The sequence below is a fragment of the Felis catus genome, chromosome C2 (assembly GCF_018350175.1).
Source record: "Felis catus isolate Fca126 chromosome C2, F.catus_Fca126_mat1.0, whole genome shotgun sequence".
Lineage (NCBI taxonomy): Eukaryota > Metazoa > Chordata > Mammalia > Carnivora > Felidae > Felis > Felis catus.
In genome coordinates, this window is record NC_058376.1 from 138,903,327 (window position 1) to 138,975,415 (window position 72,089).

Consider the following 72,089-nt stretch of genomic DNA (forward strand, 5'->3'; position numbering starts at 1 on the left):
CAGGGCTCAGGAATGGGATTCCAGCCCTTTATCAGGGCCAACAGGTGGTGGCAAAATAGGACTCCAAATCCTACATCCGGATGCAACAAGTCCCATGGCAGAAACTCCGGCTGCAAGGAGAAAGGCAGGTGTCACATGAGAACTGAACCAGATCGGGGCCCAGAGGGCAGCAGCACAGCCTTTGAAATCCCTTAGAGTGGAACCACAGCTTCACTGCTTCTACCTGTGCAAGCTTGGGCAGTTGCTTCCGCTCTCTGGTCCTGATTCTGCTCTAAGAAAACTGAAGTAATACTTCTCTCCTTTAGGGCTATTTGGAAAATAACCTGAGATAGTATTTCCAGATAATCAGAATAGGTTAAAACCTTAGGCTCTCAATAAAGGGTCATTTACTAGCTTGTTCATTTCCTCAAATAGTTATTGAGCACCCACTTTGTGCCCAGGCACGGGACCGAGGGCTGGGAATACAATTTATATTCAGTCCCTGTTCGCATGATGCTTTCAAATAGGAAGCAACCAAAAATAAACACACAAACAAGTGAACATTTGGTATTTTGGCAAGTTTTAAGTGCCCTAGAGGAAAACAAAACCAGGTTAAAGATTTAGGGAGTGCATCTGTGCGAGGGTAGGAGCATGGAGGGGGTTGTTCTTTCATCTAAGGTAGGTGGGTAAGGCATCAGTGACAAGTGATACTTGATCGGAGACCGAAATGCAACACCCAAGTACCTAGAGATAAAGTGTCTCAGCAGAGGGACCAGCACGTGTAAATAACATGAAATCAACTTGTTTGTCAAGTTCAAGACACAGCTCTGTAGTTTTAAGTGTTGGTGGTAGGCCTTGGCTTTGAGATAGGTGTACTTTATCTACTTGCCTAAAGTTCAAATTATGTCTAGATTTCAGGGAGAGGATGAGGGGATATCGGTCAAATGATTACAAGCGTGGGCAGACGGCAATGCCCAATACGCTGAAACTAGAATTTAGATGCTTGTAATTTCTAAAATGAAAATTATTTACTTGAAACATCAACTCTAGCTACTTGATTACTCTTGTTTAAAAAAAAAGATTTGAGGGGCGCCTGGGTGCCTCAGTCGGTTGAGCATCAGACTTCAGCTCAGGTCATGATCTTGCGGTCCGTGAGTTCAAGCCCCGCATCGGACTCTGTGCTGACAGCCTGGAGCCTGCTTCAGATTCTGTGTCTCCCTCTCTCTCTGCCCCTCCCCTGCTCATGCTGTCTCTCTCTCTGTCAAAAATAAACATTAAAAAAATTAAAAAAAAAAAAAGATTGAGTGCTTACAATGTATCAAGTAATTTCCAGCTGCAAAGTCAGGAGAAGGGTGTTCAAAGCTCCTTTAAGGAAGGAAGCCACAGACCCAGGGCTATTTCCAAGTAAGGAAATGCACATTTTCTATTAAAATAAAAGTATCTCTTTTCCCACAGTGTCTAAAGTAGTGCATATAAGTTAGCCTCATCTGTATATATTTTGTGGTGAGGAGAACCTCTAACAATTTTGTTTTTTTACAACTTTGGCTCCAGAACACTGCCACTTGATTGTTGTATTAATGTTTCCAGATTCTTCCGCGACAGACAAAATATGCATCCTGGCAGCTGGATAGGAGTTTAGGGCCTCCTTTAATGATCCATTAAGTTGTATCACTTGCAGTCTAAACCTGCTAGTAATGCTCTTGAGTCCTATCACATCCTTGGGGAGCTCTCAAAGAAAAGATTCTAGAATCTTTTGATCCACCAGTACCATGTGGTCAAAGGTGTTTCCAATAGCTCTGACCTGCCCTTGCAAAGCGCAATAACTACAAATGGCCTTTGGTCCCTTTGAAAACTCCAAAGGAAACAGAGTAACACCCCCAAAATGGCACAATGTAACTTTTAAAGGATTTGTCATAACCATTCTACTCTAACTCACACTAAATTTAATGTATTCAATAAACACCAAGCAACTAATATAAACTAGGTTCTATTTTAAGTGCTTTAAAATATTAACTTATTTATAATATTTATATTATATAAAATATAGAATTGTTTAATGAAATACCATTATAAATTTAATTATAATTAAGATTATAATAATATTAACTTAATCCTTACAACACCCCTGTGGTATATGAATACACATTCATTTCACAGATGAGGAAATTGACACAAAGCAAGACTAAGTATCTGCTCAAGCTCACATAGCCGGAAAATATCTCAGCTAGAACCTCAACTTAAGCAGCTCGGTGGCTCTTCAGATTCTCTAGTATCAACCACTTGGTCGCTATTCTTTGTATTTATTCTTATGACTCCGGCCGTTGAAGTTTGAGAGCGTGGTATCTACCGGGGAATAGAAGGGGAATAGGAGGAAAGAATGTTGAAATAACCATTTTTTTCTACTTGTACAAAATCCTATTTATTCATGGCAAAAATTTCCAATTATAGAAAAATACATGTCCGTAATCTAAATAATTGCTATTAATATTTGGTTATGTAATCCTTTTTCCCTCGTATCTGTAAACAAATAGTTTCAGAGAAGAGGAATCACACTGCCTTTGTCCTTTTTACAATGTACGCTCGACATTTCTATCATTGCTGAACATTCTTTAAATATTTCCAGCGATAGCTTCAATTTATAAGGATACACCAGAACTTACTGTACTGCCAAATATTTAGGTTGTATCTCTATTTTATTTCCTCCAAGTATCAAAACCATCACAATAAATGTTGGATTCCATGTCTGCTGATTTCTTCAAAATGTTTCTAGGAATGAAATTACTGGGTTAAAGGATACACAAATTTTTAAGGCTTTTTATAAACTCCTTAATTAACTGCCTTCCAGAAAGACTGCAGCAGTTTTGACAAGAAAGGTAATTATTTTCTCCTGTCCCAAGCTTCTTCAGTTGGAGTCATATCCAATCTAAGATATTCCAAGGCGGATAGCTATAGGAAACATCCCTCTCCACAATTCTCTTTTCAACACCTCTTCTCTCGAGTGAGTCACACTATTTATCATTCTGTGGTAGCAAACCTCAAAAACAGAACATAGCAGGAGGCGGAGGGAAATAGAAAAAAAACCAACTTGTTCTAATTAAGGTGTCTCCACTTTATGAAAAAATTTGCATTCATTCATTTGGGGTTCTCCAATTTCTACAGGACCCAGGCAAGGAAAGCCGACCAGCAATGCTGACTTGGGGTAAAGGAAAAGGAAAACAAGAGAGAAAACAACCTTTAAGAGGAACGTTTTGCCTTCAAAACTCGGAGCCTGCTACCTAACAGTTGATCATGGTAATGTGTGAGCCCAGCTCCAGAATGACAAATTCTTCAATGAAAGTTGAGAATCTGGGACATTTTTGTGTGCCATCTTCCAATTTCAAATATTTACAACCCATTCACTTTTGAAAAACACCACACCGGGTTATTGTTTCCAATTTAACTGCTTAGGGTTTATTCTATGTTACTAAGTACTATGTACCTCCCTAGTTTTACAGCACCATCTCCAACGTAGCCAAGGGAATGCCTCAGAGGAACAACTTTTATAACCAACACTCTGGCTGGGGAGCAACTGTTAAGGTAGTTCAGAGGCATGACCACCTGACTTCCTCCCAGGCGCTGATTATTAAGATGAAACGGGCTATAAAGAGGGTGGCAGACTAGACAGAGGGAGAAGAGAAATTGACTTAAAGGGAATCAGTCACCACCTACAGGGTTATGAATGACTGCCACTTTGAACCTATCTAGTTAGAGCTGAAACTCTCCGAAGACGACCGATATTATCTACGACATGCTGCTGCTGGCTTATCCATGACAGTCACTGGAAACAGCCTCACCATGATCTATTTTAATAGGTCTCTTGACCTATTTTTATATTCCAGCACTGAAAAGTTAAACTGCTAACTTAGAGAGCCCGGGCTTGTTATTTTCCAATAAAATATATTTCAGTATCTTTCTATCCCAGTTTCCTTTTTACGGAATAGTTTCCATTGTACAGAGGTACTGATTGATCTGCAGCAACTTGAGAGAGAGAAAAAGGCTTTAATGCATTGTCGCCCAGAGGTGATCCTTACCTTCTGTCAGCTTGGAAATCACTTACACTCACGGTGTGTGCCTAGTCTCTGATCTTAGTTTTTCCCCCCTTTTGCGGGAATAGTATCATGTTGGTTAGAAAAACAAACCCTGAACAAAGCTCCTAATATTGGTCCTCAGGAAAAGTGAGCATATCTACCTCAACTGCTTGTCATAGGAGCACTTTCCTTAGCACCCTTCCAGATCGTCATTCACTCCACTAACACCACTACAAAAATACCGTTAAGATACTGAGCTGGTGGCACCTGTGTGGCTCGGTTGAGCGTCCGACTTCGGCTCACGTCATGATCTCACGGTTCCTGAGTTCGAGCCCCACGTCAGGCTCTGCGCTGACAGCTCAGAGCCTAGAACCTGCTTCGGATTCTGTGTCTCCCTCTCTCTCTGCCCCTCCCCCGCTTGCACTCTCGCGTGCTCGCTCGCTCTCTCTCTCTCTCTCTCTCTCTCTCTCAAGGACAAATAGACAACAACAAAACAACAACAACATACTGAATTGTCTTGCATCCACACAATGAAGGGTAACAGGGTTTTTACCCTCCTAATTACTACCTCATGTCTTTTGCATTTATCTAGGCTTGCCTAAAAGCCTCACAATCTTGACCCAGGCAAGAGTAAAACTGATGTAACGTAACAAAATTTACATGGAAAGCTGATCAAAATGGCAAGCTACCGAAATCAAATTTTCTTGTATTGGTACCTTTATACACAATGATTTGACTCCTTGAAAAAGGCTCAAGTTTATACCTTGTTTATTCTTTGCTAATAAAAATCAAGTAAATGAAAAATCCAAGCCCTCCTTGAGGTTTTAACCATACTTTGCAGAGGCTCAAATGGTTTATAACCTGTCCCAGTCCCAGTGGGAAAGCCATAAGTAATGTCAACAGGTAAAAAGGACTCCTTCAGCAAAACCATAACAAAACAGAGGAATTATCAGAATCATCCTGAAATCGCAAAACATCCATGTGGCCCTCAAACGAATTTCTAAAGCAAAGGGTACATTTAAAAAAGGTTTTACCATTGCAGGCACCAATAAATTATCTAATGATTAATGCACAGTTTCCTTGTATCCAAAAGGTCAGGAGAAGCAATGCTACAAGAAGATACACCTTAGTTTCCTCTTCCACTAACATTAATACTGATAAGAAACCATCAACAATAAAATAGGCAACAGAGTGGAGAAGAAATCAAGTTGCTCGATTTTAGGTTATTCAAGGTTCTGACTAACCATGTGGGCTTTGGTCCTGTGAGATATGAAGGACCCACAGAAATGGAAGTTGCTGACTGGGTACACAGTGTTTGTAGACTTGATTCACAAATTATCCACTTCACTGGCTTCATCTGGCCCCTCAAACTTCCTCCCTTTCCACATTCATTTCATCCCCAAGAAAGGAGATTCCTCATTACCACCACCTTAGCCCAAGCTACCGTCATCTCTTGCCTGCACTAATGCAATCCTCTAACTGGTTTCCCTGCTTCTATCTTACCTCCTCAGACAAGCCAGAAAGATCTTTTAATTTTTTTTTTAAATTAAGGTGAAATTCTCACAACCTGGAGTTCATCACTTTTAAGTGTACAATTTAGTGACGTTTAGTACTTTCGTATATTGTACGATCATCAACTCCAAAACGTTTTTCTTACCCTCAAAGCAAACTCTGCACCCGTTGATGTTCACTCTGCATTCCCCCTCTCCCCAGGACCAGACCACCAACCAACTGCTTTCTGTCTCTAGGGATTTACTATTCTGGGTATTTCATATCCATCATAAAATATATTACCTTCTGTACCTGGTTTCTTTCACTTGGAAGCTTTCAAGGTTCATACACACAGCACATATCAGACATTCATAGGGTTAAATAATATGCTATTATAAAAGTTTCTACCACATCTTGTTTATTCTTCAATCGATGGACATTTAGATGGTTTTTGCAGTTGGCAGTTATGAATAGTTCTCCTCATGTGTGATAAGTTTTGTTTGATTCTGTGTTTTCAATTTGGGTGCCGGGAGGAGAGATACACATGTAGGAGTGCATTAGCTGAGTCTTAAGATTTAAACTTTAAGAAACTACCAAACTGTTTTCTTCAGCAGCTGCATCATTTTACATTCCCACTAGCAATCGATCAAGGAATCTCCAATTCTTTGTTATGATTTACAAACAAGTTTATAATTTCACCACACCCTTACCAACGTATTTTACTGTTCATTTTGTTTTAATTTCAGCCAGAAAGATATTTTTATAGCTGTATCTCAGATGATAGAGCCCTCCTCCACTGGCTTCCCACCACTTAGAATAAAATTCAGAATCTTTCCCATGTATCCAAGGACCCAACTGATTGGGGACATGACTCCCTCTCTCCACTCTCAGCACTTACTTTATTGTGAATGTCATGCCAACTATATTATCCTTCTTGAAAATCCTCAGAAGTACCAACCTTTCTCCCACCTCAAGGCCTTTGTACTTGCTGTTGATCTGAAATGCACTTTTTAAAAAAAAATTAATGTTTTTATTTATTTTTGAGACAGAGAGAGACAGAGCATGAGCAGGGGAGGGGAAGGGAGAGAGGGAGACACAGAATCCGAAGCAGGTTCCAGGCTCTGAGCTGTCAGCACAGAGCCCGACACGGGGCTCGAACTCACAGACTGTGAGATCATGACCTGAGCTGAAGTCGGACGCTCAACCGACTGAGCCACCCAGGCGCCCCTGAAATGCACTCCTTGAAAATCTCTCTATCCTACTTCCTTATCCAAACTCAGCTCACACAGGATCTCTTCTAAAATGCTGCCCTTAATAAATCATCTACAATATTACAAATGCACATGCCTAAGACTGGATTCCCTAGAAAATAAAATTTGATTAAGAGTCAAATATAAATTGTGTCAAGTTAGAGATAGGCGAGGTTGAAATTCGAAGGAAAGACAAGGAAGATCATGAATAAGATAGCATATGCCAGGGGAATGTATTATTCTGCTAGCCACAGATTCTCAAACAAAAAAAGAAAAGAAAGAAAAACACAAAACGAAACAAAACACAGCTGGTTGTTTGTTCTCACATTCTCCATAAGGGCCATATGAAGTTACTCTGTCTCCAAATAGTTTGTCACTGTAAGGGAGACAAAGAGTGTGCAATTTTTCTTCTAGCTCTTTGCAATCTCCTGTCTGTGATTATTTGAATTCTACTTCATAAGATCGTGGGTTTTTTTAATTGTGGTAAAATATACGTAAAAGTTACCATGTTGTCCATTACTGAATGTATAGTTTCATATTAAGTACATCCACATTATTGTGCAGCCCATCTCCAGAGCTCTTCTGTTCTGCAAATTCTATTCCCTGAAGGCCACAAATCTCCTTTTCTCCCCTCCCATCTCCTGGCAACCACTGTTCTACTTTAAGTTTAACTACTGTAGGTAGCTCACATAAATCTATACACAGAACTGGTCTATTTGTGACTAGCTTGTTTCAATTAACATAAGGTCCTTAAGGTTCAACCATGCTGCAACATGTGACAGAACTTCCATCCTTCGTAAGGCTGAGTAATATTCCATTGTACAAATATACCACACTTTGTTTATCTATTCCCCCGTGATGGACCCTTAGATTGCTTCTGCCTCTTGGCTACTGTGAATAATGCTTCAACGCACACGGGTGTACAAATTCCTCTTCAAGACTTTCCGTTCCATTCTTCTGGACGTACACATAAAAAGTGAATAGCTGAGGGGGACTGAGTGGCTCAGTTAAGCTTCTGATTTCGGCTCAGCTCATGACCTCAAGGTTCGTGGGTTTGAGCCCCACGTCAGACTCTGTACCAATGGGAGCCTGCTTCACTTTCTGTCTCCCTCTCTCTCTCTCTTCCCTGCCCCCACTTGCACTTTCTCTGCCTCTCAAAAGTGCATAAAAGTTAAAAATTAAAAAAAATAAATTGAATGTTAATCCTTTTTTATTTAACAAGCTGCCATACTGTTTTCCACAGTGACTGCACTACTTTACATTCCCAACAACCACACACAAGGTTTCCAGTTTTCTCCACATCCTTGCCAACACTTATTTTCTGTTGTTTTTTTTTTTAACCATTCTAATGGATATGATGTTCTTCAAGGTTTTAACTTCTTCATACTTCCAGGTTGTAAAAAGTGGCTCTTCTAGGAAGCCACTGAACAAGTCGTAGACGCCAAACACCCACTCCAGGTAGGGAATGGATAGGAGCTTCTCCTATTTGGTTGGCACCACAGATGGGGCCTCCTTACACTGTGGCAGCTTTACAACTGCAGAGATGGTATAAACAATTGCTAAATCCAATCCAGCCAAAGAAATCAACACCCAGGTTGAATATACAGGCAGGTAAGGCTAAGCAAATCCAAGACAGTGCACAAACTGTGTCTAATATATCTGTCTAAATCTGGTTTCTTTTGATGTATTTGCTATCATCTAAAACTAAATGTTTAAACGTATTTCCTCTAAATGTTCATATCCCCTAAAACGTGCAGATTTCTTGAGGGCAGGGAATTTATCTCATCCATCTTGGGACCTCGTCCCAAGGTCTCTAACAGTTCCTGACACATACATAACAAATGCACAAATGCAGAACTATTTATGGACTAAAAATATCATTTATGTAGCTTCCTTTTGCCTAAAATCCAAATTCAGGTAAGTTTTTTTTTTACCAGCTAGGTCTCCTATTTGGATAGAAGACTTCCACTTCCAATTAGCATGTAAGGAACTACAAGAAGCAAGAAACTATCCCTTTTATCCTAAAAATAAGGACAAACCTGAAAAACTACAAAATCATAGTTTCAAAGAACTGAGGATGCAAAGAATCAAAAGGGAACCGAATTTAAGGAAGTGAAGATCCCTCCTGAAGAGAGAGGACAACCACGATTGCTTTTATCCCTAGAGGAGCAGTGGGAGAAGGAATTCACCACAGGACTGAGAAGAAACCAATGGAACTTTTAATGGCTATGTGTGGACCAGCATGATAGACTAGCATGCTTAAAGTCTTCCTACAGGGCAAATCTCTTCAGCCCCTTGCCTTGGCTCTTCACCAAGTACACAGCAGTAGTAGGTCACAGGTTAGGGTGGAATTTCTGAGATGCCCCCGAGGTATAGAAGGCCTTCTCCAGGTGCATAGCGCAAGAAGTCCTGCTGAAGGCTTGGCATGGCAGGAGAGCCAAGTCTCTGAGCAAAACAGGATTTCACAAGCAGTCAGGCAACAGCAGCAAAAGGCTGGGGTGGAGGCAGGAGAGCTAAGAGACATTGACCCAAAGCACTGTGCATCTCTCTGAAGGCATGGGGTAGAGCAACCAGGCAAAGAGATTTTCTAAGGTACAAAATGGAGGCAGGACTCAAGAGCAAAAGGAATGAACCAGCTCCCAAGACAACTACCAGTCTGCCTATAAAGCTTAAGGGAATTTCTAAGTTTCCGCAGGGGCTCAGATCCCATAACCTGCTGAAGGGACAGTCCTGATTCTAGCCTTAGAATGGAAAGCAATGGTGACTTTAACCAGAATTTCAAATTTCAAACTCAAGTCATCTATGTATTAGATTAACTCAGCATGTCAGATACCTGACAAAGAAGAGGTATGACTTTTTATGGTGCTAATATTTTATCCCCCGCAATACCTTACACAAGGTAGGCAGCATACATAAAAAAATATGAGACATGTAAAGAAGCAAGATCATTTCCTGTCTTGGCTGTGGACCACACTATCAACAGAAGCAGACCCTAAATTGGTCCAAGATAAATTTGTTGAAAGAGGTGGTGGAAAGATGATCAATGTGCACGAATACCTGTAAAATTTCAACAGAGAGAATTATAAAAAGTGGGAAATGGAAACGAGAATAAATACTGTCACATATAATTAACTCCACGGTCTTACAGGCTGGACACAAGAGAGTGAATTCGGGGCTTCTATACTTCCTCTTGCTTATGTCTAGGATGTTCCCTTCATTTACACCATGGGACTCATTCACTCACTTTCCTCAGTTCTCATCTCAAATGTCATTTCAGCACTCCAACCTATCGCCTTCTTTTTCTACAGAACATTTATTATCTGAGGTTATGTATACAGACATGAAAACAAGCACTTGTATGTATGTATCTTCTGATAATAGAATTACTTTAAATTTGTCTAATTCTCCCTGTCAGAAGGTAAGCTTCTGAGATGAGCCTTCGTGTTGTGCCTTGCTTTATCCCTAGAACCTAATTTCTCCATTGAGAATATAGTAGCTACTCAATTGGCACTTGTGAATTACTGAGCTAGTGGATACATGAATGAAGCCAGGTGTTTCCAGTAGCAGGTACTTGAAAGGTGAAAAGAAAGTTGTACTCTAACAACTTGCAGTGGTCAAATTTGAAAAGCATTAAGAACAGGTCTATGTAGAGGCCCAAATGAGGAGTTCTGTGTTACTGAAGATGAATTCTGATGGCAGAATAAAAAAGAATTGGCAGGGATATAATGGAGATTAAGAACCAATTAAGAGGCTATCAGCATAGCAAAGAAAACCATCAGCAAAATGAAAAACGATTTATAAATATTATCTCCCATAGGTTACATTTATCTGATAAGGGGTTAATAACTCAAATACATAAATAAATCTTACAACTCAAAAGCAAAATTATATACAATCTAATTTAAAAATTCCAAAAGCCCTGAATATATTTTTCCTACAATGGCATACAATGAAAGGCACATGAAAAAATATTCAACATCACTAATCAGGGAAATGCCCATCAAAACCACAATGAGGTATCACCTTACCTATAGGAATGGCTATTATCCAAAAGTCAGGAAATAACAAATGTTGGCAAGGATGTGGAGGAAAAGGAAACCTCTTACATTGTTGATGGGAATGTAAATTGACACAGTTACTATGGAAAATCTTAGGGAGAGTCCTCAAAATATTAAAAATACAAAGAACTACCATATGATCCAACAATTTCACTTTTATTTACCTGAAAAGGAGAAAAAAAACCCACGAATTCAAGAAAATAGCTGCACCCCCCATGATCCTTGCAGCATTATTTACAATAGCCAAGATACGTAAATAACCTAAGTGTCTATGTAAATAACCTATGTCTATACATCTATGAATGGATAAAGAAGATGTCATATATACACACAGTGCAGTATTACTGAGCCAGAAAAAAAAAAAGGAAACACTACTTTTAGACAACATGGATTTTAAAGACATTATGCTAGCTAGGTAAAATAAGTGAGACAGAGAAAGATAATTACCATATGATCTCACTGATATGTAGAATTCAGGAACAAGAACTAAAACAAAACACAAACCGACAGATTCAGAGAACAAATTGGTGGTTGTTGTAGACAGTGGTTGAGGGGTGGGTGAACGGGTAGAGATGGTCAAAGGGTACAAACTTCCAGTTATACCATAAGCAGTGGGGATGCAATGCGTACGTAGCACAGTGACTGTAGTTAGTAACACTGTATCACAGATTCAAAAGTAGCTGGAAGAGTCATCTTAAAAATTATAAGAAATTGTAACTATGCATGGTGATGGAGGTTAGTTAGACTTACTGTAGCAATGATTTCATAATGTATGCATATACAAAATCAGTATGTTGTGTCTCTGAAACCCATCTAATGTTCTATGTCAGTTAACATTTTTAGAACTTTGACTTTGCTTCACATATATGCAAAAGTTAATAGATTGTAAACCTAAGTGTACAAAGTCAAACTATATAACATCTGGAAAAGGGCTAAAAACAACACAGCAACCAAACAGGAGAAAACCTTCGTTACACGGAGTCAAGCAAGTATTTCTTGGGACACAAAAAGCATGAAGCATAGAAGACAGTGAAGTCCGATTTATCAACTCATCATTAAAAACTCTGCTTTTCACAGATACTGTCAGAGAATGCAAAGTCAAGTCACAGTCAACATATAAACTTGGAAAAGGGGGAAAAAAAGGTATTGCTATAACCAAGACACAAGTGGAGACGAGCCTGAACCCATATTGAAGGGGGAAAGAAAAATAATCAGCTTTTAAAACTAGATTGGAATAAAAATAACCAGCTTTTAAAACTAGATTGGATCAGGGGTGCCTGGGTGGCTCAGCTGGTTAAGCGTCCAACTTGAGCTCAGGTCATAATCTAGCAGTTCTTGAGTTCGAGCCCCATTTCAGGCACTGTTTTAACATCTCAGAGCCTGGAGCCTGCTTCAGATTATGTCTGTCTGTCTGTCTGTCTGTCTGTCTGTCTGTCTCTCTCTCTCTCTCTCTGACCCCTCCCTGCTTCCACTCTGTGTCTCTCAAAAATAAACAAACATTAAAAAAAAAGCATACTGGATCAAGAACCAGTGGGTCTTTGAGACAATCTCATGGTAGTGGGGTAAAGACAAAAAGTATTCCAGGACAACTTTAAGGTTCACGGTTTTGTCAACTATGAGAATTGCAATCACATCACAAGATAAATGAAGAGATCAAATGAAAGGTCTAAAAGGTAACCATGAAAATGCACTCAAGGCTCAAAATGGTAATTTAGAAATCCTCCCATTCTGGATAGTGTTTCAATCTGTGAGAAGAGAGGCAGGTGATTCCTCAGCATTTACCATCTGTGACTCTCTTTCCTTGGGCTCTTACTATGTCCCACGTGTATGTTAGTTTTCCACAGGTAAGGCTCTAGCAATAAAACATTCATTTTCTTGAGAGCAGGAACTATGTCTTAAACTTTGTGTATTCTTCTCTATCCCAACGATTTCCCTGACAATAGCAGGATTCAACAAATTTCATAATTCATCTGTTGGGTTATTTATATCTTACAGCCTAAAGTATTCTTTGCTCTTGATTCCAAATAAATTTCTTGTCTAGCTATGGAAAAATATTATCTTATAATGGACATGGCAGTCAGTGTGGATATAAGTTTTTTCCAGTATTGCTTGTTAGGTTTTTCTGATGCATTTTCTTTATACTCATCTCAATGCAGCAAACACACACACACACACAATCTCTCTCTCTCGCTCGCTCTCTCTCTCTCTACTAGAATTTGACAGAGTAACATCTGAATTCAAGACTCTAACCCACTTATGTGGCTTCAAACAACCTAGATATCAACATATTTTTTCTCATGTGAAACAAGCCCAAATACCCTTCATGTCATATCTAAGTGTAGAATAAGATGAGCCCTGAGGTACTTAAAAGTTGGGTAATATTTCAGATCATAATATTGCAATTCATATACAACTTACCATATTAAGTTACCTGCTCAGTCATTTTTTTTCTGAAGTCAAGATTCTTAATGATTTCACCTTTCAAGAAAACTATGATGTGGAAAACCCAGGATCAAAATCCTAGCTTTTTTAAACAGTATTTTCCTTAGATTGGAACTGTATGTATTTGAATGACCATTTTAACCCCCTAGCGACTTGCTCCAATATTTAATATAAAATTATGTAAACTACTATGCAAAATTATGGTTTTTTTAAAATCATGTATTTCCTAAGTTCTAGGACAGAAGCAATTATATGATGTATTATTACTATTATGGAAACATTTTTTAAAGAAAAAAATCAGTCCATATCAATTGTAAATATGTTAAAAAACCTAGTGCAACTTAGAATCAAAGTAGTAACTTAATGTAAAGTATCATTTGGAGACTTGAGAGGCTGTGTTCTCTATTCAAATGTAATGAACATAAGCAGTAAATTGAACAAACATGTCCCATGGGTATGTGCTCATAGGAGCTACTCTACAGTCTTTTCCAACCTGCTGATAGAGTAATTCACCCGTTTGCTCCTAAGAGCATAAGCCACTTTGAGTCCCAAGTATTATCTTAATTGTATGACTAAAAAATTCCAACTACTTATCATAATCTAGACCCACAGTTTGTAAGGTCTCCCTGAGCTAGCCTTTCCAGAGGTCGGTTTCCAGCAGAGAAACTGCTTGTCACCATTCCTGAAGCCATGAGGGTCCAAGCAGTGGGAAATGAAAGAGAAAAGCCATGTTCTTACTCAATGGCAACATTTTAAGCTAGCTCCCAATTCCAAGGGTGGCAGATGTTGGAAGTTAATTCCTTTGCTCTTAAGTGATTTTGTAACTTCTTCAGAGATTCCCCACATCAGAAAAATTTGTTTTTCTTTTCCAGGACCCAAGAGATCAATTTTCCTGCCACTCCCATTTAGCCCATTATCTTCAGCCACTCACCACACACATTCTTTTTATGGAGTCCACAGAACTTCTAAGACACCTTTTTGGCTGGATTTCAAACCCTTCCAGGCTGGTTCTCCTATGTGGCCATCCTCTGATCTATAGGTAAAACGCATTCACCCTTTGCCCAGAGAAAGGCTAGGAGCACATGTGTATCCAAACCCAGTGATGGCAACTGCACTTGCAAAGTAGTTAACTATCAGCCCCTAGTTCTCTGGTGCTTGTAACTCAGGAACATCATGTCAAAAATCTCCATAGTACTGATGAAGTACCTTACACTAGCATGCTCCTAGTCACGCCCCCTCCCCCACCCGCAGCTAAGGTCAAAGCCAAGAATCACTGTACATCTTACACCTAAGAAATCCTTTTTCCCAAATCCTCTAACCTCTCCAACAACCTAATTTTTCTATCATCCTTTATGGGTGAAGAGAATCTAAAATCTGTGAAAATCCTTCTTTATGTCTTTCCTTTGAAAATTTGCATCTTGATTTTCTACCTCACGTTACAAATTTTATCTCTTATACCTTCATTCCTCTGCTGAGCCTTCCAGTTGCAGAAAAATAAACATGAAGTTATATATTACCCTACTATTCTTCTTAAATATTTCATTAGAGCAATTTGTTTTCTTATACCTTTGCTTAATAAGCAACAGAAACTTACTGTTTCCTTGACATTCTGCTGCTGCAAGGGGAAAGAATCCCTGAAGAAAGGAGATATATACAGCTAATAAATCAATATAACTTATGATTTCAAAATAAGAGAAGAGCTTATAAGATTATACAGTCTAGGTCTCTGAGGTATTGTTCATTTAAAATGTTAACAGTAAAGCACATAACCTTTTCTTTCAGACTTTAAGCCAAACCGAAGTTTTGAAGGAAGTCTTCTTTCTTTCAATGTTAGGTACTGAGGCATGTAGGGGGAAAAAATGCAGCCTTCTGATAAAATATACTTAGTTTTATAAAAGGCTCAGTAGAGTCAATGACAAATGTTAGGAATATGTAAAACAGTTGTTCACCAAACTTTGTATGTATATTTAATATGAAAGTTAAAGAGTTGATAATACAGAAATAAACTTTAGCAATATTTGCCTCAGTGCTTAACACATACAGTAGTTTCCAGAAGGAGCCAATGCTGTTAGCTAATACAGAAATTTACATAGTTACAGGATCATTAGAATGATTAGACCATGGTGTGGGGACAAATAATCCCAAAAGCTGACGTAAAACTGAAGACTGCTTATATCACATGCCCACTGGGATCCAACAGAGGGACCCTGATCACAGTAATAACTCAGGACTATTTCAGGCTTATGAAACCAAGTGCCATTTCAAATGTTGTCAAGTGCTGTGCTAAGGGGAAAGCACTCTGCAGGGTTTCATATCAGTAATTAAGTTCTCCACCCAGAAGTGATGCATCACTTCCTCTTGTGATTTATTGTGCAAATAAAGTCACATGATGCTGTCAACCACAAAGAGGACTGGAAGTACAAACCTACTATGTGCTTAAAAATACTGACTGAGGAGCATTAAAGAGGACCACAGCTTTATAGACAGGTTCTATCTGTATGGCAAGCAAAATGGCCCATGATTATTCATGCTTACAGCCTACCAATTTAGCAATATCAGAAAAAGACTTTGTTTCTTGGTAAGTCTGCCCCCCCCCAAAGAGGCTTCAGAAGGTAACCCAAGCTTTTGTCAAGGGTCTTAACAGATCTCAATCAGGTGGCCATTCTCTCAGAGACACTTTCAATCACATGGCTCTATCTTCCATCACAAGGGTAGGCACATGACCTCGGCTGGCCAATCAGATCTCTCCATTATAGATCATAGTCTGAGATAGTGACAGCAATCAAGCCACAACAATCAAAAACTATTTGTAGGGCTTTCCTAACAAGACTTGTTGTTTATCTGGTATTATTAGCTATAAAGGTAATATTATTCTTAAACTATGGCACCTATTTTTCACTTACATGGAAAAAGCCTGTCTGAATATTAAACCGACCAATCAGGATGAGGAGCTTTTAAAACTAAAATATACAGTCTTCATGACTTTAAGTCTTTATATCCAGTTACATCTTAAGTGAGCTCCACCCTTGATCTTCTCATTGAAGTGACCCATTTACATTTCTTCTGCCTGGCCTTAAAAACAAAAAGAGAAGGCTCTCCTTATGCTGTTTACTAAAGAAGTATTTCTTTGATCTACGTAATTTCAAATTTAGATATACTCCTTGAAAACTATTTTGAGACGTTATATTGATCATTGCTGTATATTTTAGGGACTTTAAGAAAGTAAGATATTTCAAGTTATTAGGAACAGATTTTTGCAGGTCACTTTTCCTCAATTGTTCTTGGTAACAGGACTTTTACTAATGGCAGCAATGACTTTACCTTGTTTAGAAATTACAGTTGTGTAACCCATACCTATAGACTAACAAAGTACTTTCTCCTGGAAAAATAGACCCTGATAGAGCATAACAGTGTTTTCCCAAACATCAGCATTTTCCTTAACTAAACTTCTAGAAATGGGGCCATTTTACACACAACCTTCAGAATGTTTTATAGTATTGCCCTCTAACTTTGAGACCCAGGGAATTATTTTATCACCAATTTAGGCTTGAGGACACAAGTCCTAGTTTACCACCCACTATATAGTATGCAACTGACATTTTAAAACTAAAACCAAATGGCCCCATGCCAGGCATAGAGATTACCTACCTATACACGCGCGCGCGCACACACACACACACACACACACACACACACACTGAAACCAAATGAAGGAGTCTTTGGTTATATTGTAATTTTTCGACTTTCAATCCTTTTCTCTTCAAAGGACAGATATTAAAATTTGTTATCTTCAGCATATTAACACCAAAGATTATTTAATTACAAATAATGGGTATTTGTTGTTTCCCCACTTATTTTCAGGTCTTTGAATCTTATATCTCATTATTACAAATGTCTGATCATTTTGTTGTTAATCACATTTCTCTGCATCATGTCTAATAATGGGCACTCTGAAACCAGCTAATCTGAGATTAAATTCAGGATCCTCCTCAAATTACTACACTCTTCTGTCCCTCTGCTTTCTCTTCCAGGAAATGGAAGTAATAGCTTACTCATAGATGGTTGGGAAATAAAGTACTCTATTAAAACATTTAGAACAACGTGTGTCATATAGGAGTTCAATGTAAGTTTTATTACAATTCTTATTATTATTATACTTTCAGGAAGTTCTTATATGACCCATGCCTGGGGGCACCTGGGTGGCTCATTTGGTTAAACATTCAACTCTTGATCTCAGCTCAGGTCATGATTTCCTGCTTAGGGAAATTGAGCCCTGAATCTGCTGACAGTGCAGAGCTTGCCTGGGATTCATTCATTCATTCTCTTGCGTGCGCGCTCGCTCTCTCTCCCCACCCCCCTTCCCCCACTGGTACTCTCTCTCAAAAATAAATACACTCTAAAAAAAAAATATTACCCATGCCTGATTTCCAAATTATCCCCCCAAAAGACTTAAGTCTTATATTTCCTTAGAAATATACCACTAAAATCATGGGAGACATGACATAGACATCTTTAGAGATTTTTAAAGGTTTGTGGATTCTAAATAGTACCATCAAAAATGTTAGGAAGTGAGTTATGCAATAAACCATAAGGATATACTGGCTCTTTAAATTCTTCCATTCCTTCCCCTTTCCCATGTAACCCTCTCTATCTCCCTCTGCAGAGCTGAAAGTTTAACGAATAGTAATGCATCTGCATTAAATCAAAACACGTTTAAGAGAGTGTACATAATGCCTTATATAGCCAAGCAAGATAGAAAAACAATATGTATATTATATATATTTAGACTCTCAGTGTTGACTTTATTATGTTACTTGTATATAGAAAATCTTAGTAAAAACTAATTATAACTATTGTTCTCATTCAACAATAAAACCAAGTTAAAACTCAAGAAGTTACAAAGCCAATAAAAACATAGTTATTAAGCAACAGTAATTTAACCTAACTGGTATTTTTGCTGAAACTAATCCAAGAGTCACAGCCCAAATACGCTACTAACTTCTACAACACACACAGTTTTGAGTTCTACATTCTTCCCTACTTGGTACTTCGCTGTAATTCAGTTTTCTCAACTCTAATACCTCATGTAAGGACTGGAAAAGCTTTGTCCAAACACCCTGCAGGAAAGACACTTGGCCCCCACTTGATATTTACTATTAAGTTTGGTTTTGCCTTCTACATATTAGAACTGGACAACTGAAACGGTGCTACGCAGCCCAATTCCAGTTCTGAAATTTCTAGATAGACATTCTCAGGTTCTTAACGAAAAAAAAATCTTACATTTAACTGTATTGCATTTGACATAAAAGTACTATTTCCACAGAGAATTGTGAAAACATGTTACAGTAACTCCCAGACCCTAATAGGAGACACCTAGATTTACATCCAACAGCCATCCATTCCTCTGCATGGGTGATTCCAGTAGCACTGCTTCTTTCTTTCAGAGCAAGTGGAGAGAGAATACTTATATTTTTAATTTTATTTTAATGTTTATTCATATTTGAGACATAGAATGAGCAGGGAAGGGATAGAGAGAGGAAGACAGAAGATTTGAAGTGGGCTCTGCGCTGACAGCAGAGAGCCCGATGCGAGCTCAAACCCACAAACCATGAGATCATGGCCTGAGCCAAAGTCGGACGCTTAACCAACTGAACCACCCAGGAACCCAGAGAGAGAATATTTTTACTGGGAGAAGTCACTTTGAAATAGGCTGAGCAATTTGTCTCAGTTTGGCCAGGCCTCTCCCACTTTTAGACAACAAAGGTCCCATGTCCTAGGAACCTCTTCAGTCCAGAGAAAGCCAGGATGGTTAGTCACTCTGCTTTTGAGCATGGTGCATTTGATGTGTTAAAGCAGACCTGTGTCTGGCCCCACAATGGAAGACAAATAGTTATTAAGTGGGCCTATCACAAACCGCTTCCTCTTCACTCAACCAAGTCTACAGACTTCCCTACCCATCTCCTGGAACCACGAAGAATTTAGTCCTCTGCTGGCAAGACAGCAAAAATTGGGAATAATCTCAGGCACTCCACATACTACCAACAATCCCCTGAAACACTTTTTGAGGTGGTTATCCTATCTGCTTCTACCTTCAACCCTTGGATCTCCAGCTTTCCTCCTTTTAGCCCAAGGGCTAATACCCAAGAGCAGGAGATTCTTCTGATACCTCAGCTCATTGGGGGTTGTTTTCAGGCTTCACACATTACAGAAAGAGAAACTACAGATTTGTCTTTGATGAATATCATAAATCAAATCTAACAACATGTCATACTATCATATCATGACCACATAGGATTTATCCCAGGAATGCAAAACTGGTTCTACACCCAAAAAATCAGCCAATACAGCACATTAATAGAAAATTCTAAGGGATCTGCTAAAACAAAAAACCTGTTAGAATAAGAGAATTCAGCAAGTGTGCAGGATGTATGCTCAACATATTGAAATCCATTGGTTTTTTAATACAGTAACAACAGGCAAACAAATAGAAATTAAGAAAAAAATTCCATTTATTTTTTTTTTGAAAACAATTCCATTTAAATAGTCTCAAGAAGAATAGAAAAGAATAAACTGAACAAAAAAAGTAGCAAACTTACACTCTGAAAACTACAAAATGCTTTTGGAAGAAGATTAGACCTCAACAAAGGGGAATACATCAGAAGACTTAATATTGTTGAGAGGGATACTTCCCAAATTGGCCTTGATTCAACACAAGCCTTATCAATATTCCAGCTGGTTTCATCACATATAATGCTAAACAAATCCACACGTTTATATGGAAGTTCATGGGACATAGCACAGTATAAACAATCTTGAAAAGAATAAAGCTTTTCAACCCACTTAACCCCTGCTGCATTTTCCAACTTTTCTTAAAATATTTCAGTTCAGAGCCACAAACATGATTTTATAGGCTTAAGTAGTGTAGCAAAACCCCAAAAGGGAAAACCTGAAGACCCTACCTAAATATCACATAACAAAACCCCGAAAAAAACAGAACTACCAGAAAACAGAGAATGTAACACATCACACACAAAGGCACAACTCAGATAACTAAAGATTTCTCAACAGAAACCAGAGAACTGTTCCAATCCTTTTCTACAGTTGCTGTAACAAATTATCATCAATTCTGTGGCTTTAAAGAACATAAATTTCTTACCTTACAGTTTTGTAGTTAGGAGTCTGACGTGGGTCTCAAAGGCTAAAATCCAAGTATCTGTAAGGCTGTATTCCGTTCTGGAGGCTCTAAGACAATCAGTTTCCTTGCTTTTTCCAGCTTCTAGAGGCTGCCCAGGTTCTTTATTTCCATCAGCCTTTTTCAAACCTAGCAACACTCATGTCTCTGACCATTTATCCAGTCATGTCTCCCTCTGACAAGAGCTGTAAAAGTTCTCGGTTTTGTTTTTTTAAGCGTTTGTTTATTGATGAGAGAGAGAACGCACACTCACGAGAGTGAGGGGGCAAGAAGCAGAGAGAGAGGGAGAGAAAGAGACTCCGAAGTAGGCTCTGCATTGTCCGCACAAAGCTCCACTCCGCTTGGGCTAGAACCCACAAATGATGAGATCGTGAACCAAGCCAAAACCAAGAGGCGAACGCGAACGCTCAACTTACTGAGCCACCCAGGTGCCCCAAGGTTCTCTACTTTCAAGGGTGCATGTTTTTAAATTGAGCTCACCTGGATAATCCAGCATTCTCCCTCCATCTTAAAGTCCTTAACTTAATTACAATTAAGTTGCAAAGTTGTAAATAAGGTAAACTATCCACAGGTTCCAGGCATTAAAACATTAACATCTTTGAGGGGCTATTTTTCCGTCTCTCGCCACATGGGACACCAGTTTTAAGGTTCTGGGAGGAAAGAACTATTAACTCAGAATTCTATATCCAGCAAAAGAAATAGCCATCAGAAAAAAAAAGAAAAATAAATAAATAAGTAAATAAGTAAGCAAGTAAATAAATAAATAAAAGCAATACAGTTTGGAAACAAAGACCAAACTGATGGTTACCAGAGGTGAGGTGGGTGGGGAAATGGGTGACATAGGTGAAGGAGATTAAGAAGTGCACTTATCTTAATGGAAAAAAAAAGTAAAACAATAAAGTAAAATAAAAAAGTAAATGTGAAAATAAATTATTGAAGAAATCAAAGAACTTTTGTGTAGGTTATACCTATAACTATTTGGTATAACTAGAAATTAAAGCTGATCATTTTATTAAATGGTTGTTAATTTTAAGGTAAAACTATATGTATTAATGTAAAAAACATTCTTATTTAAAAATATATCTTATTCAAAATATGTAGTCATTGTTTTAAATGCTTGCAAATCCCTTTAATGTCTGGCTTAATAGCAAACTAGATTCTCTTCCTGTTCCTGCACTCAACCTGTTGTATGAACTCCATTGCGCACACATGAATGAATGAGAGTGGGAAAAAAACATCTTAGAAATTCCATGAAAATAATTTTGACTCACAGACCCCTTGAAAGGATCTCTGTACCATATTTTGAAATTCACTGGAATAAACAAATCCCAAAGAAGTGCTTTATACAGGAAATATATATATAATTAAAATATCAGTATGTCTATTAATGGAGCACTTATACCCAAACAGTAATTTGATATGAAAGTACCATTTGAAGCTAAACTTAAAGTCAAGCCAAGCCTCAAATAGAGGGCACATCTTTCCAACTTCAATTATATTTTCTTAATGCTCTGGAGAACTCTTAGCTTTACTAAAATCCTACATTAATTTTTTTCCTTACCTTTTTCCTTAGAATGAAAAAGCAAGGTATCAATTTCTCTTTAAAAGGGACTAAACCTCCAACAGTTTCCAACTGTGAAGGAAAAAAATTATAGGAACAGGGCACAGACTGGTCTACAAATTAGTATTACCTTGAAAGCTGTTAAAGCTACATTGGTCCCAGGACAGACCAATTAAGTCCAAAGGGGTGCAGGGCTCACCTCACCGCATCCCTCCTGACTTAATTGGGTTTTGTTTAAAGCCTCCCTGGACATTCTAATTAGCAGCCAGGATTGAGAATCACTGTCTTAGTGACTCAAGAGCCCCAACCTCTGACTTTATTTCATCCCTCCCTAATGCCTCGACCTTCTTATAAAGAGCCCCAGAAAAGAATAGGAAGTTTGAACAACAGCAGCTCTCGGCCTTCAGGCATTATGGAAAAATATGTATTTTAGCTATGACTTTTCATCTTAGTAGCTTAAACTTGCTAGTACTGTTTAAAAGTGGTGGCTTCTCTCCCCTGTATCCTCGGATTTCAGGCAAAACCAGTTCCATAGGCATATGGGGCGCAGGTACACAGAAGCCTGGCACTCACAGGGACCCCGGATTTGGTTTATGGCTCCGCTGCCACGCTCTTGCAATTATTAAGAATTGTTTAGCAAGCATCCCTGCATTTTCATTTTTCACTGAGTCCCATAAATTAGGTAGCTGGTCCCGATTTCAGGCTAAATCATGAATTATAAAAATTTAAAGAAGAACGAGTTGACAGTATTACGACAAAAGAGCCATAGAATGGGCTACGTATACAAGATGAGATTCCACCTACAAGATAAATAAGTCCTGAAGGCGTAACGTGTAGCATAGTGTCTAGAGTTAACAATACTTTTTGTATATCCGGAAGTTGCCAAGAGTGTAGATCTTGAAGGTCCCCATCACAAGAAAAAAAAAATTGTACTAAATGTGTTGACAGATGTTAACTAAATTTACTGTGGTGATTATTTCACAATATTTACAAAGGCCGAATCATTATAGTGTACACCTGAAACAAATGTTACATGTCAATTATATCCCAATTTTTTTTTTCAACGTTTATTCATTTTTGGGACAGAGAGAGAGCATGAATGGGGGAGGGGCAGAGAGAGAGGGAGACACAGAATCGGAAACAGGTTCCAGGCTCTGAGCCATCAGCCCAGAGCCTGACGCGGGGCTCGAGCTCACGGACCGCGAGATCGTGACCTGGCTGAAGTCGGACGCTTAACCGACTGTGCCACCCAGGCGCCCCTCTATATCCCAATTTTTAAGGGGCATAATAAAAAAGGAAAAGGCAACCTCCGGAATGGGAGAATATATTTGGGAAAAAAAAAAGAAGAGGTTCACATGATTCCATATATTCTTAATCCCTAGCTCTTTCTCTCCTTCTTCTAAAAGCCCCAAACCACAATTTATAACCTCTTTTCCACCTCAAACTCTTATTCACGGCCTATGTCCTTTTTACTGAACAGGGGTTACAAAAGGAATCATGTCAGTGCAGTTCCTAACCAAAAGCAGAGGACCAAGCAAGTTAGGATAATTTGAGAAGGTCTTACAAACACGTGTAGAGGATCTAGGAAAACAAGAAGGTACTAGTTAACTAATCCAGACCAAAGGCAATGACCCACAGGCTTGGAAGAAATCATGCAGAGGAGGCAACTTTGAGTAAAGTATTGAACTTTAGTCAAAGAAGCCAGTCAGAGGCAACTTGAGCCAGAAAAGTAAATGCTTAGACCTCATTCTTCTCTCCCTTGCTGATCTATAGGCTTGGCACCCCATTGGCCAAACCCAACCAGAAGTTGGAGGGCAAAAAAGACCATGCATTTAAGCTTTACAACTTGGTTGTCTGGAGCAGAAAAAGGTTAGAAAATGGGTCTTGAGATGACAGTGGAATTATGTATCACAGTTAACCCCGTTTCCCTCTTGGCATAATTTTGGCCCTTTGAAAAAATCAAGTCCCAACACAGGAAATGTTTGAAGTCCTACTGGCAACTGTAAAATAGAGTGATGTCAACTCAAGTCATACTCCTATCCCAAAACTTATATGCTAGCCCAAATTGGGGTTCTTCATATAAAGGAAAAGGAAAAAGTGAAGAAAAAAAAAAACAAGCAATTAGGTAACATAAATCATAGTTGCTTCGATTGTTCTTTCTGTGTCTGGTTCCTAAGACCTGAATTTGCAATTAGGGCTTCCTTCTACTCCACAAACTTCATTCCTGTGGGAAGTGAACCAGTGGTCTTGTCTTAATATTAGGTCATCATATTTTTCTACTAGCCAGGACTACTGGGGAAGGAGGTATCCTAAGTCCCTCCAGCACATTCTCTGGATCCCAGGTATTATTTTCTTTGCCCCCACTGTGGAAGCGAAATCCAATTTCTCTTTGATAACAGGGATCTATTTAGCCTGCCCAAATAATAACACTATTCTCTACTTGGTTGGTTCAGTGACATACATACATACATACATACATACATACCTAATATTATGTATAGACAGAGAAGAAATTCTATCTTCCAATTCATAGAAACTATAATTGTATTACCTGATGAGAGAAATCCTTGCTTGAGTACTAGGTCCTCCAAACTCACTGGGCCCAGGGGTCCAGAAAAGACCAAACAAAAATACTTACAGTATGAAAAGGTGTCATATTGAAGGGTGCTACTCCCATCTGCACCCATTGGTTTTGATCCACGCATTTTGACTACAGAGTAGAAAGCATAACAGGGGCGCCTGGGTGGTTCAGTTGGTTGAGCATCCGACTTCAGCTCAGGTCATGGTCTCCTGGTTTGTGAGTTTCAGCCCTGCATCAGGCTCTCTGCTAACAGCTCAGACCCTGGAGCCTACTTTGGATTCTGTGTATCCCTCTCTCTATGCTCCTCCCCTGCTCACACCCTCTCTCTCTCTCTCTCAAGACTAAATATAAAAAATGTTTAAAAAAGAAAGCATAACAAATATGTATATGGGCATGTGTGCATGTATATATATGTGTTTAAGTATGTGTCTGTATATGTGTATTCCAATTCTCTTTCTTCTTATCTATTTGGGTGCAGGATCTTAATAAAAGGATCTTGTAAACACTTTAACAACTACTGTATTTTCTAATGTGTGTGTTTGTGTATGTGTGTGCTAGAGAGACAAACAAAGGAACCAAACTCATCAAGTCTATTTAAGATTAATGAATTCACTTCAAGAGATTTAAGGTTGTAATTAGCTAAGAAATTTTTATGTCCAAAACACTGCACAACCAACAGTGGTTTTTATAAAATCTATTTTATAAAGAAAGAAAAAAATGAGTAAATTGAGCAAGGAAAATGAAGATACAGCGGAGAATACACAGACTCCATTAAATGATTTTAAGTTTATTAGAATTTTAACTAGAGAAAATTCATCAAGTCACTAAGTTAATAAAACTGTGAAAACATCACCTCTTGCCATGTGTGTCTACAGAATCCCACAACTTACATATAGTCCTTTCTTTCAATATTAAATATTTGGTTATTTACAAGAGTTAACAATGATTAAAATATACTTATGTTTCTTTCTTTATTTTCTTATTAAATTTTTCTAAATTTGCTTTTCTTGTAGCCTTTAGCCTTATACCTTACTTGTCATACCAGCCTGGTTTCAGTATATTTTAATGAAAATATCTGATTGTAAAAAAGAACATTAGGAACTCTGTTAAATGTTATGTTCTAAGAATAGTATCTCTTTATGGAGGCAAATGAACAGAAATATGTTTGGTTTTATATTATAATTGTATTTTTATTTGACCAATGAAATGTCAGAAAAAGGGATGCAAGTGTCCAAGATGGTTTACTTCTTCATATATCCGTTTAACTAATGTTACACCTACTATGCAACATCTACTGTGGCAGACACTATTATATGCACTGTAGGGAGTGATGAGGATGAACAGGGTTAATAAATAAAATACATAAAACCTTCTTAGCCCTCAAGGGACACATAATCCAATATTAAGGATTCAATATGTACATGATGAACAATTAATTAATTAATTAATTGAAAGTATGGGATAGTAATAATTTCAGAAGAAGAGTGTCCTGTAAGAGTTCAAAATAGGAGATTCGCTTTGTGGGCTTAAGGAAACCCACCTTTGGGGAGAAGTTTCCCTCTGAGAACAAAGAGCCCCTGGCAGCTGAAAAATGGGCCATGAGTTAGGGGACTGATGAAGCAGAAATATTGATTTTAAAAAGCATTTGCTTTAAATTTCTAGTTAAAACTTGAAGTATATAAAGTCATCCATGGAAAGAAAATAAAAGAGGCCTATGCCTTAACTTTGGACAAAAAGGCATTTCCTGCTTGGGTGGCTGGGAGGGTCACTTAGGATTAAATGATTACGTGAAGGGCACTGAGAAAGAAAGGCTTAAAGATAAGGAAGATAATATCTACTATGAAAGTAAAAGTTTCAGTGAGAATTTCAACTGGTCAGCCCCAACGCAATGCCTTAGCAGAAAGCAACACCCCCCCATATGCAACAGGGACTAGCCCTGAAGAGCACAGCTTTACTCATGGAAAATACCGTGGATTCTCTGTTTATCTCACACTTTTTTTTTTGCAATGATTATTTCCAGGCTTTTGGCTCCATTTCCCTTTTGGCCCTCGTTCTCTAGCTCAATGCTTTTGAGCATTTCAGCATCTGTAGACCATTCATTTGGCTTTTGGTGCACTCATAATCCACAAATTTTAGATTATTTTTAAACCCTTTCCAAAACAATAAAGCAGTATTATAAACTAGTATTACTAGTAGTAGTAGTTTAATAGTGACAAAAAGTAAAGTTTCTTTCAGCAAATTTTCCTTAGCAACTATATGTAATGCAATGCCAAATAGCTTGGGCATAGATCTGATTTTCTATTCAGACAGTTTCAATTTACTTTCCTATTCTTTACTTCGGTTAAATGTAAAACTTCAAATTTACATATATCATCATCAATGGCAGCAATGGTCCAAACAGGAGCTTAAAAATTATGGAGACATATCTTATTGACTTAAGAGCATTATCAGATACTAACATAATAGGTATACTATAGCCAAAAAGGAAAACACTGACTATTTCTACTTGTGAAATAATGGAGACTTGTTTCCCAATTTGTGTTTTCTTTGTATTCAGCTTTGGAAAGTTTTATTTAAGAGTTAGAATCTATAGCAAGTTTTAGATATGGTTTGTAAAAATGTCCAATATGTCATTGTTTTGTTTCTTCTATAAAAAGTAAAAATCACAAAACATGAAAGAATATCAACTCTGAATAATCAAGCCATTTTGGGGGCTCAGTCGATTAAGCTTCTGACTCTTGATTTTGGCTCAGTTCATGATCTCATGGTTCCTGAGAAGTCAGGATCTTAACTAACAGCATGGAGCTTGCCTGGGATTCTCTCTCCCTCTCTCTCTCTCTCTCTCTCTCTCTCTCTCTCTCTCTCCCCTTTCCCCACTTGCGCTCATATTCACTCTCTCTCTCTCTCTCAAAATAAATAAACTTAAAAAAAAATCAAGCCATTTTTGGTTGTGGTATCACAATGTGGTCTTCATTACAAATTCCAGTATTTTATCAGATCTTCTACACATTGATATTCAAGAACACTAACATGGAACTTAGGGACCAAGATGATGGAGCAGCATGGAAATTCTTTGCTTCTCTTGTCCCTGAAATGCACCTAGATCAGCACCAAACCATTTTGCACACCTAGAAATTTGATCTGAGCATTAACACAACAATCTGCATAACTTGAGCCACAGAACTTGGCAGGTACATGGTATGGAGAGGTTAACTAGGGGAGAAAGAAACTGTGGAGGGTAGGTAGCTGTATTTGCAGATAGAAGACAGAGAAAGGGGGGAGGGTACAGGAAAAGCACTTCCCCCAAAAGTATCTGGAAAGAAAGAAAAAGAGTGGTAATACCCACAAAAGACTGAACAAGAAAGGGGAAAAGGAGAAAGGAGAAGGTATCAATACCGTTAGGACTCTATAAACAGGGGAGAGCACATTGGAAATTCCACAGCTCAGTTCCTGGTGGTGATGTGGTGGGAAGGGTGACTGACTCCTCAGGAATAGGCAGCAAGGTCTGAGGGGTCTGCGGGCCACACGGGGAGAAGTGGTTCCCCTGCTAGGAGGGCATTTGGTGGAAGCCGTATGGCCTCCCCATAGGCAAAGGTCTCAGGGACGCTGGAGAACATGATTGCTGGTATTGAACAAAAATCCCAGGGTGCACTAGTTGTGTATTGTGATTTACCATAATCCCTGAACCACTGCCTCCGCGTGATCACACAAACTTATTCTAGGGCAGGCCGGCACCCAGCCACCATCTCTGAACCTCTGCAGTTGTGCGCATGAACTTCCTGGGGGCAAACAGGCATCTGGCCATTGTTCTCAAGACCCTTCCCCAGAGGGTCAGAGCGGGTCCACACTGCAGGGCCCACAAAAGTGAGGGGTTTGGAAAAACAGCACCACCTGAGATAAAACTCAGGAGGAAGGTGCTGACTGGCAGCCTGATGGCTTAGAAGCAGGTAGTGAACTGAAGCCGGAGACAAAGGAGGGATACTTGATTGCTGATAGGTGAGAGCACAGAATTCTGGAGCTAGAGACTGGGAAGCTGGGTGACACCATTTTCACCTTTTCTGGGCATGCGCATACACACACACACACACACACACACACACACACACGCCACACTGAACAACCCCAGTAAGCTAAGCAGTGCCATCTAGTGGAAATCAGAGCCATTACACCAAGCCTTGTCCAAATGCACCAACCACACCCTAGAGGACCACCAAAAGTCTCTCAGTCAGCTTAGTGCATGGACTATAAAGTGCTTCATAGTTTGACTACTAGGGGAAACTGGATGTAATTTCATTTGGATTTCATTCTGTTCACTGCTCCATCTATTTGGGTTTTTTTCTTTTCTTTATTCTTGGATATAGAAAGAGATAAAATTATTTTTATTTTCCATTTTTTATATGAAAATATTTTATTCTTTTTCTATATTTTTTATTTTTTGTTACTTTATTTTTAATTCTATTTTACCTTCTTCATTTCATTTTATTCTTTTTTATTCTATACATTTTTTTTTACTTTTTAAATATTTTCTTACTTTTCTTTTCTTTTTTTTCTTTCCTTTTTTTCTCTATTCTCTCAAGCTTCTTTCAACAACCAGACTAAAACATACCTAGGACCTAGCTTCCGTTATTTGAGTTTTGTGTTGTTTTTAATTTTTCAATTTTCAATTTTTATATTAATTCTTTTTCTTCCTCCAAATATAACAAAATGAAGGAATTCACCTCAAAGAAAGAACAGGAAGAAATGACAGCCAGGGACTTAATCATGAGAGATATAATCAAGATGTGTGAACTAGGTTTTAGAATCATGATAATAAGAATACTAGCTGGGGTTGAATATAGCATAGAATCCCTTTCTGCAGAGATAAAAGAAGTAAAATCTAGTCAGGATGAAATTAAAAATGTTATAACTGAGATGCAATCTCAAATGGATGTCATGGCAGCAAGGATGGATGAAGCAGAGCAGTGAGTCAGCGATATAGAAGACAAAATTATGGAAAATAATGAAGCAGAAAAAAAAGAGGGAAACTAAGGCAAAAGATCATGATACAAGAATTAGAGAACTCGGTGACTCATTAAAAAGGAATAGCATCCGAATCATAGGAGTCCCAGAAGATGAAGAGAGAGAAAAGGGGGTAGAAGGTTTAGGGGGAGAAGGTTTATGTGAACAAATCCTAATGAAAAACTTTCCTAACCTGGGGAGAGACACAGACTTCAAAATCCAAGAAACACTGATAACTTCCATTAGATTCAACAAAAAATGACCATGGAAAAATATGAAACCAAGAATTCTTTATCCAGAAGGGCTGTCACTCACAATAGAAGGAAAGATAAAGAGTTTCCCAGACAGACAAAACCTCGAGGAGTTTGTGACCACTAAGCCAGCCCTGCAAGAAATTTTAAGGGGGAATCTCTGAGGGGAGAAAAGATGAAACAAAACAAAAAAGACAAAAAATAACAAAGACTAAAAAGGACCAGAGAACACCACCAGAAATTCCAACTCTACAGGCAACACAATGGCAATAAATTTCTATCTTTCATTACTCACTCTAAATGTCAATGGACTAAATGCTCCAATCAAAAGAGGGTAACAGAATACATAAGAAAACAAGATCCATCTATATGCTATTTACAAGACACCCATTTTATACCTAAAGACACCTTCGGAGTGAAAATAAGGGGATCTAGGGGCTCCTGGGTGGTTCCGTCAGTTGAGTGTGCGACTTTGGCTTAGGTCATGATCTCGCAGTTGACAGGTTCAAGCCCCACATCAGGCCCTGTGCTGACAGCTGACATCCTGGAGCCTGCTTCAGATTCTGTGTGTGTATGTCTCTCTCTCTCTGCCCCTCCCCCACTCATGCTCAGTTTCTCTCTGTCTCAAAAATAAAATAAACATTAAAAAATTTAAAAAAAGAAAATAAGGGGATCTATCATGCTAATGGTCACCAAAAGAAAGCCATAGTAGCTATACTTATATCAAACAATCTAGATTTTAAAATAAATCATAACTGAGGGGTTTATCAACCAAGAAGATCTAACAATTGTAAACATTTATGCCCCCAATGTGTAGCAGCCAAATATATAAATCAATTAATCACAAACATAAAGAAACTCATTGATAATAACACCATAGTAGTAGGGGACTTCAACACCCCACTTATAGCAATGGACACATCATCTGAACAGAAAATTACCAAGGAAACAATGGCTTTGAATGTCATACTGGACCGGATGGATTTAACAGATAAAATCAGATTTCATCCTAATGTAGTGGAATACACACTTTTCTCGAGTGAATATGGAACATTCTCCACAATAGATCACATATTGGAACACAAATCAGCCCTCAACAAGTACAAAAAGATTAAGATCAAACGATGCATATTTTTAGACCACAACACTATGAAACTCTAAATCAACCACAAGAAAAAAAATTGGAAACAAGAAATGCTTGGAGGTTAAAGAATATCCTACTAAAGAATTAAATGTTTAACAAGGAATTAAAAAGAAAATTAAAAACTACATGGAAGCCAATGAAAATGAAAACATGACAGCCCAAAATCTCTGAGACACAGCAAAAGCAGTCATAAGAGGGAAGTATATAGCAATCCAGGCCTTCGGAAAGAAGGAAGACAGGTCTTAGAAACCTAAGAAACACAACCTAACCTTACACCTTAAAGAGCTGGAAAAGAACATCAAATAAAGCCCCAAACCAGCAGAAGATGGGAAATAATAAAGATTAGAGCAGAAATCAATGCTATTGAAATAAAATAAAAAACAAGCTAACAAAAACCACAGTAGAATAGATCAATGAAACCAGGAACTGGTTCTTTGAAAGAATTAACAAAATTGATAAACCCCTTGCCAGTTTCATAAAAAAGAAAAAGGAAAAGACCCAAATAAATAAAATCAAGAATGAAAGAGGAGAAATCACAACCAATACTGCAAAAATACAAACAGTAATAACAGAATAATATGAGCAATTATATTCCAATAAATTGGGCATTCTGGAAGAAATGGACAAATTCCTAGAAACATATAAAATACCAAAACTGACAGGAAGAAATAAAAAATTTAAACAGACCCATAACCAGTAAAGAAATTGAGTTATTAATCAAAAATCTCCCAAAAAGAGTCCAGGACTGGACGATTTTCCAGGGGACTTCTACCAAACATTTAAAGAAGATTTAACACCTATTCTTTTGAAGCTGTTCCAAAAATAGAAATGGAATGAAAACTTCCAAACTCATTCTGCATGGTTAGCAGTACCTTGATTCCAAAACCAGACAAAGATCCCACTAAAAAGAGACCTATAGACCAATCTCTCTGATGAACATGGATGCAAAAATTCTCAACAAGATACTAGCCAACTGTATCCAACAATGCATTAAAAGAATTATTCACCACGATCAAGTGGGATTTATACCTGGGATGTGGGGCTGGTTCAATATCCACAAATCCAGCAATGTGATACACCACATTAATAAAAGAAAGGACAAGAATCATATGATCCTCTCAATACATGCAGAGAAAGCATTTGACAAAGTACAGCATCCTTTCTTGATAAAAAAACCCTCAAGAAAGTAGGGATAGAAGGAGCATACCTCGAGATCATAAAAGCCATATATGAAAGAGGCACCAGTAATATCATCCTCAATGGGGAAAAACTGAGAGCTTCCCCCTAATGTCAGGATTGTGACAGGGATGTCCACTCTCACCACTGTTATTCAACACAGTATTGGAAGTCCTAGCTTTAGCAATCAGACAACACAAAGAAAATACATCCAAGTCGGCAAGGAGAAAGTCAAATTTTCACTCTTCACAGGTGACACGATACTCCATGAATTCAGCAAAGTTGCAGGATATAAAATCAATGCACAGAAATTGGTTACATTACCAATAATGAAGCAGCAGAAAGAGAAATCAAAGAATCAATCCCATTTACAATTGCACCAAAACCCATAAAATACTAGGAATAAACCTAACCAAAGAGACGAAAAAACCTATACACTGACAACTGTAGAAGGCTTATGAAAGAAATTGAAGAAGACACACACACACACATATGGAAAAACATTCCATGCTCATGGATTGGAAGAACAAATATTGTTAAAATGTTGATACTACCCGATGCAAACTATATAACCAAAGCAATCTCTATCAAAATAACATTAGCATTCCTCACAGAGCTAGAATAAACAATCCTAAAATTCATATGGAACCCGAATAGCCAAAGCAATCCTGTAAAAGAAAGCCAAAGCTGAAGGCATCATAATCCCAGACTTCAAACTGTATTACAAAGCTATAATCATCAAGACAGTATGGTACTGGCACAAAAACAGACACTCAGATCAATGGAACAGAATAGAGAACCCAGAAATGGACCCAAAAACGTATACCCAACTAATCTTTGACAAAACAGGAAAGAATATCCAATGAAATAAAGACAGTCTCTTTAGCAAATGGTGTTGGGAAAACTGCACAGCGACACACAGAAAAATGAACCTAGAGCACTTTCTTACACCATCCACAAAATAAAACTCACCATCCACAAAACTTACACCAAAAAACTTACACCATCCACAAAAATAAACTGAAAATGGATGAAAGACCTAAACTAAGACAGGGAGTCTTCAAAATCCTAGAGGAGAAAATAGGTAACAATCTCTTTGACCTCGGCCACAACAATTTCTTACTAGACACGTCTCCAGAGGCAAGGGAAACAAAAGAAAAAATGAACTACTGGGACCTCATCAAGATAAAAAGCTTTTGCATGGTGAAGGAAACAATCAGCCAAACTAAAAGACAACTGAGGGAATGGGAGAAGATATTTACAAATGACATATCAGATAAAGGGTCAGTATCCAAAATCTATAAATAACTTATCAAACTCAACATTCAAAAAGCAAATAATCCAGTGAAAAAACAGGCAAAAGATACAAATAGACACTTTTCCAAAGAAGACATGCAGATGGCTAACAGATACATGAAAAAATGCTCAACATCATTCAGAATCAAGGAAATACAAGTCAAAACCACAACGGGATACCACCTCACACCAATCAGAATGGCTAAAATTAATGACTCAAGTAGCAAAAGATGTTGGCGAGGATGTGGAGAAAGAGGAACCCCTTTGCACTGCTGGTGGGAATGCAAACTGGTGCAGCCAGTCTGGAAAACAGTATGGGGATTCCTCAAAAAATTAATAACAGAACTACCCTACAACCCAGCAATTGCATTACTAGGTATTTATCCAAAGGATACAGGTGTGCTATTTTGAAGGAGCACATGGACCCCAATATTTATAGCAACACTATTGACAATAGCCCAAGTATGGAAAGAGCCCAAATGTCCATGGACAGATGAATGGATAGAGAAGATGTGGTATACACACACACACACACACACACACACACACACACACACACACACAAATGGAGTATTATTCAGCAATCAAAAAGAATGAAATCTTGCCATTTGCAACAACGTGGATGGAACTAGAGGGTATTATGCTAAGCAAAATAAGTCAGTCAGAGAAAGACAAGTATCACACGACTTCACTCATGTGTGGAATTTAAGTTACGAAACAGATGAACATAAGACAAAGGAAGCAAAAATAATACAAAAACACGGAGGGGAACAAAACATAGGAGACACTTAAATATAGAGAACAAACTGAGGGTTGCTAGAGGGGTTGTGGGTAGGGAGATAAACTAAATGGGCAAGGGGCATTAGGGAGGACACTTGTTGGGATGAGCACTGGGTGTTATATGTAGGGGGTGAATCATTGGATTCTACTCCTGAAATCATCATTGCACTATATGCTAACGAACTTGGATATAACTTTAAAAAGTGATAAATAAATAAATAAATCCAACATGGTTTTACCAGCATTACCATCATTATGAAAATTTTAGAAAATCATCCCTCATTGTAAAACTTCATGTGTGGTCTTTTCCTCTCCAAGCTGGAATATCGATACAGTCACATTGGATACAAAATGAACTTATTAAAAAAAAAATACACACACACACACACACACACACACACACACACACACATTTCCTCCAAGGCTGCCTCAAGATTAGAAACAGTATTTTCATTGCCAGATGTTCTGGGTAAGCAAACTGGCCTATCAATGGACATCCATGTCATCTGCCTTTATTTATGTAGTTATGCCATCCTCCTCTGCACACGGCTAGCACTCTTTACTACTCCCAAAACAATTTTCTTATTTACAACATAACTTTTAAAAAAACAAAAAAAACATATCAACTTCTGGGAGCACAGTGCTTCCCTGTATAACAGAACAAAAAGGCAACACTGTGAGTCAGAAGCTGATCTGTACTATCTACCACTGTGGTTTCAGCTCCCCATAAATATCTGTTAATACAAACACAAGACTGACTGTATCTTCATGTTGACTACATTGTATATTATGCAACAGCTAATAGTGTCACTTGAAAGAGGAATTTTTCCAATGCCTCTTCTACTTTTCCTTTGAACATGATATTTAATCATTTAATTCCAGTCTGGTTTATTATCATCTCCAAAATTGATGTACTTTTTACCTGATGTTATGAGGAGTTTCAGTTTGATTATGCCACTGTAGTTTCATATACTATCCATTTTAAATTACTAAGTTTATTAATTTTATACTAAAAAGAATTATTTTGTCCATGTTTGGGGGAAAATACCAATTATTTTTAACAAAGACATTTAAAGGCAAGGGCTTCATTTATAAGTGATGTTAAACACTCTGATAAGTGGCTTTGTGTTAGTCCAATAAAATATACTGTATACGTGTTCACTATCACATTTCCTATATATAACTCATATTTTGGGAAATAAAATAAATTCATCCTCAGCAACTCTCCTTTGTCCATCCTGTACTTGGCTAGATCCACCTTACAGTTTTAATCCTGTAACTTTCCTTAATTCATAACTTTGGTTCCTAACCCTAGATTTGGGTCTTGCTAAACTAACCCCAACTTCTCTGACTCTGAAGTTCAGCACACTCTTTCTTACAATTTTGAAAGCAGTCCCTGTCCCCAGAGCTTCACAGAGAAGGTGAGAAGTCTAGCCACCACACAGGGGGAGGCATCACAACCCACTCCCCGTGAGCTCCTCCTACCAAGGAAAGAGTTTGGCTCATCTACATTCTCTGCTTTGCTGCACTATTTAAAGAGGTCCTTTTTTTATTTTAATATGCCTTAGACATATTAAGTCTAAGCCTGATGTAATGGCAGCATTTCAATTAGCAGGGTTAACTACTGTTTGCTACATCTTTGGGACACCTTTTCTGCATATGAATGCATTTGAATTACATCAGTGAAAAGCTCTTCCTCTATGCTAACCAAGCTATGTCCAAGTTCTTTTCCACCCTTCCCAGTTTGTGGGATCTGAAGACTTATAATAACTGAAAAAATTTACAGAATGCATAAAGGTTTAAAGAATCAAGTGAATTTCCATTCTCTTCAAAAAGGTGAATTATCTGTTAGCTTCTTGTGTCCTCCTTCATATTGATACATCTATGCTGTATCTGAAAAAACATCATAAACATTACCACTCACTATACTTTTTTCTCTTTAGACATTCCTCCTGTTTAACAGGAGGAAGTTGATATATTCACTCTTAAAGCCAACATCTTTTCCCCAGAAGTTGGACTTAATTTATTTAAAGGCCCAAGGGCAGAATAATCAATAGAAGGTTCAACTGAAAAATTGTCAAGAACGTGAGTCACACAATATTTCTATATTGGTCTACTTAATCATCTGTTTTGATTGAGTAGACCAATTAGTTGGTTGAAGAATTAATCAATTCACTGAAGTAAATTATTTTACCACATGAATGGACCAGGCAAGAAACTCATATGAGTGAAGTGACTCACTCCAATGAATGAACTGTAGAGAAAGAGGAAACTGGCAAATTAAAGAAGGAGGTTTCATACGAGGAGACAGCCACCATTCTAATCCTTTTGTGAAGTTGGAGACTAACTTTGCCATGAATTTAGATGTATCACAAGCTGAAAATCTTATTTTTAAGCAAAATCTCCAAATTTTAAAAGTTGTCAATGAATTTTTAATTTCTAAAACCATGGCACTGTCACCTAAATAAATGACTTATAGGGATTTGCCAATCAGTCCACCTGTTTTTGCATCTTTTTTAGAATCAGATGGATACAACTTAAGGAGCAACCAGAAGGGTCTTTGCCAGTGCACAATGTGAACTCATATATTTTCAACAATACCTACCTCTATGACTCACAGAAAATAAGTCATCATTGGGTCCATTCAATCTCTGGGGCCAATCATCCCTAGCATGGCCCTTTAATAATTATAACAAAAAAAAATCTCCCATCCAACCCTGATAAGCTCTAGAGCCCAATGGTGCAGCTGATCCTAGGGACCAGAATAATTAATAATCAGAGAAAGACTCTGGGAAGTGAAAGTCATGAGGATATAGTTAACCATCACACACATAACAAAAACTCCCTCTTACTCAATCTCATTCATTCTACAGATATGAACTAAATACTTTCTATAAATGAGATACTACACTAGGCATAAGGTTAGAACAATGAACAAAAGAGACAAAGTTCCCTGTTCTCAACAAGTTTGCATTCTAATAAGGGAGATAAATAATAGGAAATTACTTGAGCAACACTTAATGTGATGGTGCTATGAAGAAAAGAAGGTAAAAGGAGTGGCAAGAGAAAGAGTGGGGATGTGAGAAGGGCTGAATTTCACATAGGACGGTCAGAGGAGGCTCAGTGATGAGAGGACATATGCACAAGCACTTGAGGGACATGAGGGAGCAAATCATGTAGACATTGGCAGAAAGAGTTTCTAGCATGAGGAAAGAGCAAGGACCAAGGTCCTGAGGAAAGCCTATGTTTGGTGACTGAGGAACAGCACAGGAGGCCAATGTGACTAGAGTGGTAAGAAAAGGAGAAACTAGATAGAGATAGGATCAGAGAAGCAGCAGGGGCCAGATCACACAAAACCCCACCGGCCATCAAAAGGACTTTGGATTTTATTCTGATTGGCATAGGGAGTTGTTGGGAGGTTTTTAGCCAGAGGGTGACATAATCTGACATATCTGAATAGGATTACTCTGGCAGAAATGTAGGATATAAACTAAATGTGAGCAATATCAGAAGCAGAGACTAATTAGAAGGTATGATAAAAATCCAGTGGTGAGATGAAGGTGATTTGAGCCAGGGTGGTAGCAGTGGAGGTGGTGGTGAAAATGGTAGAAGTCTGAGTATATCTTCAAGGTAGAGTGGGCTAGATTTGCCAATGGATTAAATGTAGGGTATGAGAAAAAGAGAAACGTCAAGATGACTCCAAATGTTGGCTTATGTAATTGGCAGGCTAACGTTGCCATTTAAGTATTTGAGACGTCTGAAGGAAAAGTAGAATTGAGTGGAAGAAAAGAGTTCTGTTTGGATACATTAAATTTGAGACTATTAGACAGATGGAGATGTTCATGAGCAATTGCGTTTTGAATTTGCATTTCAGAGAGATTCAGGCTGAATATATAAATAGGCTGCTATCACCATATCCGTCATATTAGAAGCCCAAAGGATCAGATGAGATTACCTGAAGTTGAATGAAAAGAAAAGCAGTTCAAAGGATGGGCCCTTAGTTAAGCCAACATTAAGAAAAGGAAATGGATGGGAGGATGCGGAAGAAAACTAGCAAGAGAAAGTGATAATAAGCAAGCAGTGAGACAAAAGGAAAACAAAGTGGATTGGTGACCAGAAGCAACTAGAGAACATGAATGTTCAAGAACATGTTCAATCAACTGGATCAAATGCTGTTGAGAACTCAAATAAGAGAAGGATCACAAATAGGCCCTTGGATTTATCAATATCCCAGTTACCAGAGATTTTGAAGACAGCTGTTTGGGAAAGGGGTTGGAAACTAAAACCTGTTTGGCTTGTATTTAAATTTTTTTTAACGTTTATTTATATTTAAGACAGAGGGAGACAGAGCATGAACGGGGGAGGGGCAGAGAGAGAGAGCCACAGAATCGGAAGCAGGCTCCAGGCTCCGAGCCATCAGCCCAGAGCCCGACGCGGGGCTCCAATCCATAGACCGCGAGATCGTGACCTGAGTTGAAGTCGGACGCTTAACAGACTGAGCCACCCAGGTGCCCCATGTTTGGCTTGTATTTAAAAGAGAATAGAGGGGCAACTAGGTGGCTCAGTTGGTTGAGTCTCTGACTGAGGCTCAGGTCATGATGTCGTGGTTCGTGAATTCGAGTCCCGTGTCCAGCTCTGTGCTGACAGCTCAAAGTCTGGAGCCTGCTTCAGATTCTGTGTGTGAATGTCTCTCTCTCTCTGGTCCTCCCCGACTCGTGCTCTGTCTCTCTCTCTCTCTCTCTCTCAAGAATAAATAAACATTAAAAAGAAATTTTTAATAAAATTTTTTAAAAAATAATTGGGGCGCCTGGGTGGCGCAGTCGGTTAAGCGTCCGACTTCAGCCAGGTCACGATCTCGCGGTCTGTGAGTTCGAGCCCCGCGTCAGGCTCTGGGCTGATGGCTCAGAGCCTGGAGCCTGCTTCCGATTCTGTGTCTCCTTCTCTCTCCGCCCCTCCCCCATTCATGCTCTGTCTCTCTCTGTCTCAAAAATAAATAAATGTTAAAAAAAAAATTAAAAAAAATAATAATAATAAAAGGGAATAGAAAATTTAGGCAACACTTTAAGAACTAATTTCCACGTTTTTGTAATTACAGCTTCATTACCGCACAACTACCTTAAAATTTCTTGCATTCATTAAGTGTTCCAAAGCTCTGTCTGAGAAATGGTGTTTTGGGCATCATATTAACCATGGAGATCACACACACACACACACACACACACACACACACACACACAAACACACACACATCCCATCCATGCTTTTATGTAACTTAACTGGGTGAAACACACCTTCAGAATAACTATGGCCATTAATGCTGTGACTATTATGTATCCTTTAAGGACTGGAATTAAATTTAGTACCTCCTGTGACTGCATTAGCTGCAGGAGAGAGGGCAGTCCATAACTACCACTTACTCTAATGAAATTAACTATAACCTGATTTTTTACTAAAAGTAGCAGGAAATTGCTCTATAATCCAAATGTATCTTAGGTAACAGTGGGAGAAAATTGCTACGTGATGTTCTCCTTGGTAACTTGAAGCCAATGAAAGCTTATTATCCTCATAAAGTGTATAGAGTTAGTATAGAGTGTGAAGCAATGATACACTGACATACAGCTATTTTTCTCGTTAAGTCTTCAAAAGTTGAATTTCACTTATCAACGCTTAGAGTGCCATGGAGAGTAAAACAGGGATACCTGCAGATATAAAATGTGTTCTTTCATTAAGAACATGAAAGAAGTCATCATTGCTTCCTATTAAATAACCACATTCTTTGTGGCTAACAGAAAAGAACAGAGGGCTTCTTGTGTTGTCCCTGATAGCCTGAGTCCCTTCAAAGAGTTATTAGCTTAGTGGAGAAAGTCATCCATTAAACCCCTAAGAAGAGAGAATATTACAGAAATTGATGATTTCTATCATGAGTGCCTTCCTCTCTTTCTCCTGATTGCTCTATAAAACTGAACTTGAAGGTAAAGTCTTTAATCATAAAGGTACTTAAGACCCACCCCTCTATTGCTGCCACCTCCAAAAAGACATGTAAAGAAATGGCTTTGAGGGAACTTCAGATATATTTGCTAAATATCAAACCTTTCTAAAGGTAGAAAAGTACTAATTTTACACCAGGTGCAGCATTAGCTACTTTATGTTTGCAATTCCTTTATATTCCTTCCCAAATTTTATCAGTTAAATGATAGAGCCTATTTTAAAACCTTATTCTGAAAACAAGGAGGCTGAAGTTCAGAGGGGTTAAATGATAACCCAGTAACATACAGCTACTAAAATGGATGGGTAGGATTTTTAATATATAAATAGGGAAGCTTATGTGGCTACATCTTTGGATGTGGGAAAGGGTTTTTTAATTAAGCTAAGCGTAGCACTATGGAATTTTATATAATCATGGATCAGAGAAGATATACTTGCTCTAATAATCTGCCTTAAGTAAAAAGACATTATCAAAATACTAAATCATTCTACTCTGTTGAAACATGACCATATTTTCTTTCTCTCAATGTAGGTAAATAAAGATCTAGTATTAGGAACTGAGGAAGAACAACAAAAATCTTTCTAAAAAATGAAAAGGAATTTATTGAGTCAGCTGTTTTCATTAGTACTGTTTCATTTCAGTACTGTTTTCATTAGTACACCTCAAGATGAATATCCTGAGCCCATCTTTCTCCAGAAAGTTGATTCTTGACCATTTCATCCATGTGTGTGCTGCACTTTCCTGCACCTGACTCAGTACTCTGTTGCTTCCCACCTTCCAAGCACTCCACTCTGCCCTTTGCAACACCACTCCTATGTTCAACCTCTTCTCTGGTCCTTGACTGAAGCTCGACTCTCTCCTGACCATGTGGCTTCTTCCAAAGCTCTAATAAACAGTGAATCTTCATTCTGCGTACTACATACATTTCAGTGATCAGAAGGGGCATCAGTATCCTCCTCCCTTCCAACTGTTGCTCCACACCATTCTTCACACTCTTGTTCAAAATTCTGTCCCTCTGAGACTCATTCATTCAATCATTCCTTAACTCAATCAGAAAATACAGAACTCTTGTTGTATGCCAAGATATGTTTAAGCTCCAGGGATATTAAGGACATCATGTGACTTGATTACCTCCTTACCCACCTAGCTGCAGTCATCACACACTTCTAGTTCATTGTGCATCATTCAGAGAGGATTTTAACATCCATCACAGTCCTACTCTCCACCTCATATTTGCTTACAGGACAAGTGTTCTTGGTAAGTGAACTGGTAAAAGAAGTTAGGTGAAATGGCCTGAATTCCTTTCAATTGGACTTCTGGGTAAATAGACTAATTGTATTTTGTTAGAATGAACCTTTATATATACAGTGGCCTTATCAGAATTATTAAAGATTACTTACAGTAAGTAAATCTAAAATTAATTTATCTGTGAAGCACAGCTGTCTGGAGAATGTCGAGCAATTTGTATAACTATCAGCATCAGAAAATAATCAACATTATATATTTACTTCTCTTCTGGGTAATGTAATAACTCTCAAAAACTCACTTGGTGCCTTCATCTCTTACTCTGAAACAAAAAGCACACAGAAGAAAGGGCCAGGGTAACTATGCAGGTCACAGGCTGCCCTTATTTATTTGCCACATGATTGCCTATATTCTTGAAATATTTTACAAGAAGGACGCTAGTCTTATAACTGATACGTATGAATCTAATTTGACAATTGAATCCTGGTTTTAGCTAACGCTTCCTCCCCCATGATTCCACAACAACAACAACAACAACAACAACAACAACAAAGCCTTCCTTAAATTTATTAGTTACCACCTTGTTGCTAAATCCAGTGGGCATATGCAGTCATCTTATTTGGCCTTCTTAGTTTTGCTCACAATGAGGACCACACCCCTCTGTCTAAAACATACTCTTCGCTTGGCCTCTCTGCCACCAAATGTGAGAGGCTGAATTACTGCCTCTAGTACTTCACCCTAAATGCACAGGAGAAGGTCCCACAACAAACTTATCCAGCCCAAAATGCTGACCGTGCAAGGATAGAGAAACCCTGTTCTCTGCAATTGCATCCGAATTCTAGGCTCTGTGCCATTGACACCAGATTTGAATCTCTAGCCTTTATGTGAGTTCCTGATGCATATGACACATATATCAAATTTGACTTCTCCTTCTCGAGTGCTTCAAAGGTCCTTCAAATTCAGAGTATCCTAACACAAACTTGTGAATTTTCTTCCAGATTTGATTCTCTCACTTGATATTATATCTTATCAAATTCTACTCTTCCAGAAACTCAGGAGCCATCCCAAGTCTTCTCTTTCTTCCAACCTGTGCAGTCCATCACCATGAGCTAATGATTTTTGAACTTCTGATCATGTCTTTGGTTCATTTGTGTCTTGTGATCTCCACTAATAGCATCTTCCCTCCTCTTCCAAGATTTTGTCTAGCTCTCCCTTGGAATGCTATCATCCACTGTGCCAATTAACAATTAATTAATTCCTTTTCAAATTATTTACCATTTCCTTTATCAAACACAAATATAAACATAATACTCCCCTGCTTCAAAACAAAGAAAAAGAGCATTTAGTTCTTAAAGGCTAAAATCCTTAACATGAACTCTAGGTAAATTGTTCTTAAAATATATGGTCAAAACCAGGATACTTTTAAGAGGAGGACGTGTGTGTGCGTGCGTGCGTGTGTGTGTGTGTGTGTGTGTGTGTGTGTGTTTGGGGAAAGGAGGTACTAAAAATTATTCCCGGGAATAATTTTTAGTACCTCCTTTCCCCAAACACACACACAGACACACATACAAAAAGGACTGTCCCAGGCAAGTTGGATACCTTGTCAATTAGACATTCACTGCTCTGGGACCAACCTGGCTCTCAAAGTTCATCTCATATTGTCTTCTCTTCTCTTTTGTCTTACCACACAAGTTGTACTTTGTGTCACACTGCCTTCTACCACAGTGGTTTACCTGCTTTTCACTCTGAATAGAAAGTCCCCACCTGCACTCCTTTAAAACTGGTAAATCCCTCTCATTCTTCAGTTATAATATGAATTGTTTCCTCAGAAACATTTGTCCTGACTCTTCAAAAAATAAAAAATAAATAAATAAGCCTCCCTTTTATACACTCTCACGTCATCACGTATACTTTCTTCAAAGCACAAATACAGCCCTAACTGTGGATTTCATTTTGTTATTTGGAATTTTTGTTTGTTTGTCTGTATTGTTTGTTAGGAAATGCTTGGACTCTTACTTTCATGAGGTAAATCCCACAGATACTTGGTGATGGACTAGTTGCATTAGTTCATTAATTAACTAGGCCAAGGTCATATAATAAGAAACTCAGGTCTTATATTTCAAGAGATGTGTATTAAATACTACAATATATTGCTGCTTCTTACATTTACACAGATATAATAGACTTTTCAATAGAATATGTATTATCCTTTGAGCACATGTATCTGGGAGGTAGTGTTCTAGTAGGCCCTGACTTCTGTGCACATTTCAGGAATAACATAAAGGGGTGCCTGGGTGGCTCAGTCGGAGGAGTATCCAACTGTTGATCCACACTGAGCATGAATCCTGCTTAAGATTCTCTCTCTCTCCTTCCCTCCCTCTCCCCCTTTTCCCTGCTCGAGCACTCTCTCTTTCTCTCTAAAATAAAACAATCATGATAATAATAATAATAATAATAATAATAATAATAATAACAACATAAAGAAAAAGGTATGCCCCATTATATATTCTTAAGAAGAAACCTGTAGCCAGTAGGTAGTTTAGAGTATTTTCTAAGTTTTAAAGATTTCTAACTAATAGTAAAGAGAATAATCACCCCTTTACAAAACAAGAACATTTTCTAATGAAAATCACACCATGATAAAATCCAACAGAATTTTTAATTATCATCAAAATAGTGAAGAAACTTGCATGTAACCTACAAACACATAAGCTTTCATCTTAATGAAATCATCTGCAATTTGTTTTTAGAGTTTCTGATATTTCTGTGGGCTTTACATGCCAATTAACTAAAGTAGACCTTCTTCACTTAATATCTGTTCAGACACCACACACACATTTCTCTTCTATAATAGTGCAATTATTTTGGCATTCACCATGGCTCTAATGGAGAAAGAGCTTCCACAGGGGAATTTCTCCTTTGTCTGTAATAATGAGAAGCAGATTGTTGATCAAGTAACATAATTAAAGCTTTCATTAGGACAGCCCGATACAGGTTTGTTTTTCTTCCAATACCTAAGAATTAGATTCAATTCAAAACCATACCACTTTCACAATTCCTCACTGTAGCTTCTCACCTTGTATCACTGTTGTTTGGAAATACTGAGTAGAGAAATTCACTGTTTGTAAAAATATGTGTGAATTTCCTGATTTTTTTTTTAATTTTTTTCAACGTTTATTTATTTTTTTGGGACAGAGGGAGACAGAGCATGAACGGGGGAGGAGCAGAGAGAGAGGGAGACACAGAATCGGAAACAGGCTCCAGGCTCTGAGCCATCAGCCCAGAGCCTGACGCGGGGCTCGAACTCCCGGACCGCGAGATCGTGACCTGGCTGAAGTCCGACGCTTAACCGAATGCGCCACCCAGGCGCCCCTCCTGATTTTTTTAAACGTGGAAAATCTGTTCAATTTTATCTTCACTAAGAGTCCATTTTCAAGTAGAAGAGTGTGCTAGTCTGCAGTTATGTCTAAATAATTGTGCTCCAATCACTAAACATCGGTAGGTGGCCCATTTAGTATCAGCCGTACATTGTACAGCTGTCCAAAACTTTGAGTTAGTGACTAAAATGCAAAGGAAATACCAGTGAAAACAGACACTGACAGAGAGTGCCAAAAGCCTTCTCATTCCGTACTGTCCACGCAACTAGCATTTATTTCTAGTAAGCATTTTCCTTCATCTTTCAAAATGCCAAAAGTATGCCTTTTAATTTAGAGTAATTTAATTTAATTTCTAACATTTGAACACAAATGGCTTTAAAAGTAAAAAGGAACAAAGTAATTACATTTAATTTCATGGTTTTAGATTTCTAAAGCCATCATATTCTCTTATGTAATTCAAGACTTCCATTAAGGAAGGAGGGAAGAAAAATAATCTGCAAAACTTTCACCCTTCTTTTAGGACAAAAACAAAAAGAATTTATGTTGCCATTTCATTGAATATTTACTAGGAAATAGGTCTGTGGTGATTTTACATGGCCTAGAGTGTAGAAACTGCACAAAACAGAAGTGGGTCCTAATTGTGCTAGAGAAGAATGCCTCATGATTTCTTCCTTAATAACAGTTCAAGTTGAAAACCAATTTCAGAAAAAGGAATGGTCTATTTTTGGATGCTTCTTTACATCTCATGGAATATTGTACTAGATTCTGAACTTAAAAAGAAAAAGCCTAGAAGTAGACCACAAACCTTAAAAGAATATCTAATAACCTCTGTTCCTTGTATTCCATTCCCATAGGAAAACCCAAGAACACTTGAAGAGTCAATATAGCTTTCAAAAGAAACTCATTTATTAGTAGTAATGAGGCAGGCCTCCTCCTCAGCCTGGAATACACTTTCCTTAAGGGCTCTCTATTTTACCCTTGGAAATATTACTGATCATTTTTATGAACTGAAATTCATAGTCCCCAGGAAGCCTTCTCCCATCATTCCAGTTGGAATTAATCACTACTCTGCAAGTTCCATAGTAATTTTATACCTTACATGTATTTTTATAAAATTATACATATATAATTTGTATACACACATCTGAGTAAAGAGTAAATATAACATTACCTTTTATTTTATGGATGTATTTGATCTTGAAGTAACTTTTTAGGTGGGTTCCTTGGAAACATGATAAAGATAGAATGTCAGATTTGTCACCAGTTAATATTGGTTATGGCAGAAATATTTCCCTATTGATATAATATTTTATTACTTATTAAGTTTTAAATAAACTATAAATACTTAATGGGAAGTCATGGCTTTGGACTTCCTTGAGTGAGGTGATTCAACTGAACATATCCTTTGCACAGTGGCATACCTAGCATTTTTGACAACCACAGTGTATTATATTTCAAATATTTCCCTCTTTGAAGTGACAGTTCTTTTCACTAATAATCATGGGACAATAAGCAATAATATTTATATTTGCTTCTTAGTTTAAAAAGAATAAATATACATTTAAATTTAAAATACACTAGTCAAAATAAGTAAAATATTTTTTTATGAACGAAAATATGCACTCGCCAAACAAAAATGTTATCCTTTTACAGTTCCTACTCCGTTCGAATCTTCGAAATTCTTTTTTTTTTTTAATTTTTTTTTAACATTTATTTATTTTTGAGACAGAGAGAGACAGAGCATGAATGGGGGGAGGGCCAGAGAGAGAGGGAGACACAGAATCTGAAGCAGGCTCCAGGCTCTGAGCTGTCGGCACAGAGCCTGATGCGGGGCTCGAACTCACGGACCGTGAGATCGTGACCTGAGCAGTCGGACGCTCAACCGACTGAGCCACCCAGGCGCCCCAGAATCTTCGAAATTCTGAACACAGACGAAAAGTCCAAGTTACCATGTCAAATAACATAACTGAAGTAACTCAAGTTCTGTTTCTTCATCCTTATAATCTTTGTGCTATCATGGTTTATTTTCAATCTATTGTTTAAATACAGGAAAACTTATTATCACAGATTTTGGAACTTCAGCTGCACCAAAAAGCAAGCTTGAATGGTTTCAAATCATTGTGAACTTACTCTTGAAATAAATACACAGAGTTACCTCCATGTGTGTCAGAAGATGATGTATAATTAGAAGTCTCTCAAATTCATTTCCATATAGAAGATGAAGTTTACTAAGGTGTAAGTAGTAAGAATGTGTTAAGTTGAAGCTGATCTATATTCTTTAAAAATTTTTTAAGTTTATTTATTTTGAAAGAGAGAGCAAATGGGGTAGAGGCAGAGAGAGAGAGAGATGGGAGAGAGAGAATCCCAAGCAGGCTCTGCACTGTCAGCACAGAACCCAATGTGGGGCTTGAACTCACAAACTGTGAGATCATGACCTGAGCTGAAATCAAGAGTCAGATCTTTAATTGACTGAGCCACCCAGGTGCCCTGAAGTTGATCTATATTCCTAACAAACTTCCATTTCTACCCAAGATGATATAGCAGGTACTGGATTTACTTTCCTATCTAAAACAATTTTTTAAAATATACCAGAAAAAAAAATATATGCCGAAAGTTTCCAGACATAGGACATTAAGCAAAGAAGGATACTGGTATCCAGAGATGAGAAGTTAAAAATATTTGTTCTAAAACTGCCCTCGCTTGCCAGCTGGAAAGAAAGTTTCTAGAAACTTTCCAGAAAGCATAGAGCAAAAACTAAAACCACTTTTAAGGAAGTATAATTGATATGCTAAAAGAAGAGACAAAATGAAATCCCATAAACGCTCAAATAAATCTAAAGCAAAAGATAAGAACTAATTAAAATTAAGTAAAAAAAATGAAGTCAAAACCACTAGAGAAAATTGCCTCTGGGCAGCCCAACCAAGAAATAGAGAAGATGCCAAGAAGATACCAAGAATAAAGGGAGATTTACATATAAGAAATTAAAAAATAGTCATCACCATTGATTCCATGAATATTAAAAGATAAGGAAGTACTACTATGAACAATTCTATGCCCACAAATTTGATAACTTGGATGAATTGTGGCAATTTCTTGAAAAATACACACTACCAAAACACAGGGAGAAATAAGTTATCTGGATAGCTTGTATCAAAGAAACTAAATAAAAAATTAAAGGCTTCGGGGCGCCTGGGTGGCGCAGTCGGTTAAGCGTCCGACTTCAGCCAGGTCACGATCTCGCGGTCCGTGAGTTCGAGCCCCGCATCGGGCTCTGGGCTAATGGCTCAGAGCCTGGAGCCTGTTTCCGATTCTGTGTCTCCCTCTCTCTCTGCCCCTCCCCCGTTCATGCTCTGTCTCTCTCTGTCCCAAAAATAAATAAACGTTGAAAAAAAAATTAAAAAAATAAAATAAAATAAAAAAATTAAAAGCTTCTCAAAAGACAGAAAAGCTACCTGTATTGAAAAACACTATTCTTATTCTCAGATAACATGATATTGTATGTAGAAAACCCTAAGGAAACCAATAAGAAGCAAGGTTGCAGGACATAACATCAATATACAAAAACTGATCATTTCTCTGCACTAGCCATGAATAATCCAAAAATGAAATTTAAAAATATAAATTCTATTTATAATAGCATCAAAAAATAAATGTGGGGGAATAAATTTAACATAAGATATATGACCTGTGCACCAAAAATTATTAAACATCTTTGAAAAAAGCTAGGGTATTTGGGAAGTGATTAGATCACGAGGGTGGAGCCATCATGAATGGAATTTATACCTTACAAAAAAGAACCCAGAAAGCTCTCTTGCTCCTTCTGTCTCTATCTCATACCACCACTAACACCTGATATTACAAACCAGGAAAACTGGATATTTTCTTTTTTTTCAGACTGAAAAATAATAGAAAAACCTGAATCACTTCAAAATCATTAATTAAATCTATAGTTTATAAAAAGTATCCATAAAATATTCTTGCTCAGGTTTTACAGAGGAGTTCTACCAAAAATCAAGGAACAGGTGAGTGTAATCTTACATAAACTCTTTGTTATTAAAGAATTTTGAATTTTTTCATTTTTCAACTCATTTAATAAATCTAGTATAACTTTGATATTCAAACCAGGCAAAGGTAGAAAAGCGTGTTGCTTTGTGGCCAAACTACAGATGCAGGATGAACCCCTACTCAAAATTGTTTCTTTTTTTTTTAACGTTTTATTTATTTTTGAGACAGAGAGAGACAGAGCATGAACGGGGGAGGGGCAGAGAGAGGGGGAGACACAGAATGGAAGCAGGCTCCAGGCTCTGAGCCATCAGCCCAGAGCCCGACGCGGGGCTCGAACTCAGGGACCGCGAGATCGTGACCTGAGCTGAAGTCGGACGCTCAACCGACTGAGCCACCCAGGCGCCCCTCAAAATTGTTTCAAATATGAATATAGATGATACCCCACATACACCAACAATGTATGAAAAGAAGATTTATTATTCACCTATGAAGCTTTTGAGGGAGGGCAAGACGGGCTTCCCCAGCTGGTCCAAAAGTGGCTTGAAGAAGCTAGGAAAAGAGACCAGCTTGGGGTTGATGTGGTTCCAGAGGGAGAGTTCTAATGCAGAGGCAAAGGCTTTGTGGTTTGAATCTCCTACCTGGTCCAAAGGAAGGCGCACTCAGGCTTTCATATCAGATTGCCCATATGTAGAGCAGAAAGGGAGGAAGAAAAGGTGAGACTTAAATGCTATCACAAGTCAAACAACAAACAGCGAAAGATGGATTCAAATTTCTATTATAATTCACTCCCGATTGATATCTGAAACTTGGCATCATTAGTCTTTGCTGCTCAACCAAACTTTAGTGAGAGGTCATGCTATTTCTGCAGGTGATTTCAAAGCATACATATTAAAAAACCTAAGCTAAAATTTAACAACAATGCTTATAAAAAGACAATTTATCATGACCAAATGGGTTTATTCCAGGAACTGAATTCAAAGTTGGTCTGACAAAAATTAATATAATTTATTGTTTTAGCCAATAAAAGAAGAAAAACAAATAATTATTCAAAGAGCTACTAAAAAAGCCTTTGATAAAATTCAACATCCATTCAAGCTATAATCTCCTACTGATTTATAAGTAGAGGGAATTTTCTTAGTATGTTAAACAATATGTAGAAAAAACCCTTAAAAATACCTACTGAATGGAAAATTATTCAAAGCATTTGCCTTAAAATCAGAAACAAAATAAAACAAGAGTACACATTATTACCACCTCTATTAAATATTGTGCTAGTTTTTATCTCACATAAAAGACAGAAAAATTGAAAAGAAAAACTGATGGTATCCACAGATAAGATTCTTGTGTATTAGAAAAAAAGAGAAGGTGCTTGGCTGGCTCACTTGGAAAAGCATATGCCTCTTGATTTCAGGGTCATGAGTTCAAGCCCCATGTTGAATGTAGAGATTACTAAAACAATAAATAAACTTTAAAAAGAAAGGCCAGAAAGTAGTACAGAATAATAGTAGTTTTAAAAAAATAAAAATTAAAAAAAAATTAAAAAATACCTTACAGAAATATTATGAAGATTAATAATGAGCTCAGCAAGGTAAATATAAAATCAGTTTTATTATCAGACATCAGTAATAAGAAGAATATGATAATAAACAGTCACTTATAGTAACTCAAAAAACATAAGTAACCAAAGAATAAATCTAACAAATGTACAGGATTTTTAAAAAGAAAATTATAAAATTGATTAAAAGACATTAATAGAAGACCTAACCAATTGAAGAGACATATCATGTGTGAATTAACAGAAGACAACATTATAAAGTTGTCGATTCTCCCCAGCTGTATTTTGAGGTCTAAATTAATTCCTGTCAAATCCCAATAGAATTTAAAAAAAATTTTTTTTTTCAACGTTTATTTATTTTTGGGACAGAGAGAGACAGAGCATGAATGGGGGAGGGGCAGAGAGAGGGAGACACAGAATCGGAAACAGGCTCCAGGCTCTGAGCCATCAGCCCAGAGCCTGACGCGGGGCTCGAACTCCAGGACCGCGAGATCGTGACCTGGCTGAAGTCGGACGCTTAACCAACTGCGCCACCCAGGCGCCCCCCCAATAGAATTTTTAATGGAATTTGACAAGCTCATTCTAAATTTTATTTGTAGTTGCAAACACAGAATAATCATGAAACCAGTGAAGAAGGGGAAAGGGGGCCAACACACCTGCTCCATATCAAGGCTCATTCAAAGCTATAATAGTTAAGACAGCGTGGTATTAGAATGAAGAAACATCTGACAGGTCATTGAGAAAAACAGCCACAAAACCCAAAATTGCCTCATGTTGTTTGACACTTGATATATAATACATACAGCCTTGCCTTTCAGTTAGGCAATGAAGAGGGCTGGAACAACTGATTATCCATATGGGGCATAAAAAGAAATTAATCCATACCTCGCACTATACAAAATCAATTCCACATAAATTACAAATAAAACTTAAAAATTTTATAACTAAGTATGAGAGATATCCTTACAATCTTGGAGATTCCAGTGTTTATTAAACAAAAGCTAACCTTAAATACCTTTACACCACATACCCATTAGTCACTGGAGGTAGACCACAGGTAGGATTATTTTGAGATTTTAATACTCTCAGTATGGCCTCACTATTTGACATTTCTGCAGCATAATCTAGGACTGGACCTGTGCCATTCATCGGTTGCTTATATCTGCTTCTTCCTCTTTTAGACCTACCCTAGAATTGCCACATTGCCATACGGGTCCATTTGGGTCTTGGTGGGAGTCAAAATTTGGAACCTGACTGGTGGAAATGTTGATTTTGAATTTTGGCAGGCTTTAATATCAATTTCAGTAACTGATGTTACTTGTTACTTCTGGTCATCCCCAACAAGCCTCCACCTCCTCCCCACCCCTCACTCCCTACCCCCCACCCCCAGAGAGCAGCCCTCTGCAGTCAGGGTTTACCTTGCCTCTTCCTTTCTTCTTTCATTCTCTGCAGGTTGGGAAGTAAAATGAGACCATTTGCTAAATGTAGTGGTAACTAAACAAAGATTTATTTTTCTTGGGATGAATTTAATTCTCTGGGAGGCTTTTAAAATAAGATCTATTCTTATCTAGGAGGTGGCATCCTATAAATCTGTATTTATGGATGGCAATTTAATGCTAACAAGGTATATTAAATTACAAACCATAAGTTTAGGTCCTAGATGAATTTAGATTTTTAATACTTTCAAACATATGAATTCAGTAACATAAAAATTCAGGAATCAGGCCTGGGAACAGGGTGGGGGATAACCGACTCTCTCAAGAGTTTCACAATAACCCTGTGACAAATCCAAAAAAAAAAAAAAACTAGATTGTCTTACTTTCAAGCCACAGAGCCCAAAATGCCAGTGCCAATTTCAAAATCCCTAGGTGTCAATACTATAAAGTCTCAATTCGTTTGTTGTTTGCATTTGCATAAAGATCTCATGCCTGGATCCATGCGATGTTTCCTAGAAAAATGGCAAGGACTGAAGAAAGAAAAGAAAAAGATGAAAAGGTACCATTCTACCTTAACTGGAAACCATTTTTGTGATTAAAAAACAAATTAATAGCTTATCCTTCAGTCCAAAGCATCTAAAAGCAGATAAATTCTTCAATTAGTAAAATCAATCAACGGGATGACTTTTGGTCACTGTTGAGCAGACTTGCTCTCATCCAGGGACAGGGATGGGAAATGTGTTGCATCCCATTAACAACTCAGGGAACCAACTCATTGCTCACAAAGAGGATTAATTTAGTAAAACAAAGAAGTGGGAGATATTTGTTCTGCCTGCTCCACAATACACCATCTCAATTGTTCTCCTCTAGAGAAAAAATGATGAATGCTTAGAGTTCTGAATCAACTGTTCTCTTACCCATTGTTAAATGCATTAATCTCATTTGAATACACTGGCATTATTTAACCTGGTACAAAGAAATTACACACTGCTAGTTTTCTTACTGCTGGATTTTAAAGGTCTGAGTAGCACTTGCTTTCTAATCTGGTTAAATATAAACACAAGACACTATTGTTTTAAGAGAATTGTTTTTATATCAATTTTAGTCCCTTACACTGACATTTGGTGAGACAAATATTGCTCATGGTGTTTACATTTCACCATCCTGACCATTTTTTCATCTCCTTTCCTAAACTACTAACCTGTTCTGAGATCCTTCCATGACTAAAGCCAGACATCAGAGATTATTACATTGTGTCTACACAGCAGTTCACAGTCATATGTCATCTGAAGCATCCATCCTTTTTCCTGGTGGGGGCAAGGTGAACTTCTAGGTGAATGTTTCTGTATCTTCCATGTTGCCTAGGGCAATTTTATATATTCAGCAGACACTCAATGTTTGTATTTAAGAAAAGAAAATGTTTATTTCTCCCTGTTTCATTACAAATTAGTAAATTTAAAAAATGAATCTGAAGACCAAATTACTTAAAAATTATTCTTCCTTGGGGCACCTGGGTGGTTCAGTTCGTTAAGGGTCTGACTCTTGATTTTGGCTCAGGTCATGATCTCACGGGTCATGAGATGGAGCCTTGCATTGAGCTCTGCACTGACAGTGGGGGAGCCTACTTGGGATTCTCTCTTTCTCCCTCTCTCTCTCTCAAAATAAATAAACATTAAAAAAATTATTCTTCCTATATGACTTCATGTTTATCCTCACAAAAGTGACAAGGGCTGAACACTTGTTTTCATTTTTGATGTTTTGGACACAAGCCAAAGAAGCCTGGTAGTTAAATAGCCTTAAACTTAGGGCACATAGTTTCATAGTTTAGGTGCTCCCAGGAAAAGACCCTAAGACAAGAATTTGAGTGCAAATAGTTCATTTAGGAGGTGATATGAGAAAAAGCCAGTAGGGAAGTGGGAAAGGAAGGGAGCCAACAGAGTTGGCTCATTATTGAATAGGTTATCAATGTACTTAACTGGAACTTAACCATACTGGGCAACTCTAAGAGACAACGTGCAATATGTGCAGACTTATCCTACCTACAGAGTGAGGGAGCAGGGGTATTCACACAACAGCTCCCACTGGTCTTGAGTGAAAGTTGCTGGGGCAGGAGGAGATGTTGATTACTCACACTTCCATCTTGCCTTAGACATGGAGGAAGCAGGATCCTGTGGCAGAGAAAGCCCTCAGGCCCTAATTTTTTTTAAAAGCAAGTGCTGGTCTTTAGAAGTTGGTCCTAAATACAGATAAGGGATATCAATGGGGCATCAAGGGTCTGCTAAATACAGAAGGCCAGTCTACATAATTTGGACTCTAAAAATAGCCTGGCCATCTCCACTGCTTCCTTCCCTGTATCTATAGTGCTGTATTGCTGTGGAAAGACCTGAACTTAATATTTCACTGAGGAAACCATAATGCAAAATTAAGGTATAAAAGGTATCATAGAAAGCAGAAAATAGGATGAAATGATTTTGCCAAATATAATAGAACCCTAATGAAAAAAATCCCAGGAGGCAGAATAAAAATAAATATTTTGAGCAAATTCATTAAGTGCTCTAAGATAAAATACAAGAGATATCTTTTTTCCCTATAAATCAAATCAAAGCTAAGTTTCAGGCCCTACTCAAAAGTTAATGTTAAGTTCAAAGTTACTCACTTTTCCAAGCTTACTCTCTCATTCATAGGTTTTACCAAGACCTCAGGGCTCGTGCAATGTAACAAAAATGTAGGAGATACTTGATTATAATCCCATTTTGTCTTAACAGAAAACTGATCTTTGTCCAAGAAATTCTGGTCCATTTGAAGGCACCTGCCTGGAATCATCTATTCCTTCTTTCCCAAACTTTGCCACAGACACCTTTTCTAGAAGTCTCAAATCCTAGGCAAAGTTGTTAGTCCACAGCCATTCAAGTCACCCTTGTTTAAAGATCTAGGGTACTTAGCTCTAAAGTTTGCGGCTCTCAACCACTCTTGGCACGCCCCATTCTCTCAGCCACTGGAATTTCTCTTGCTCTGCAGTCAGACCAGTCCCTATTCCCCTGAAAGCACTCAACTTACCCCCAACTTTTTCCAACGATCCAATCTCTGTTGGTTCAGACCAAATGTTCTCAAACCTCAAGAAGTGTGTTAAAACACAGATTCTTCAATTGTTTGAGAAGCAGGTGTTCTACAGAACATACTTTGCAAGAATAGTCTGTAAAAATGCTGTTTAGGTTGTCTCCAAAGTGTGGCAATTTCTTTTTTTCCCCTGGAAACACTAAAAACTGCTAGCTACCCTTGTACCAAGCAAGCCCAGAAATCAAGAAGTCTACATGCGGGCTGACTTTTCTGTGAGGAAGAGAGAGTAACAGTTCTTTAGAAGACAAGGTGCCCATTCATTTCTCAAGAGCTCATTTTATACATTTTTATTTTTATACATTTATTGTCATTTTACCAACTAATTGGAAGAGGAGGTGGGAAAAGCTTGTAAGAATAGTTTTGCTCAGTTCATTTTCTTTTCACAGTTAATATCAATTTAACTTACATAACTTTTATGAGTTTGCAAAATTTAAGGAAGACATCTGCTTTCACAGAACCTGAGACGTAAACATTTGATATTCAGGCAACATTTAATTACTAAGGCAAATGTGGGAGAATATTAGTGAGGATAATAAAAACAAATAGTCAGTAATGCAGAATTCATTGTATTTTATTTGAAATGTGTTCCATGCATGTTCTGTAGCAGATTTATTTTCCTAAACCTGTTAAATTTCAGCAAGTATTAAACCTGATTTACATTCCACAAGCATGACTCCCCTGGATGATTATGGAAATTGTGCCTGGAGGATACTGAGGAGTGGAGACTGTGAGCAAATAGTGACACTTCTGCCCATGAATAACCCAGCAGTGGTTGGTTACACAGCTGGCACTGAGAGAACTGTGTTTAAAGGAATGAATGGACACAAGAAGAAATCACAAAGGGGTTCATCATACCCTTCCCCACAGATCAGCTAGGACAGCATTTTTCAAACTTTAACCATCTCAGAACCGCCTGGAGGACTTGTTAAAATAGATTCCTGGGCCCCCTCTCCTGGAGTCTCTGATTGAGCAGGTCTGGGTGGAGCCCAGGAGTTGGCCTTTGTAACAAGGTCCCGGTTGCTGCTGTTGCTGCTGTCCCAGCAAACCACTCTATGTTCACATAGTGAACAACCACTACTCTAGGTCTAGTTTTATATCACAAGTCTGATTTCCCAGCACCTATATACCTAGCTAGCTGGCTGGCTGGCTGGATAGATAGATAAATAAGATAGATAAATAGATAGATAGATAGATAGATAGATAGATAGATAGATAGATAGATAGGTAGATAGATAGAGATAGAAGATAGAGAGAGAGAGAAATATTCCTCTTCTTCTTTTCTACAACTAAAGCATGAGAAAGCAGCTGAGAAACTGCCCAGCCCAGCACATGGCTCATGGGACCATCCTCAGTTTTGGACTGGAGTAAGCTGGACAGGCTAGTGCCAGATCTGGGTTTCCTGGGATCTGAGCTCCATTGGGAAATCCTACTAGCTGTCTCCTTGACAGTTTCACTTATATGCTCGCAGGTACCAATGTCAACAAATGACATTCACTGACATGCACAAGCCAAATGATATGATGGTTGTCCTTGACACCTCCTTCTCCCTTGTAACTCCTCCAACTTCATCTTGGCCCTTGAGGGAAAAGGAGCCTCAATGATTGAATGGTAGAGCACACCATCAATCTAAGTAGACTATAACTTGAGTGAGAACAAAGACTTATTTTCGTTAAGACCCAAGGTGAGAGTTTTGTTTTGTTTTGTTTTGTTTTGTTTTTTAACTCACTAACATGAATATTCCCACTTGCCCAACCTATAACCTAGGGGAGGTTACAAATTTACTGCCCCAATCTCTCAACCATGGCTTACTCTGCAAATGAAAATATAGGGTAATTATGAATTACACCAGATTCTATCCTCTCCCTCTAATATATATGTGTGTGGGTATGTATATATTCTCCACGTTTACCTAGTTATTTCCAATTACAAAAGTAATATATGTTCATTGAAAAAAACTGAAAATACAGAATGGTCAAAGTCAGGAGGAGGACTGGGAGAGAAAAGGTAGGATGAGACCAAGAAAAGTGAGTGCAGGGGGAGATTCCTCAGGGCTCTTGAGAAGTGAGTAGCAAAAATGCCATCATGTCTTCCTGACATGCATTGACTCATACATGAAGTCATGTTGATTTATTAGCACATACTATGAGCCAAGCATTGGTTGAGGTGTTGGAAAGAGGTCAATTAAAAAATATATAGAAATATATACATATATAAATATATATGTGTATATATATGTGTGTATATATATGTGTGTGTGTGTGTATATATATGTACATATATATATGTACGTATATATAAGTTTACATACTTACAGAGCATACACTTGAAGTTAGCTGGTAAGACCTCAGAACTGCATGGGGGTGCTTTTATAAGCTCATAGCCCTTACAAAGATTCTCATCCCTGAGCTTAGCTGGAGTTCTGACTTCAGAAAAACTAAGTAGGCTTGGATAATATGGGTATCACTGGTGAATCAGATAAATTTAAAATGAGAGAGCAATTCTGTAATCACTGCATAATCTTGCAGTATGCCTGTGCCTAATCTATAAAATTAAAATAAAATTACTCCCACACTAAAACCTGCACATGGATGTTTACAGCTTTATTCATAATTGGCCAAACTTGGAAGCAACTAAAATGTCCTTCAGTGGGTGAATGAATAAAGTGCGGTGTATCCACGCAATGAAATATTATTCAGCACTTAAAAAGAAAAAGAGTTATCAAGCCATGAAAAGACATGAAGGAAACTTACATCACATTACTAAGAGAAAGAAGCTAATCTGAAAGGGCTACATACTATATGATCCCAACTCTATGATATTCTAGAAAAGACAAAACTATGGGAACAGTAAAAGATCAGTGGTTCCTGGGTGGCAGGGCAAGATGAATTGGCAGAGCGCTGAGGATTTTTACGGCAGTAAAAATATTCTGTGGGAGATCATAATATATAACGAGGGATACATGTCACTATATATTTGTTCAAACCTTTAGAATGTAGAACAAGAGTGAACCTAATGTAAACCTTGAACTGTGACTACGGTGAGTCACTGCAGATTCCAGAATTGTAACAAATGTACCACTCTGGTGGGGGATATGGATAATGGAGGAAGCTGTGCATGTGTGGGAGCAGGGAGTATATGGAAAATCTCTGTACCTTCCTCTTGATTTTGATATGAACCTAAAACTGCTCTAAAAATATAGTCTTAATAAAAAAAGAATAAAGGAAGGTGCAGAACACTGTACACAGCATGCTCATATTGTATAATTAAACAAAGCAACTAAAATAAAATAATAAAATAAAAAGACATTGAATTTCCCCCCATCCAGGCAACAAAGCTTCTTGCAGTCAGGTTTAATTAGAAAAACTGAGTAATATAACATTTCTACACAGCTAAATTTGTAGAGTAAGAATCATGCTAAGTAAAAAGAGAAAGATGTAACAGACTTACATCTCCTTTTTTATGGATTCAGTCCTTACTACCAAACCCTTTGTTCAACCTTCCTCGCTTATGACTGGAGTTATTCTATTACTCTCTCTCTCTCTCTCTCTCTCTCTCTCTCTCTCTCTCTCTCTGTGTGTGTGTGTGTGTGTGTGTGTGTGTGTGTGGTATGTTTTAAGAAAACCAAGGGAGCTATATTATCTGAATGCATGTTTGCATTTTCATGCATTTCAAACGTCTTCATGTTTGAAAATGTCTGCCTATTTCCTTTACATAAGAATATCAGCTTGGCTGAGTATGATATTCCTGGGTTAGTCTTTTCCTCATCACTCTGTAATCCGACAGTTACATTGTGGCCACCTCTCAAAAGCAATTCTCTGAAAATAGTGCATACCTTTGGGAGTAGCAAGGAGATGGGGAATGTACACAATATTACTGTGTCTCATTCTAAATTCACACTTAAGGGAAACAAAATCTTTTTAAATGATAATTGGATGGAAGGACTAAATCCCTGATATCTGTGAGAGAAAGAACAAAAGGAAAAGGGAGTATTTGGACTTGACACAGGAAATACTCACTAGTGGGTTGTGCTATAACATATGCTTTTCATAACTGCATTTGAGAATTTGTCTCTGTGTAACAATTAACAGAAAGAACAGTTTTTAGCATTTATTAAAAGGAAACTTATGAGGTGCTTGAGTGGCTCAGTCACGTAAGTGACTCTTGATTTTGGTTCAGGTCATGGTCTCACAGTTTGTGGGTTCAAGTCCCACACGGGGCCCTGCTGTAACAGTGTGGAGCCCTCATGGGATTCTCTCCCTCTCTCTCTGCACCCCCCCATGTGTGTGTACACATACACTCTTTCAAAATAAATAAATACATTTAAAGAAAAAGAAAAGTTACGTACCCTTGTTCAAGACTCATTTTTCTTGCAGAACTATGGACTAAAGTCAACAGAGTATTCTGTATTCTGGGACTTTACACATAGGAAAATTACAATACTTTCAGAGTAGGGCATTAATGAATATCTGGTGATTGGATAAGCCTCAGGTGTGTATAGTATTCAAGAGTTATCCATTTTATTAGCTGTTCATGGACTGAGAAATCCCCAAATCTAGGTCTGGACACCTTAGCGTTGTGTCTAAAGATCTAATTGACAATAAGGCTCCTAGGGCCATATATTTAAGAATCACATTCATCTGGAGGTAATGCCTTTCAAAGTCTGTGCTCATTTGGAAGATTACTAGGCACCAGTGACATCCTGGGGATGATAGATTTTTTAAAGTCTTTAAGAATCATCTAGACAAGGGGCGCCTGGGTGGCTCAGTCAGTTGAGCGACCGACTTCGGTTCAAGTCATCACCTCGCAGTTCGTGAATTCGAGCCCTGGTCAGGCTCTGTGCTGACAGCTCAGAACCTGGAGCCTCCTTCCGATTCTGTGTCTCCCTCTCTCACTGCCCCTCCCCCACTCTCTCTCCTTCAAAAATAAACATTAAAAATTTTTTTTTTAATTAAAAAAAATCATATAGATGAGGTATGTATTTCATTGTGGAGCAACATGTAAAAGAAGTTCTATCTTAATTAATTAAATTTTTTAATGTTTATTTATTTTTGACAGAGAGAGAGACAGAGCACGAGCGGGGAAGGGGCAGAGAGAGAGGGAGACAAAGAATCCAGAGCAGGCTCCCGCCTCCAAGCTGTCAGCACGGAGCCCAACGCGGGGCTCGAACTCAAGAACCATGAGATCATGACCTGAGCTGAGCCAAAGTTGAACGCTTAACCGCCTGAGACACCCAGGCACCCCAGTTTTGTCTTAATTAATTTTAAATTGCGGTTAACTTTTGAACTACTGTGTTATAATATAGTAATTCTGTACTGACTGCTGAAAGCCATATTCTACGGATCTAAGTGATGGAGGAAAATGTGTAGACTGAAAGATCTGGATCTTTATGTTATTCCTGCAAATAAATAACTTGTATTGTATTCATTTTAAAAGGCAAGAGAGGCCTACCACTTGCCTTTGTTATTTTTTTTCTTGATGCCTACTGCCTCTTTATGAAATGTTTGATGGATTGATACAGTGACTCATATCCAGCTTTGATTTTTTTTTTCACCAATTCCATTTAGGGTTGATCTGTCAGGCTTGGGAAAATACTTTTTGAAAATCCATGAAGAATGTTCAACTTTTTCCCCGGCTAACAATTCTTTATGTTTATTAATCACTGTCTGAAAAAGAACACATATTGTTAGCAGTGGGTATTGCACAGTGATCTCGACTTTGGCTTTTTAAATATGCTGCCGAAGGTCCCAGGGGACAAAAGAGACGATAATAAACAGGTAGCAGGCATTTCAGCAGTTATTGGATTGAACTGCTTTTTTCAAAAGAGACCATGAAGTTCATTGTCATTGCTGCAAACACTGAAGGCTGCATAATCTGACGTCAGCACCAGCTGTGCTGTTACCCAGTGCATTCATCGGATGTGTCTAGGCAGGAAAACGTGTCTTGTGCTTCCTGGATGGAAACACTGCTGGGTTTTGTTTGCTACATCTATAAATAGTTGCTATTTTTCTGTTGAATACATTAGCGGTACTCAGTCAATATAAACTTAACATTTATGGGAGGGCAAACATCCTAGTTCCAAGTAAGCACAACTTAGGCACAGAGTTTGTACACAGTTTGAGTATGAATGTGGGAAAACTGACTGAAGGACACTGTGAGTCTTTTTTTTAAGTGATAGAAATTTCTTGCTAGCACCTCATGACACTCTGCAGAAGATGTGACCCACAGCACCCCAACATCCTCTACAAACATTTCTAAAAGTTGGAGAGAGAGCCTCACATCCATGGTCTGCCCAAGGAACATTGATGTTGGAATCCCCAACTTCGCTCCCCACACAGACAATGCATCCATCAGGGGAACAAAATTGACTCCACTAGAAAGAAATTCAACAAGGGTGCTTACAAAATTTGGGGAGAGCGATAAGAGCAGAGCATACCTCACAGCAAGAATTTCAAACAGAAAGCTTAGAAGGGCAGTAATAATGCTAATTTCCAACTTCCAAAGCCCAGAACATTATTTGCATCTACTTTATTTATTTGACAAAAGTTACCATTTAAAAGGCTTCTGCTCTGTAGACCATCACTGCTTTCTGAGGAATTCTTCCTGATGATTCTTTGGAGGTAATTTCTTTCTTGCTACTGAATATCCATCACCTGTAACCGTCCCATTGTAATGCACTTGTTTGTGTTTATGTCACTTTCCCCTATTCATATTCGTGAGGACAGGATCTACAGCCTCACATACCTGTTGGAAAATACTATTGCTAATAGAAATAATAGCTACTACTTATTAAACCCCCATCACTTACTTATCAAGGATTTACTCAGTTTCATTGAATTCTATGAAAACCCTATGAAAAAAAAATAATGCCATTTAAAACTAGGAAACAGACCCTCACAGTCAGACTCGGTAATGTAGTAGAGCTAAGATTTAACTCTGGTTCCTCAAGCCCCAAACCCAGGCTGTTCCCATGGTGCTTCACCACTGTGATGTCAGAGAATTATAGAGCCAAAGGGTGACCCACATGTTATCATGAATATCTCTGGAAATGGGGATCATCTCTCAAACAGCCCATATGATTATGGGAAACTATTTTTTAGAAAGTAGTTCCTTACAATGAACTTTACAGGGTATGATATTCTCCATTTGGGTGAGCTTCAATATGACCATAGAATATAGAAACTCTGAAGGAGTAAAACTGTCCTTAGCTAAGGTTTTTGGAGAGCCCAGCCTGTCCACTGCACTATTTTCAGGGGGCAGCACTTACATGGATCACCATGTGAATGGTACCCCTGGAGTTGTGCAGGGTGATGGCTCTGACTTACGCCAGAAATGAGAACTTCCTAGGGGCTTCACAAACATTGACTGCTGACGATGATGTGTTAGTACCAAAGAGGAAAAGAGAAACTTGAAACAAGTTCATTTAATAGTCTGTGAGTCTACCGTGTGAAATGAAGACAGTAAGTGTATCTACTTTGAGGGTGATTGTGGGGATTAAGTGAGTTAATAATACATGTAAACACCTAGAAAAATGCCTGTCACACAATAAGCACCCAGTAAGTACTAGTTAATTCATTAATAATATTTATGTGATTGGGGCATCTGGGTGGATCAGTCGGTTGATCAGCCAACGCTTGATTTCAGCTCAGGTCATGACCTCACAGTTCGTGAGTTCCAGTCCCGCATCAGGCTCTGCACTGACAGTGCAGAGCCTGCATCACATCCTCTGTCTCCCACTCTCTGTCTCTCCCTGACTTGTGATTGCTTTCTCTCTCTCAAAAATAAATAAATATTTTAAAAAATTTAAATAATATTTATATGATTATTTGTAGAAGATACAATGGAAACTAAAACATCATCTCTACCTTCCAACAATTTTACACTTCAGTATTTTCCCTTAACATTGCTGCCTCTGTAAGGAATGAATCTCCCTCACTCTCCCCTTCTGAAAGGCCAGTGAAACTCGAGTTCTTCATCCAGAGGTGAGTATATGATGTCCTATTCTATGCCACCATGTTTCAAAGAATAAGGAGAAAAGATACATTTTTCTGACCGGACTACTGTGATGATTAGGTATAAGGCCAGACTTAACACTTGTCTCACGGTCATTTCTTCTAAAGCTGCATCATCCCATATCATAGCAACCAGACACATATGGCTATTTCAATGCAGATTTTCATTAATTAAATATAAAAATAAGCTCCTCAGTTATACTAGCCACATTTCAAGGGCTGAAGACCCACATACAGTAAGAGACCACCTTATGGAACAGTGTAGACATACAACGTCATCATTGTCATACGGAGTCCTACTACACAACACTTCCCTAAAGTGATAGCAGATCTATCAAAAGTTTGATGTACCTATGGGATGCAGTTGTGAAGCTAGATCTCCAAGGCAGCAGCCCAGTATTGCAAGTGACTAAAAATAAGCTTGAGCTCTCTGGGTTTAGGCAGCTTTGGTGATTATGTGAATAAAGATGAATGCCCATAAATATTTCTCAAGAGCTAATGATTTCTTCACTGCCTCTCCCAAATAGAGAAGCTCACGCTGTTGTCCTTGCAGAGGCTGCCACATCACCCAGAAGATATGCAGTGATAGGACGGACAGAAAGCAAAACCCTAGTAATGCACTAATTGTATTAGCCATGGAATCTGGGGCAAGGAGGCATCAAAAAAGTAGTGATACCGATTTGAACTTTGGGACCAAGGATACCAACTCTGGGTTCCAAGACTCTGTGTGACATAGACAAGTCATTTACTCTCACGAAGCTCCAGTTTTCGTGGTAGTAGAAAGGGAGTGTGATCAGTTGTTGGGAGGATAGAAATAAGCCGGTGTGTGTAAAGCACTTCTCACAGTGCCTGGCACATGACAGGCTCTCTACAAATGTCTGTGTGGAAAGCCAGCAGACACAGAGATGGTCACCTGAAACTATGAGCAAACCATTTTGTTAGCCGGTTCCTTGGTTGTTATCTGACCTCCACTTCCCTCAGCTTTTATAAAGTTGGTTTTTGGTGGGTTTTTTTTGTTTTTTTTGTTTTTTTGTTTTTTTTTTTGTTTTTTTTTTTTGAGAGAGAGACAGAGACAGTGCAAGTGGAAGAGGGGCAGCGAGAGGGAGAAAGAATCCCAAGTAGGCTCTGCACTGTCAGCACAGAGCCTGATGTGGGGCTCACACTCATGAATTGTGAGATCATGGCCTGAACCAAAACCAAGAGTCAGATGCTTAACCGACTGAGGCACCCAGGTGCCCCAAGTCCCTCAGCGTTGTTGCAAGGATTATACAAGGTTATATATATGACAGTACTGCATAAATTTTCAAACAACATAAAAATGTTTTTACTTGCCTGATCTCTTTAATGAGGCTGATTATTTTCAGTTATCTCACATGGATTATTGATATAAAAGTAGATAGTTTATGTGAGAGATTTGTGGGAAAAAATAAAAAAGAAGTATTTTAATGCATGGTTTTGCTATTTCCCAAGTTCTATTTCTCATGGGGAAACTTCAGATTAATACAAGCACTCAACCTGCCCCTTGACAAGAATGAGTGTAACTCAGATTAAACTAGCATGTACACTAGAGTGTACAAAACCCCCTCCCCTCTTCTCAAGAGGTTCCAAGCCTTTCCAGAAACAAAGGAAGTCATTAATCGTTAGTCAGCAGTATTTTGCATTTCTTAAGACAGCAAATTCACTTTGACATTTTGTATTTACTTTTCTAGCAGAGTTAGAGAGCTCATGAATGATTTGGAAAATTGTTCCAAAGTGGCATCTGACCCATTTACTGCTGTAAGTAGGGCTTTTAGGGAGCCCAGAGAAATGCCACAAGTCAAGGAGATGTCTTCTTAAAATTTTGCTCTTTCTACTTTAAAGAAAATAGGTTTTGAATAAATCCTGACTCTAGAATTAAAATGTCATATTGCAAGTCATACATCAACGTTAATTCTTTGGCATTCTATTAGTCCACTGGCTGACTTTACTCGTACTCTTGTTCTTATCACAGAGGGAGGAGGGATAAATAAAAGATGAAAGTCTTTCAAAATGAAGAAGTGAAGCAAAGTGCCAGAATCTAGGTCTTGGCCTTTATTAACAGCTCAGAAACTTCATTCCTATGGGGAAAAAATTGCACGGATTGAAAGCAGCACAAAAATGGTCATGTGAATCAAAAAGGTGTACATTTATTGTCCCGTTAGAAGGTCCAGCATTTACCACAAACTGCAGAGTCAGGTGTGGTTATCCACCTTGGTTAAGAGCAGAGTCTAAATTATATTGCTACTTGAAATAAGGATGGACTGTCAGGAGTACCAAAATCTCCAGGTCCTTGTCTATGGAATTTTTATTACAATTACTTTCCCCTGATTTCCTCTGAAATTGGGTATTCAATTAAGGAAGGTAGCCTCCATGACATTTTAATGTTCACAGTTTTCTTCCCTGACAACCTCTCAACACACCCCACGGGTAATCTTGTCATCCTCAGGAACTCATCCTTCTACCCCTCTTACTTGATTGGTCCCGTATGTAAGTCCTTGCCTGGAGTGAACTACAATTCATTCATTCATTTATTCATCCATTCATCCATCCATCCATGCACCATTTGCTCATCCATTCATCCATGCCTCCATTATTCATTTTCTTTTAACATGTATTACTAGGTGCTAGAAATGAAACAAAACTACATTCTAATATAGAGCTTCTCTCCTGTGCCCTTTCTTTCCCTCATCCCAGGGATTTATCATAGACACTTTAAAAAGTTCACTTTCAGAGTTCAATTTTAGTAGAGAAAGCTGGACTTCTTCATGATGTTTTTTAAATCTCCTATTGATTTCCTAGCACATGCCATATAGTTCCTGCTCTAAATATCTTTTCTCTTCACATCTCCAATTTTATTCATGAAAGATTACTGTGTCCTCTATGTACAAAAAAAGACATAGCACTTCCACATGGCTCTCCATGTCCCCTTTTCTTAAATCATGCACAGAAAACCCATAAATTTTTCTGATTATTTTTTTCTCTTGGATCCACAATAATATAAAAAATTCCTTTGAAAGCCAGGACCATACACACTGGCATCTTTTTAAAAGCCATAGTGCCAAACTCAGTGCTGTGGCTGGAAACTCAACAGACGATGTTGCATAAAACACAGACAAAACTTTGCTCAAGATCCAGCAAGTTCTCCCACAAAAGCAAACAGGCATTTACAGTGAGATGAGAGGAAGACATCTACTGAGTTCCTTGAACAAACAGAATCTCATGGCAGTACCACTCATGACTCAGAGAGCAGAACTAGAATTAAAAACAGAAAAACTATAAGAAATCAGATTCCTGGGAAAGAAGAAGGAATGTTTAACACTTAAAATGTGCTGACAGGGGCGCCTGGGTGGCGCAGTCGGTTAAGCGTCCGACTTCAGCCAGGTCAAGATCTCGCGGTCCGTGAGTTCGAGCCCCGCGTCAGGCTCTGGGCTGATGGCTCAGAGCCTGGAGCCTGTTTCCCATTCTGTGTCTCCCTCTCTCTCTGCCCCTCCCCCGTTCATGCTCTGTCTCTCTCTGTCCCAAAAATAAATAAACGTTGAAAAAAAATTAAAAAAAAAAGTGCTGACAATAAACCTGATTTCGTCACAAATGCTTCTCCCATTGCCACAAATCCAAAACCAAAGCAGTGTTCTCGGTGTTGGTAATGGCATGAAGATGTATTCCACTATAAAAGTCAGAATACCTGAGGCTGTCCTTAACATTCCTCTCTTCCTCCTCACCATCCCATTAACACATCCAGTCCATCACCAAGACCAGCCAATTCTACCTCTGGGACATCTCCCTAGTCCATCCATGCTATCACCCCTCCTACTTCAAGCTATCATCATCCAGATCACTCCAATAATCTATCTTGTCTACCCTCATCCTCTCTTGCTTCCCTCCAATCTACATTCCACACAATACCCACAGTGTTCTTTTTTTCCTAATATTTATTTATTTTGAGAGAAAGAGAGAGAGAGAGAGAAGGGGAGGGATACAGACAGAGGGAGAGAGAGTATCCCAAGTAGGCTCCCTGCTGTCAGTGTATGTGGGGCTTGATCTCAGGAACCATGAGATCATGACCTGAGCAAGAGTTGGTTGCTTAACAGAGCTACCCAGGCACCCCCCCCCATACTGTTCTTAAGTAAAGATCTGGAACCAGCCTTGCCCTACTTAATGCCCGTCTATGCCTTCCTATTGTTCTCTTTGATAAATTTCAATCCTTAATTTGTCTGAGAAGCTCAACATGAGCCCACCCTTTATCAGTTTGTTATAATGCAGCTTTCTTTCACTGCTTTCCGAACACACTGGCCTTTCCTTAGTCCCCTATACATGCCATGCTTCTTCCCATGTCAGCAGCTTCACACTGCTGGGTTGGAGATCAGACTAGCTAACTGCTATCCTCTTACCTGTCGATGTGTATATGAGTGTGTTAATATGACAAGCCAAAAACTAGATGGCTTTAGCTACCATCCAGTTCTAAAGAAAAAAACAAAACAAAACACTACCAGGGGTATCATAGCAGATGCAACATTATCTAAATAGGACTTGAAAAATACGAAATTTTTCTTTTGGTTACCCCCCCCATCACCCTCCTTTTCTTGCCTTTATTCTCATCCTGCTAAAAACCACCACCATCAAAGTCAACCAGATGTAAGCTTTACTCCACCTACACCTGTATTATTTGGGTATCTCTGGAATTAGCTCTAGTCCTTTCTTTATCAATATTCATCCCAAAGGCCCTTTTTAGTCCCATCCTTCAGGTCCCTGCCATCAATTTCCCCCACTAAGTTGGTGAGGTACAAGGAACATGGAGAACACAAAAAGCAGGGTTACTGAACCTGGAATACTGAGCTCATGCTCCATGTCTGCTACATAAAGGCCCTATGATACTAAGTATATCACTCTTTCCTCATTCCCTACTCCTTTTTTTTCTTACTTCTGGCTTCCAGAACTGTGAGCAATAAATTTCTAGTGTTTATAAATCACTTAATCTGTGGTATTTTGTTATAGCAGCCAGAACAGAATAAGACATCCATCATCAATATAGAAGATAAATAAACAGTGGTATATTATGCTATGGAATACCATACAGCAATAAAATAAAGGAGTACAGATACCCACAATTACATGGATGACAGTTGCAGAGAAGCCCAATGCAAGAAGCCAAATACATAGAGTATGATTACACTTACATAACATTCAGAAACCAGAAAAACTATAATATTGTTTAGGACGTGTTGTAGGGAGTGAACCATCTAGAAAAGCAAGGAAAACATTTCCCCATAAAACTCAGAACAGTGGGGTTGGATGGGTTAAGCTTGGAATATGCCAAGTTCTATGCCAGAGTTCTATGGACTCTGGGTGGCTGCTAGCATTCCATGTCCTACTCTGGTGATGCATTGATGAGTATTTGTTAACTGTGCATTTGTATCACGCCGTTTTGGTCTATGAGTCTTAGATTTCACAAGGAAAATAAATGTAAAGGAGGGAGACATATATTTAGGGGAAGAGAAAATAAGAGAAAGACATTTTTGTCTGGAGATCCACAATTGCCCATCTGAAGGCTCTAGGTCAGCTCCTGGGGATGTTCAACATTAGAGATACTTCCTCTCTACTCTTTACCCTGGGAACCAGGAACTGGACTCATCTCTTGGGCGGGAAAAAAAATCTGTCTTGGAGAAACAAGACTGGCCCCCTTAGATTCAGGCACCTCCCCAGGGACAAGACTTGCCCACTTTGAGACCTGCTCTGCCTTGAGCACAGAGGATCTTTCCCTACATTTTATTATAAAGAATCATTTTCAGTTGTCCTACAGCAGCTCTACATCTCCAGGGCTTTGCCCATGTTTTTTCCATCTGCGAGGATCACTCCTGACACTGCCCCCTGTCCCTGCCTTACTCTTACTTTGATGATCCCTCCCCAAGGAGTTCTTGCCTTAGTCCCTAAGTCTGCATTCACTGCCCTTGTATGTGATCCCTCGACACTCTCCACTTCCCTCATAAGTGCACTTACCACACATGGTAATTATCTTCTTTAAAATTCACTTTCTCTCACCAGCTCTCAAACCCAAGGAGGCAGGAGAGATGAACATTTTATTCACACTTAACATTCCCCAGGGCCTGGCACTATGCCGGTATAAACAGTCAATATATGTTGAATGAATAAAATACCAAAGGGAGACTCTATTCATTTACCTCTAAACTCCACAGAGTTGTTATGGAGATTAACCTATTATATATTTAAACATGCCAAGTACAGTGTCTGGGACAAAATAACTCTTGAGTTTTGTCTAGCAACTAGTAGTGGTTCAATAAATACCAGCAATTCATTCTCACGCATGTATTTATGGCTACCACTGGCTAAACTTATTATTCCCTGTACTCTAATGTATTTTGGTTAACATATACCTTTTTGGAAATACAAAGTTTTAATTCGCTGAACAAATTATTTCATTGCAGGCAATTAGCTAGGCAGGTAGACTTTTTTCATCTTCGAATCACAGCACAATGGACATACCACCCCTCTTTCTGCCTGTATAGAAATCAAACTTTGCCAGTAGTAGCCCCAGCAGTTATTAAAGTCAGGGTAGATCTGCCTGATGTGGCCAAAAGCGTTCCTGGAAATACTCCAGGAAGCTGGAGCACCCACTGACATGCCACCTTGGAAGAGGGGAAGAGGAAGCAATGAGGAGTCGGGGGCAGCCTACAGCTCAGGGAATCCATCAGGTGAATGGACACTGGTTTCTGCCTTCCCTGAGTCCTCTTGACCTATGTGTTGTCATTTGCTCCTTGCCTTTTTACTCCATTTTGGCACCATCAGATTCCCTCCCCTGCCACATTAGCCTGCTCTCCATGCTGATGGTATTTGCCTGTGCACTGACTGTGATCTCAACCAGAAATGGCGGCACTGAAGGAGAAAAGCACGTTGAGTCAGCAAGCTCGGGCTCTCATAAAGAAGCTGACCGCTTCCTTTTTGGTCCCTTGCCTCTCTGCCTTCTCCCCTCCCTGCTCCTCCCACCAGCTGTTCTCTGTTCTCCCCTTCCTTGCTCATAGGTTTCCCATTAGCTGTCTTTCATCCTTCCTCCTCTGCTAATCCTCTATTTCCTCCTGCTGCCATTACTGCCCTTGAGTCCTTTTCTCTGACACCCATTTTCACTTCAAATGCTTTGTGGTAAACAAAATGAATGAAAAGGTAGAGGAAAAGAGAAGTCAAGCAATGGTGAATAATATACAACTATATCTTTTTTTCTACGAATATATCTTTCTTTCTAGGGATCTGAAAATAGATCACCTCAGTAATCTTTACTTACAATTAGCATAGGGGTGGGGTGTCTGGGTGGCTCAATCAGTTAAGCATCTGACTCTTGACTTCAGCTCATGTCATGACTCACAGTTCGTGGATTCGAGTCCCTCATTGGGCTCCATGATGTCAGTGCAGAGCCTGCTTGGGATTCCCTCTCCCTCTCTCTGTGCTCCTCCCCCCTTCATGCTGCCTCTGTCTCTCTCAAAATAAATAAATAGACATTTTTTTTAAAAATTAGCATAATAATAGCACCTTCATAACCTAATGGTGAAGACCTATCATTCTAAGAACTGTATCTAAACAATTCCAGAACTGGGATCATGTATTTTCAATGGGGAAATATCTTAAAGAAAGACTTATGTTTTGAATAGAATCTAGCCACAGTAATTCCTTACCCTTTCTCAGGAATTCAAGGGAAAGAAGCCTTGATCTATCTCAATGACTAAATCCTCCTGTAAGTGTCTCAGAAACAAGAGAGCCATACCAGAACCTGCATAATTATGGTTCCCTGTGGATTCCTGTCCTTCTGCCCCACCTGCAGGAATTTCTCAAAGACCAGGTGGGCTACCAGCCAGAGCAGGATTGATGCCAGAGCTTCAAGATGGCAGAACAAGTCATGGTAAAGGAATATTTATCTCAAGTAGCAAGAAAGGAAACAAAGGAATGATTCTCAAAGTGCACTAGGACCAGGAGTTTCAGTATCCATTACTTGGAAGCATTTTGGAAATACAAATTCCTGGCTCCCACTAAAGACCCCCTGAATCAGACACTGGCTTCATAACCAGTTGAGAACTCCTGGTCTGGAGGAATGAGATGAAGTTTCAGGTGTAGATGTGATTTAAAATGAATCTGAACATGGGGCGCCTGGGTGGCGCAGTCGGTTAAGCCTCCGACTTCAGCCAGGTCACGATCTCGCGGTCCCTGAGTTCGAGCCCCGCGTCGGGCTCTGGGCTGATGGCTCAGAGCCTGGAGCCTGTTTCCCATTCTGTGTCTCCCTCTCTCTCTGCCCTTCCCCCGTTCATGCTCTGTCTCTCTCTGTCCCAAAAATAAACGTTGAAAAAAAAATTTATAAAATGAATCTGAACAAATAATCATGACTTAGAAATTACAGGGAAAGGGGAGATCAAGGCAAGTGAAAGCATTTCCCCCTATATTTGTGTCTGACCTCTACTTTGACCCTTGGTGTTATGAAGGTGACTGCGTCATCATCATTTTTTAAATTTTTTTAATGTTTTTTTTTTTTTTTTTTTACTTTGAGAGAGAGTGCAAACGGGGGAGGGACAGAGAGAGAGATGAGGACAGAGGATCTGAAGCAGGCCCTACGCGGATGGCAGACAGCCCGATGCAGGACTCCAACTCACAAACCATGAAATCATGACCTGAGCTGAAGTTGGACGCTTGACCAACCGAGCCACCCAGGTGCCCCCTTTATCATTTTTTTAAATTCACACTGATATGTTTAGTCACATATTTCATCTACTCTGGGGAAACAATTTTCTGGTAAGTGTTTTTATTCCTTCATTGATTTTCCCTCTTTTTGTCTTATAGCATCATTGCATACATTCTTTTCATTATTGTTAATCTTCGATGAGATGAATTCCTCTTGGGCTATTGGATGGAGGATGTTGTCTTGTCAGAGAGGAGCTAAGGTCAATATTCCTTCCTAGCAATGATTTTTCTTATGACAAAGGTTTGGGTGTGAGTGCCTTAATATTTATTTCTTGCAGCCAGTAGAGATTAACACTGTAGACCTGATCACAAGATAGACCCTCTTCCCTCCCCTCAGTCCCT